This window comes from Neoarius graeffei, chromosome 1, assembly GCF_027579695.1.
Source record: "Neoarius graeffei isolate fNeoGra1 chromosome 1, fNeoGra1.pri, whole genome shotgun sequence".
Lineage (NCBI taxonomy): Eukaryota > Metazoa > Chordata > Actinopteri > Siluriformes > Ariidae > Neoarius > Neoarius graeffei.
The window spans coordinates 91,555,672-91,627,760 of record NC_083569.1 but is presented as its reverse complement, the minus strand read 5'-3'; the positions used below and the strand labels follow the sequence as shown (position 1 = coordinate 91,627,760).

General features: G+C 42.2%; 1 protein-coding gene and 1 long non-coding RNA gene across 3 annotated transcripts; one reads left to right on the top strand and one right to left on the bottom strand.

Moving 5' to 3' along the window:
* Positions 1–49,085: 49,085 nt before the first annotated feature.
* On the bottom strand, positions 49,086–52,020 carry LOC132868203 (uncharacterized). The gene is made up of 2 exons (XR_009650813.1): positions 49,949–52,020; positions 49,086–49,310 (listed from the first exon to the last, which is right to left on the bottom strand). It is a non-coding gene; the product is annotated as an uncharacterized LOC132868203 (long non-coding RNA).
* A 9,476-nt stretch (positions 52,021–61,496) lies between these two features.
* LOC132870297 (uncharacterized) lies at positions 61,497–64,326 on the top strand. Of its 2 annotated transcripts, XM_060904007.1 has the most exons (4): positions 61,497–61,695; positions 62,109–62,546; positions 62,698–63,490; positions 63,658–64,326. In XM_060904007.1, the coding sequence occupies exons 3-4, from the start codon at positions 63,172–63,174 to the stop codon at positions 64,041–64,043; spliced, it is 705 nt and encodes a 234-aa protein (XP_060759990.1). In that variant the 5' UTR covers positions 61,497–61,695; positions 62,109–62,546; positions 62,698–63,171; the 3' UTR covers positions 64,044–64,326. The 2 variants fall into 2 exon arrangements, with proteins under 2 accessions (XP_060759990.1, XP_060759940.1); XM_060903957.1 differs by having other exon boundaries at positions 62,109–63,490.
* Positions 64,327–72,089: the final 7,763 nt, after the last annotated feature.

Genomic DNA, 72,089 nt, shown 5'->3' with positions numbered 1-72,089 from the left:
GCAGGGAGATTATCAGCTAGGGATATTATTAGACGGAGATTATCAGACAGGGAGATTATCAGACAGGGAGATTATTAGGCAGGGATATTATTAGACAGGGAGATTCTTTTGTGTAATCTGAGCTGAAGTGGGTTTTGTATTTTGGTTTTTTGGGGCGCGCGCTCTCTCTGCCATGCCGATCCTGTAGGCCGCACTGACTCAGCTGAAAACTTCGGTCCTCGAGAAAAGAGAAGCCCGCCCACACTGAAGGCTGATTGGCTTATTCTGCTGAGTAACCCAATCAGGATGCTCTTTGTCTCGCGCACTCCGTCATATGCGCTCTCTCGCGCGCTCCGTCATATGCGCGAGGCAGACATTAATGTTTCGATTGGGAATTTTTTTTTTTTTTAAATCGCGAGTCTGATTGTGTGGCGCTGCGCAACACACTGGTCTGTGTATGGGAAACCCTGCATTGCTTGCGCTCTACAGCCAGAGCAAGCTAGAACAAGCGGTTGTCATGGGGATTTGAAAAGACGCTTGGTGCTTATTTTTAGGAGAAAAACACTGTCGGCTTTCTAGCTCTCGAAAAAAAAAAAACTATTTGAAAACCATCCATTGTGAAGAGGGAATTTCTCTATACCACGCCACTGAGCTGATCATGTGTTCGTTTTCATCTCTCTCATATCTGGCGACAGTAAGCTATAGCAGCTGGTATTTACATCTGTAGCCGTCTTATGGAGCAAGCTAACGTTATGTCTTAAACTTGATTTCAGCACGCATGTTAAAACATATTAGACATAGTTACATTTATGTACACATTTCTGGCACTGTAAAAGACTTGCCTCAACACGCAACAGCAACAAAATCCAACGACTTTTCCAGTTATTCACCCCCGAGCGCGCTGGAAACTGTTCCATTGGTATGGTCAGATCCAGTCGCGAGATGAGGTTGCCAGCTCTCTCTATAAAAAGGTGACTTTGCGGTCTGAATCTGTGGAATATTCGTAAGCGAGGACTGGCAACCAGCAGTGGGTTGCGCACCAGTTTGATCAGAACTCCAATGGAAAAGAAGCGCGTGTTACTGTTTATCTCGATTGGCTGTAAACCTTGTAAGTGAAATGTTTGGCAACAATAACGTTGTAGCCTGCCTACCCCCCCCCAAAAAAAAAAAACTCTTCGGATCTACACGATTCACACAAGTGACCTATTTTGGGACCAAAACGGCGAATTTCGCCGAAAGGTGAGGAGTTTGCATGTGTGCCCGTAGTGGAGCTATACTCTGTGGGGTCGCCCTGCCTTTGTGGCAAAGCTTATAAATAAATAAATAAATAAATAAATAAGCATTACTCTGACATCATAGAAAAACATTCCCACCGGCCAAAGATTTTATTTAGTTGCATCAACTCAGTTATTAACCCTCAAGTGTCCCCAGAGGTCGAGGCATCCACCAACCGCTGTGAGAAATTCCTGAAGTTTTTCATTGAGAAAATTGACCACATTAGGGCACAGTTTTCTCCTGTTGTATCTGACCCCCATACCTCCCCAGTGCCACAGCTACCTTTGACCACTTTAAGGCAGTTTCATACACTGAGCTGTGGGACGCTGTAAAACACATGAAAACTTCAACAGCCCCTGAGTCACGACCCTATCCCTTCCCTGATTATTAAAGATGTATTTGATGTTATTGGTCCAAGCATTCAAATCATTCTAAATTCCTGCCTTGCCACCGGTAGTGTTCCCACCTGTTTTAAGCACGCGGTAGTCCAGCCTCTCCTTAAAAAGCATAACCTTGATCCAAAATGTTTAAAAAATGTCAGGCCCATCTCTAAACTCCCATTCATTTCAAAAATTATGGAAAAGGTTGTGTTAACACAGTTGCTTCCCTTCCTTAATTCAGCAGAAATCCTAGAGCTATTTCAATCTGGCTTTAAGGCCCATCATAGCACTGAGACAGCCCTGTTAAAGGTAACAAACGACCTGCTGCTCACCCTCGACTTTGGTGATAATGCCATTCTTATCCCGTTGGACCTTAGTGCTGCATTTGACACTGTAGACCACACAACACTGCTGGCCCGGCTTGAACAGTGGGTTGGGATTAAGGGTTCTGCTCTAAAATGGTTCCACTCATACCTCCAGCAAAGAACCTTTTCAGTGTCCATAGGCCAATACTCCTCACCCCCTGCATCTTGCGGTGTCCCCCAGGGGTCCATCCTGGGTCCTGTTCTTTTTTGCCTATATATGCTCCCACTGGGTAACATCATTAGAAAATTTAATATTACATTCCACTTTTATGCTGACGATTCCCAATTGTACCTCCCTCTAAAATCTGGAAATTCCTTGTAGCCTCTTCTGGACTGCCTTAAAGAAATTCAAAACTGGATGGCCAATAACTTCCTCCAGTTAAACGAAGACAAAACTGAGGTCATAATCTTCGGCCCCCCAAAATCCAGAAATTCCATCTCTGGCAACCTTGGCTCTCTTACTCCATTTGTCAAAACCCATGCAAGAAATCTGGGTGTTATTCTAGACTCCCAACTCCAGCCTTGACAAACAAATCTCTTCTGTTGTTAAGACTAGTTTCTACCAATTAAGGATCATTGCAAAACTTAAATCTGTCATACAATGACCTGGAAAAAGTCATCCATGCCTTTACACAGCTCAAAAGTCGCGGTGGTCCGGTCGCCCGAGGCGACTTAATTTGTCATTTGGCGGGTAATTCCTGTCACTAGCCAGCCCAGCTGGCTAGTTGAAAATAAAAAATATATATGAAGCGAAGATTCAGACACACCGTCAACTAAAGCCGCCACATATTAAGCGCGTGCCGTGTCTGTGTTCATCGATGTGTTTATCGGCAGGACGGAAAATATCGAAGAATTCCGAATCATATCGTGTACGAGTCAGGCTGTCGGTTTTTTCACTACTGCGCATGCATATAACGCATCTCGTTGAATATCGCGGTAATGACGAGATCAAATTCAATAGATGTGGCCACATTATCAGCCATTTAAACACGCGTTTTTGTTGTTGTTTACATCTACATCTGCCAAAGCTACGTTGCGATGTGGAATTTTCTGAAAGGTGTACAGAAACCGCCAGAGACGGGGACAAAGCGACCTCAGTCTGAAGAAGAGAAAAAGGCCGCCGATAAAGCGTACGAGAAGGAGAAACGACAAAGGACTTATAAGCAAACATGGGAGCAGGGTAGGCCTCGGCTGCGATACGATTTTTATGGGAAAATTAATTTTTTTCAAGTTGATTCCTAGTCAATATGAAGCTCCTAATGCTTTCTCTCTCATAAATGGTTAAATACAGAAAGCATGTTGGACATATTTTGGGTGCTATAGTCATGATAGTAAGTATATTTGTTTTCAACACTCATACACCAAGTTGCCAAGTTTTCCAATATATTATTATTTGTTGATATTATATTATGGTGCTCTGTGTTGTTCTCATTTATGTATTTAACAACAGTATCAAAATTCTCGGTTCTTGAAATAAATGCACATTAGTCATGAACAATGGTAACTACTCTCTTTTGCGTTATTTTTGACAGAAGTAAAATTCATACATGAACAAATTTTGGTGAGTTGATTTTCTGTTTCGCTAGTCACTTTGGAAGGTAACTAGTCTGGCTGGCTGGTGAAAAAAATATATGAATTTCTAGGCCTGCTTTATAACTTAATGCTTAGATTACTGTAACTCCCTCTATTTTGGTCTCCCTCAAACACTGGTGTCACGGCTTCAAATTGTCCAAAATGCGGCTGCTAGGTTGCTTACTAACAAAAAAACATGAGCACATCACACCTGTCCTTGCCTCATTGCACTGGCTTTCTGTCCAGTCTCGGATTCAATTTAAGATCCTGTTAATGGTTTTTAAAGCTCTTCATGGCCTGGCCCCCAACTACTTAGCTGCTGCTATTCATCCCCCTGAGGCTCCCATGTCCCTGAGATCTTCCAGCAGAGGTCTCCTCCATGTCCCCCAAACTCGCCTGAAGCTAAAAGGTGACAGAGCTTTTGCGGTCGCCGGTCCTCGGCTGTGGAACCTTCTGCCTCCTGACATCAGAAATGCCCCTTTATTACTGTTTTTAAATCCAAGCTCAAGACACCTTTTCACATCAGCATTCCCTACATTTTAACTGTTTTTCTTTTGTCATGTCAGTAATTGTTTGTCTTTTGTTGCTGATGTTTAAATCAGTTGTTTTTGTTTCTTTATATATTTTATATCTATTTATTTTTACACTCTGTACAGCACTTTGGTCAGTGTAAACTGTGTTTAAATGTGCTTTAGAAATACATTTTACTTACTCACTTCATATTCATGATGAGTAAGTGCTCCCAGGTGAGGTTTGTTTTGCCCGGCAACACTTGTTTTAAAATATGTTTCTGATACTTCAGTATGTGTATATTTACTGACTAAATTATATAGAATTGCTATAATTTACACAGAATATCCTCTGAGGAAATCTATCCGCTCAAACACACATTCACATTTCTGAGGAGGACTGTTGTGTGTATGCGCATGCGCGCCCCGTTCGCGTTGGCTGGACGTATGCGGAAGTTCCCATGATCCTCTGCGCCAGATCTGTGTGAATGTGTTGTGTGCAGCGCGCTGTGTGCAAATAAGAAAATAAAGATGGCGGCTGATAGAATCCCGGGCACAGAGCCGAACCCGGACCTGAACTCATGGAGCAGCTCCGAGTTACAGGCCAAACTGACGGAGATCGGAGCGCCTGTTATGGGTGAGAAAAACGAGCTCATCTACCAATAAATAAACAAACAACCCCCGAGTGAGTGCGCCGGTTAGCTAGCTCAGCTAACGGCAAGCAGCGCTGTATGTTAACGTTAGCATTAGAAAACAAAACCGGCTATAGCTTGGTGTGATTTCATAACTTGCCTTGTTGCAGAATGTTTTGTCTCTCTGTATTTTATTGCGTGCGCCTGTGTAAGGCCGTGTTTTATTCCTAATGGCGCTGAGCCTGGTGTAAATGAATGAGGCGGTCCGCCATGTTTGTGTGGAAAAGCGCTAACGGTGAGCTCCAGCACAGTTTACTCAGTCCCTCAAGGCTTAAACTTCCCTTTCGTTTCTAATATATTCATTTCCGCTGGAGTTTACTTCTTTTTAAGCTTTGACTGTGTAAATGCTGAAAGTGTGCTGTGCTCTGTTCTGTCTTTAGGCCCGAGAGAAGAGTTAATAGACAGACTGAAATCCTACATGATGCAGGTAACATTTCACAAAGCCCACTTCCCACCATTTGTACTGTGCAAAAGTCTTGGGCACTTTTTTTTTTTAGTACAGACTTTGTTATATTACATTAATGGCATTTAGCAGATGCTGTCATCCACATCCACAGAGCAGCCTGGGGTTCGGGTCAAGTTTATTTGTATAGCGCTTTTAACAATAAACACTGTCGCAAAGCAGCTTTACAGAATCTGAACGACTTAAAATATGAGCTAATTTTATCCCTAATCTATCCGCAATGAGCAGCCCGTGGCAAGGAAAAACTCCCTCAGACGACATGAGGAAGAAACCTCGAGAGTAGGGCTGTGTACCTAAACGTCACATCAGGTACCGGTACAGAGGTTTCGGTACAGGTCCGGACCTGTACCTGAACAATTTGACAAATTCTTCTGAACTTCTTTAATAATGACAGAATCATTAATAAACTGTTGACAACTTGTCAGTATCTTTATTCAAAGAAAACCGAACATAACTAGGTTTCAAGATTTGTATTTGTCTAGCTCCAGCTTGCCTGCGACCCTGTAGAAGGATTTGTATTTGTCATATACACAATAAGACACAGCGGTTTATTATTGGGTAATGAAATTCTTATTTTGCAACTGCCTGACCAAACTATGCTTACCAAAATTTATTTATATATATATATATATATATATATATATATATATATATATATATATATATATAAAAAAGAGAGAGATAGATAGATATATAGTAGAGTGAAAAATGAAGAGAACATTTAAAAAAAAAAAGGGAGAGGCAAACAATGTGCAAGCATAGAGGTAGATATACTGTGCAATGCCTTGTGCAAAATTGCTAATATAATCCGTGGCGCAAAGCCTGATTGAAATATAGAGGTAGATGGTGATTATAATCCGTGGTTCAAAAGCTTGATGGCCTGGGGATAAAAACTGTTTGTCAGTCTAGTAGTCCTTGCTTTCACACTCCTGTAGCGTCTGCCAGATGGTAGGAGTGTGAATAGTCTGTGTTGTGGGTGTGTTTGGTCCCTGATGATGCTCTGTGCCCTTTTTGTGACCCGGGTGTTGGTCCTACCTCACTTCTCAGTCTCGCACTATAGTTAACTTGGGACAAAAAGTCATAAGTTGTCTCACAGCGAGAAGTGACGACACTAGAGTACTATAGGCCGCGGACTGCGCGTAGTCTTTAACTTGTGTGGCAAAATTACACAAAGCAGCAAAGACTGCCAATGCCAGCAAAGGAAAAATGGCTGACCTGATTGAGTCTTTTTGACCATTCAGAACGCTGGATCAGCCAAGCTCTCGCAATGTCTCGTGAGACTGTGGCGAGAGGATCTCAAATCAAAGATGGCTCTGATTTCAAGTTTCAGCGCGGCATTTTACGTCTTTTCCAGTGCTAAATTTGTCTTTGTGGTAGGATTTACACATGTTCAGTCACAAAATAAGCAGATACTTGGTGTAAATTTATATCGGTACAGTACCGGTACTTCATGATCTGGTATTTTGGACCTGTACCAAATCGATTTTCATGGGACAGTACCGGTACGCAGCCCTACTCGAGAGGAACCAGACTCAAAAGGGAACCCATCCTCATTTGGGCAACAACAGACATGACTATAACATTAACAGTCTGAACATAAAGTCAGCTTCATTGATGCTATAAACCCCCCACTGACGGAAACCCGAGCGCAAAACCGTTCATGACAACTGCAGTCCTAAAGTCAGCAAGTCAACCGCAGCCCCCAGCCACAAAACACCACTGCTGCCCCTTTTCCACCAAATCAGTTCCAGGGCTGGTTCGGGGCCAGTGCTTAGTTTGGAACCGGGTTTTCTGTTTCCACTGACAAAGAACTGGCTCTGGGGCCAGAAAAAACAGTTCCAGGGTAGCACCAGCTCTTTGCTGGGCCAGAGGAAAGAACCGCTTATGTGTGGGGGGGGGGCAGAGTTGTTAAGACCAACAATAGCAAGACCACTATAGGTCACCATTTTTAAGCGACGAGAAGCAGCAGCTATACAAACGTGAAGTCATCCATTGTTGTTGTTGTTTCTTCTTCTCCATGTTGTTGTTGCTTCGATGTTCGCGCCAAGGTTTATGCAAACGCAGCGATGTAACTGACGTATACAGCGACATAATGACGTGGCTCCCCTTAGCACCCCGAGCTATGGAAAAGCAAACTAGTTCTCAGCTGGCTTGCAAGTTGAACGAGTTGTGAACCAGCACCAACACTGGCCCCGAACCAGCCCTGGAACTGATTTGATGGAAAAGGGGTATGCAAGAGTCCAGAGCATCCTCCAGGCGTGACCCCCAACTGTCCACATGGGGCCATCCTCCACAGGAGTGATGTGATGAGACTGCAACCAGAGACAGGGCACCAGGATGGATCAGGCAGGTCTGAGGAGCAGAAGAGATCAGCATCTCGATCCCAGGACCAACATGTAACTCAGAGGGACAGATTTGGGGGGGGGAGAAGAGAAAACACACGTTGTTAGGTATGCCCAATGTCACCTGAATAAGTAGGTACAGTATACATATTGCACTGAGTACAAGCAGGGACTCCGGGATCTAACCATGACTTCATAACTAAAAGGGGAGAGCCAGAAGGTAACACAGGCATGAGGGAGCCCCAGGACATAAAGCAGCCAGCCACTACACAGTCCACAAACTCGAGTGAGCAAGCGAGTCGGGGACTGACAGCATCCATACATCCCAGTTTACCAAAACACTCTGAGGACCCTTCAGATCTACACCTTTACCTCATAAACACCATTAACAAATGGCTTGACTAAACAGACATGTTCAGCATCCTGCTGGTCCAGGGACTCGAACCAGCAACCTTTGGATCCCAAAGCTGCTTCTCTATCCATTCGGCTATGGCTTACGGAATAGAATTTTATGATATCTACATTATCGAGTCAGTTCAAAAGACGTGGTGAGGTTAACATGAGGCAGCCATGGGCTGAAGCGCCCTTGAGCAAGGCACCTAACTGCTCCCCGGGCGCTGTAGCATGGCCGCCCACTGCTCCGAGTGTGCATGCGCTCATTGCTCACTGTTAAATGCAGAGGATAAATTTCACTGTGCTTGATTGTGCATGTGACAAACAAAGGTGGCTTCTCAAAAACATTAGATTTCTAAACCTTAGTGCATTAGTTTTCCAGCACAGAAATAAATGTTTGAGGAAAATGTTTGCACTGAAAGAACATACTCACTCAAAGCTGCTGCTAATTTCATTATAAAACTGCGCAAATTGTACCTGAGACTACTTTTTAATCCCCTGCTGGCTGAAAGGCCCGAAAGGGGATTATGTCGCGGCAATGTCCGTCTGTCCCGGGAAGGGTGCTCACCTTCTGAAATCATCTCCTCTCACAATTTGTGTAGGAATTTCACGAAACTTGGCAGGGTTCTTTGTTATACGTCAGTAATACGCGTATAATTGTTAAATTGGGTCACATTTGACCAGAGTTACAGCGCTTGATTGACAATGTCATGAGGGTGTGTCTGTGCTGACCAGCACTGAGTGATTTTTCATCAAATCATGTTCTACACAAGTTTTGTTCATTTTAATTTTGTATGAAAGCAGAGACCAAGTCTTGAACATTACGGATGTTTCTGTGTGTATTAATGTCACATTTGATCAATTAAAGAACTAAACCAGGCTGTTCCAGCCTTCGTACAGCCCGTGGGCCCGGTGGCTGACAGCCTGTTCACAGAGCATGTTTTTTGACGGCTCGCTCAGTTTCCCACAGAGGTTTAAACACTGACAGACTAATAGATCGTTTCTTCAGCTGCATTTTCAGATAAAAATTAAGCCCATCACCCCACTGTAACTGATTTAACTGTTCAATTAAACACTTAGTTCTGATTACAAAACAGCACAATAAATGTGAACTCTGTCAATTTTTACATAAACAGAAGCTTAGATGGTCTATTTTCACAAAACTATATTTGGTGTGAGCTCAAATAATCTGATGTGAACCTGCACCTTGTGAGGTGTGGGTTTTTTTTTTTTTTTTTTTTTTTTAAGCTTGAGTCTCCTCACCGGCGACATCGACTCTGCAATAGAAACATGGCAGATCCGGCGCACGTGGAATAACAAGTGACACAGACACTCAAAGAAGTTGATGTTTCCTCTCAAACATACAAAGAATTGTGTCGTCATCGCTTTCTAAAACCATATTTCCCCGCCATGAATCTTGGAGCTTAAATTTGCATGGATATTATGGAATCACTGCTGACGTTTCTGCGCATCTCTGAGGCTGATTCATGTTTTAAAATCCTGATCTACAGTAAATAAATGTCAGGAGTTGCGACCGCCAACGGGCGATAAGAGAAGTTATTAGTAAACATCACATGTTAAAACATGCTGCTTTACCAAGCTGGAAAAATATGAATCTCTGCATGAATGATTACATCCAACAAAAATAAATTATATTTCTGACCACAACAGCAGCTTTCATGGAACATAATGAAATATTATGATCCCAAAATACCACATTTATAACTTTATACATTTAAAGTGATGTGGGCCGAGGGACATTAAAGGGCATATTATAGGGATTAAATGAATAATTTAAACACATTGTACACACATTACAGATATGCAGATATTGATGCTGCTTCTTTGACTATTGATCATAGAATCGTTTTAATACGAATGAACACTTCATTAGTAAGGTCACATGACCATATAAATACATGTTCATATTCATTTGAAAGATAAAGGACTTGCCCAGTGAATCTGTGAGCAGTAACTAGTGAATGGTGATGTCAAAGCAATAAGATTTCATTAACTAACTTATTCACCAATATTTTTTAGATTTCATCATTTAATGTTCACAAAGCTGCTGTTCAGTAAAATTGTAAATTCTAACAAGGGAATGTTTTCAGTTCTATAGCAGTTCAAACCTGATGTTAATAGCAACGATATTCAGAAAATTATGGCAGATTTACCTTCGAAAATCCACAAATCTGTCGACTCGGCCATTTTGACAAGGAGAAAACGCTGGCCAAGTTATTTCTGGAGTTGGTGAGAAAAATGACAAGAAAAGTGTCTGCATGTGCAGCAGTGAACTGTACAAACCGTCAGGTCAAAGGTTGTGGACGGACATTTCACCTGCGAGTGTTGATGGTGTGATCATTTTTACACGTGTGTGCGCGCAAGCGCAGTTTGTGCGGATAAAAGTCGCATTTGTTTGTCACATCATTTGCCAAGTTCTATTTCTCATTGCATTTGTTTCACACATTAAAGGTTACACCATTTACTAAACACTGTGCGGTCTTAAAAAGAAAAAGCATCAAAATTGAGTCGTTTGTGTCTAAAATGACGGTGAATGACGTGACCAATAAACACTGTTAAGACATGACTGTGAGAATGAAGTGAAAATGGCAAATAACACGAGAAAATAATCCTGTTTCAGCAACTGTCCAAAATAGAAAGGAAATATTGTACAGCCTTTGTGTTTGTATAATCATGATGATGATGATAATAATAATAATAAGGCAACTACAATTATCGACACCTTAACGATCTTTTGGCCATTGCAAAAGTAGGAAAGACTTTCAATATGTAAATTGTGCATGAATAATGACTCAAACTTCCACTGGAAAAAAAAAAATGGTTGATTACTGAGTGTATCAGATCACGTGACACCGTTCCACAATTATCGACATCCAGATGATTATTTACATTAAAAAATAATCGGTATGTGGAATTAAGTTAAGTTTTTATTTAAAATTAGTTTTACATAGACTTATTTAGTACAAAATCTTTTATATAAATATATGGATGTCGTTGTGTTTACGTAAATGAGGAAGTAATTCTCGTGTTTGTAAACAAATGAACTGATAATGTTGAACCTGTCAAATCTTTTTGTTCCACTTTTCTAAGTATTCTCATCAATCACATTTTGTTCATCATTCATTGTTTGTATTAATTTCTAGTTTTGTAGTTTACCAATAAATCTCAACAGGCAATTGACATTGTAAGCACATGGACATCCAGGTCAAAGGTCGCATGTCATTCCTCAAACCAAAATATAAAATGTCTGATATTGTAATGTGGTCGATATTTACAACAAACTGCAAAAAAAATATTTTCTGAATGAAATAGAAAAATCTGAATATTTCAAGCATGTAATTTTTTTTTATGTTAGGAATTTAATTCTGGTGTAATTCCATTTCTTGCAATCGGATTCCAAATACTCGATAAACATTCCATTCTGTTATCAGTCAGAAAAAAATTCAGGCATGAAAATCTCACCTTTCGGCGAAATTTGCCGTTTTGAAGTCAAAAAGGGTGACCTACGCGAATCGTGTAGATCCGAGGAGATTTTTTATTTTTTTTAATCATATGATTGACTTAATACGCAAACTGAGCACTTCAGAAATCGGCCCTTTAAATGACACTTGGACGGTCAGCAAATCCTCCTTGCTGCTTCGCTGCCGAGAACCAATCATATGCCAACCTGCGTTCCATTATTCCAATCATGCGCACACTCTTCACGTGTACTTGGAGTGCATGGAGAGTGCCTATGGTTGAATTGCAAAGCTGCGGGAACGAGAAGCAGGACATATCCACCTGGGACAAGGCAGACCAGAGCGTAACTTGCACATTTACCTGCATTTACCAGTGGATTGAATTTGGTGAGTAATGGTTTCAATCGTTTTCATATTTTGTGCGGTATAACAAAGTTACTGCTGTTCGCTACAGCTTGCGTTGAACACTGCCAGAGCTAGCCGAAGCTCTGGTGAAAATAATAGCTCCCGTTTGCCAGATATTAAGTTAGCGTAAAGCTTGTGTAGTTAACGGTAATATAAAAGAAGAAACACAAACTTCTTTCTAATATCTCTGTAATTGGTATTTCAGGGACATGTGAGGATAATATTCACGTGAGGGGCTGAAAAGGCTGAAGGTGAAGTGGTAAACTCTAAAACTTGTTAGCCTATGCTTTGGCCCATGCTTGAAGCCTATTGTGACAAAATAAAAACTTGTGAACCCTGGTCTTTTTTACACTCCACTGTTTTACACTGTTATTGATTCATTAAAACATAATTATTTTGAGCCATCTAAAATAGCGAAAGCGGGCGTCTCGCGTTTACTGCCCAGGCTCCATCCATTGACAAGACGGGGCGTCAATTTTTTTCAGCGCGAAATGCCCAAGTTTTATCACGTTATGAATCTAATAAGGTAAATATCTTAACAAAAAAAAATACTGGAGGCAACAAGTAAACTTCGTGAAGTTATAATTCAAACAGGTGTCACGGTCTGATCGTGTGCTGGTATAAATTTATCATGCGCTTGCGCAGACCGATTTTTTTTTTTTTTTTTTTTTCCCCCCTCCCCCAGTTAACTTCTGGGAAGTCTAAATTTACCATTTCTTGCTGCGATTTTGTACCGAGCATTTCAACACATTTATGGACTAATAGAACGCGAATTGTGACTACAATTGTGAGATCTGATTATCAGTAGACAATGGTTTGGATTGAATTTTATTAGTATACAGTGGTGCTTGAAAGTTTGTGAACCCTTTAGAATTTTCTATATTTCTGCATAAATATGACCTAAAACGTAATCAGATTTTCACACAAGTCCTAAAAGTAGATAAAGAGAACCCAGTGAAACAAATGAGGCAAAAATATTATACTTGGTCATTTATTTACTGAGGAAAATGATCCAATATTACATATCTGTGAGTGGCAAAAGTATGTGAACCTTTGCTTTCAGTATCTGGTGTGACCCCCTTGTGCAGCAATAACTGCAACTAAACATTTCTGGTAACTGTTGATCAGTCCTGCACACTGGCTTGGAGGAATTTTAGTCCATTCCTCCGTACGGAACAGCTTCAACTCTGGGATGTTGGTGGGTTTCCTCACATAAACTACTCACTTCAGGTTCTTCCACAACATTTTGATTGGATTAAGGTCAGGACTTTGACTTGGCCATTCCAAAACATTTAACTTTATTCTTCTTTAACCATTCTTTGGTAGAACGACTTGTGTGCTTAGGGTCGTTGTCTTGCTGCATGACCGACCTCTCTTGAGATTCAGTTCATGGACAGATGTCCTGACATTTTCCTTTAGAATTCGCTGGTATAATTCAGAATTCATTGTTCCATCAATGATGGCAAACCATCCTGGCCCAGATGCAGCAAAACAGGTCCAAACCATGATACGACCACCACCATGTTTCACAGATGGGATAAGGTTCTTATGCTGGAATGCAGTGTTTTCCTTTCTCCAAACATAACGCTTCTCATTTAAACCAAAAAGTTCTATTTTGGTCTCATCCATCCACAAAACATTTTTCCAATAGCCTTCTGGCTTGTCCACATGATCTTTAGCAAACTGCAGACAAGCAGCAATGTTCTTTTTGGAGGGCAGTGGCTTTCTCCTTGCAACCCTGCCATGCACACCATTGTTGTTCAGTGTTTTCCTGATGGTGGACTCATGAACATTTACATTACCCAATATGAGAGAGGTCTTCAGTTGCTTAGAAGTTACCCTGGGGTCCTTTGTGACCTCGCCAACTATTACACGCCTTGCTCTTGGAGTGATCTTTGTTGGTTGATCACTCCTGGGGAAGGTACCAATGGTCTTGAATTTCCTCCATTTGTACACAATCTGTCTGACTGTGGATTGGTGGAGTCCAGACTCTTTAGAGATGGTTTTGGAACCTTTTCCAGCCTGATGAGCATCAACAACGCTTTTTCTGACGTCCTCAGAAATCTCCTTTGTTTGTGCCATGATACACTTCCATAAACATGTGTTGTGAAGATCAGACTTTGATAGATCCCTGTTCTTTAAATAAAACAGGGTGTCCACTCACACCTGATTGTCGTCCTATTGATTGAAAACACCTGACTAATTTCACCTTCAAATTAACTGCTAATCCTAGAGGTTCACATACTTTTGCCACTCACAGATATGTAATATTGGATCATTTTCCTCAATAAATAAATGACCAAGTATAATATTTTTGTCTCATTTGTTTAACTGGGTTCTCTTTATCTACTTTTAGGACTTGTGTGAAAATCTAATGTTGTTTTAGGTCACATTTATGCAGAAATATAGAAAATTCTAAAGGGTTCACAAACTTTCAAGCACCACTGTATGTGTAAATGAAGTTAATAAAGTTGTTCAAAACACTTTACATTCTGACTTCGTTCTTTCATATATACTTAAATCAATATTCATGAAGATAAAGTTCCTGGTCCTGATCAGCCTACTTAGTGCATAAACTGGAACTAAAACACAGGTCATTCATTCATCAAGATAAAGTGAAAATAATTTGTGGATCAAGTATGAACATAAATCCCGTATCATATTGGGCTGGTAAATTCTGACTAGGCCCAATGACAGTCTAATTATACCAAGTTGGTAAATTATTATAATCATGAGTCTTACTTAAACAAATCAATATTCATCAAGATAAAGTGTAAATAATTCAAGTATGAACAAGATGGCTGCCACTGCATGTGCAGGTGCTGCAGGCAGAAGCAAAATTCGAATAAAACCTAAAATCTATCGCACAGATTCAGGAGAGGTCATTGTGGAAGATGAATTTTTAAACTTTTTTATTAAGATCAAAACTGTGAAACAGGGTGAGATTGTTTTGATGGCTGTGGACCATTTTGGATCAGAATGGATTACAAATTCTACCAAATTGCTGTTTGAGTTGTGCCCTGGTACCACTCGCAAGTTTGTGGCTCATAATGGGCCACAAAAAGATTCAAAGAATGTTAGGAGTTGCCTTAAGCTCCTTGATGAAGCTGGTGAAAACGTTCCTCGGTTTGTTTCCCACCATCTTGATGAATTACCACCTGTGACTTTTAGCAGCCTTGATGTTTCGTGTCTGCTTGGTAAGATTGAACAACTGAGTGCAGATATTAACACCATGAAACAGGCTGCGTCCTTGCAGACTAACATCTGTAATGATCTGCGAATCATCACTGCAGACATAAACCAACGTTTGGACATTATTGAACAGCCTAGAGCAAATAAGGACAGAGGGCCTACTTTCCAAACCAACAAGTCTGGAATAAGTCAGAGTGTGTCCATTCATCAAGCCTATGAGAAGACCCAAGATGGTATGGAGTGCCAGATCAGTGAGGAAGACTCAAGCCAGAAGGTGGAGAATTCTGCCTCGAGTCTGGATGGACCAACCTGCACTGCAAAGGTACATCCTAATGTGGCATGGAGTGAAGTGGCTGCTACCTCACCTTGGATCCTGGTCCAGGGCACTAGGAGCAACAACCGACGTAGACAGGTTCCTGTAAATGCTGCTGTTAACACCGAGCCTTGCCTGAATCGTCCCAAAGGAACGAAGACTAGTGGTATTGTTGGGACTGGTACTGGTGGAGATATTCAAGTCATAAAGTCTAAGCTGGTGAGTGTGTTTGCAACAAAATTTTCACCTGGTGTAGACTCAGACTTTGACTAGTTATATGGAAAATAAACTTGGACGCCAGGTAACCTGTCAAAAGTTAGAAACTGTGCAAAGTCAGTTCATTTAAAATAACTGCAGAATGTAAAGACGTGAGTGAAATGTATAACCCAGAGCTGTGGCCTGAAGGCACTTTTGTGCATCGATTCTATGAGGCACGTAAACCCAAGCCCACAGTGGGGCTACAGGCAGTGATGAATGTGCCTTCAATGGGGGCTGGGGTGTATGATGCCCAGTGTTAGCCACAGCGATGGTGATCAGAGTGGTGTCTTATAACTCACGAGGCTTACGCCTAGGACAGTCTGCTGGGGACAGAGCACATCGTGCTGTTGTTGACCAGCTACTGGAGACCACTGACATTCTCTGTTTGCAAGAGACATTTTTAGCCAAACAGGACCTTGATAAACTTGATTCTGTAAACAGTGACTTTCATGGAGTAGCAGAATCCACAACAGATCTGAGCAGTCAAGTGCTGTGCGGTAGAGTTCCTGGAGGTGTGGCCATTTTGTGGCGCAAGAAATATGATCCAATGATTAGTGTTATTAGATTAGAGGTGGACTGGTGTATCGCAATTAAAATTGTGCATGATATGAATGTTTTTATTATTTTAAATGTTTATACCCCATATGACTGCTATAAAATTGAAGATGAATATATGAATAGATTGGCATTTTTAAATTCTTATATTAAGGAGTGTATATGTGCAAGTGTTTTTGTGATGGGTGATTTTAATGCAGATATTTCTGATGAGAAATCTCTTTGGTCGGCCTTTGATGCAGTTTTGTCATGACAGTAAACTGTTTGTTTTTTTCCAGTATGAAATTACTCCCTGTAGATAGTTTTACTTATATCAGTGAAGCATGGCACACAACGTCCTGGCTGGATCATGTCTGTACAGCTGATGCTCATGAAAGTTTGGAAAAAGTAGAAATTTTGTATGGGCTCACTACCACTGATAGACTGGTACCAAAATTCAAAGAGTGCTTATTTAATGAGTTAAAGGCATTTGAGACAAAGTCGGCAAACAGTCTTATTTTGTCAATTTGGGTGTGCCGAATTCAAATCTGCAATATGCCGAGCTCTATCTGACCTCTGTTGACCTCTAGAGGTCATTGAACTTTGGGCCTGTAAACGTCTCAGCCAGGGGTTAAATTGGGATTGGTTATGTGGGGGGGCTCTGCCTCGTACCCGCCCCTGCCCCCGCCGCCCTGCCCCAATATACTTTTTGGAAAATAACCCTCTAATTTGATAACCATATCATATTGCACAGAGATATACACCATATCTGTGTGTTGTAGGCCTATGTGTGTCTTGTAGTGCCCCCCTACACATTATGGCAGTTTGAATGTAGATTGGTTGGCCAATGTAACAGATTGTACAGGTTGTTGTACATTGGTTTGAAGGAAATGATTAGTGGGGGGTCTGGGGGTCCTCCCCAGAAGTTTTTTATCATCATACATGTTATTTGCTGAATTCTGGTGCATTTTAATAAGTTGTTAGCTGACTTTACAGAGGTAGGTTGAGCAATATCATGTTAAATCTTGTCACATGCCTACAGGTGAAAAATGTGAAGGAGAAATGTTCAGTGAGAAAATTTGAAGGCTTGCACAATCTTAAACCAAAACAGTTGATTTATTTTGGAGGATAAATGTTAAATATGCCAAAACACTGTCAGTCAAATTGTCAAATATATTCATGCAGTGAATGCAACCAAATACAAACACTATAACATTGGAAGCATTTATTATTATTGTTATTATGTATTCAGTTATTTATTTGGCATGTGGTGCTTTTTGTATTGTCTAGAACATACATAAGATGAGCATATTATAGCAGCAAAATAGAAGCACAATCATTTGAATGCAGCAAAATCATTATAGCAGCAAAATAGAAGCACAATCATTTGAATGCAGCAAAAGTTTTGCTGCATTCAAATGATTGTGCTTCTATTTTGCTGCTATAATATGCTCATCTTATGTATGTTCTAGACAATACAAAAAGCACCACATGCCAAATAAATTGAATACATAATAATAAACACATACACTAATATTAACAATAAATAGTAATAAATTAACATTAAATATTAACAATAAATAATAACACTAATAATATTAAAGCCGCAAGCGGCCTCGACGGGCCCTCGCGCCAGCGGCCAAGGGGGGCGGGGGCATGCGTCCCCGCGAAATACCTTCCACAGCTTCCTCGGCAAGAGACATTACTCCCACAATGGCGACAAAGCACAGAATTGGACACATGGCAACAATAGGGTCTCGCACTGTACGGTGCTCGGGGCCTAATAATAATAGCGAAGGTGCACAAAATTTGGCGTATATGTCAGGTGAGCTATGAAGAGTTTGCGTATGAAGTTTGATGACGAGTAAATAGAAGATGAGATATAGATTTTTGAAGAATAAATTTTTTGGTTTTTCCCATGTCAGTAGGTGGCGCTATGCTGTACATGAGCGATTATGAGTTGGAAAAATAAGTGTCTACAACAGCAACGTACTATCACAAGGTAGTGGTGTGAAGGAAAAGCATTATGGAATTATTTCCCAAAAACCCGTTTTGGAGCAATTGCGTCGGCCAAAAACAGCGCCCCCCATGGACGAAAATTCCCAAAATGTGGTATACATGACATGGGAGGTAGTAAGAGGGTGGCCGTGAAGTTTGACCAAATTTGAGGAAAGATTGGATTTTTCGCCCAAAAATAGCGCCCCCAGTGGCGAAAGTGCACAAAATTTGGCGTATATGTCAGGTGAGCTATGAAGAGTTTGCCTATGAAGTTTGATGACAAGTGAGTAAATAGAAGATGAGATATAGATTTTTGAAGAATAAATTTTTTGGTTTTTCCCATGTCAGTAGGTGGCGCTATGCTGTACATGAGCGATTATGAGTTGGAAAAATAAGTGTCTACAACAGCAACGTACTATCACAAGGTAGTGGTGTGAAGGAAAAGCATTATGCAATTATTAACCAAAAACCCGTTTTGGAGCAATTGCGGCGGCCAAAAACAGCGCCCCCCCATGGACGAAAATTTCCAAAATGTGGTATACATGACATGGGAGGTAGGAAGAGGGTGGCCATGAAGTTTGACCAAATTTGAGGAAAGATTGGAGTTTTTGCCCAAAAACAGCGCCCCCAGTGGCAAAATATCACAGAAATTGGGTAACATGTCAGAAGCCCGGGCGGCACGGTGGTGTAGTGGTTAGCGCTGTCGCCTCACAGCAAGAAGGTCCTGGGTTCGAGCCCCGGGGCCGGCGAGGGCCTTTCTGTGCGGAGTTTGCATGTTCTCCCCGTGTCCGCGTGGGTTTCCTCCGGGTGCTCCGGTTTCCCCCACAGTCCAAAGACATGCAGGTTAGGTTAACTGGTGACTCTAAATTGACCGTAGGTGTGAGTGTGAATGGTTGTCTGTGTCTATGTGTCAGCCCTGTGATGACCTGGCGACTTGTCCAGGGTGTACCCTGCCTTTCGCCCATAGTCAGCTGGGATAGGCTCCAGCTTGCCTGCGACCCTGTAGAAGGATAAAGCGGCTAGAGATAATGAGATGAGATGAGATGTCAGAAGCCCAATGAGTGATTTGCGTGTGAAGTATGAACAGTTTTGAGCAATCAGAAGATTTGTTATGAATTTTTAAGCATGTAAAATTTTGCTTCGAAAATTGATTGACGTATAACTTCTGAACGGTTTATCCTACATGAAACGTATTTAGTAACTTTTGTCAGCCATGTCTGTAGATGATGTGTATCAATTTTGGTGACATTTCTATGAACGGTCTAGGAGGAGTTGCGCCGTCTTCGTGGCCATGCATTTCGCACAAAAGTGAAATTACCTCACTTCCTGTTGGGCGTGGCTAATGCATTGGCATTACATTTTTGTCCGGCTTAGTGAGATACATATGCGTACCAAATGGCATGCCACTACTACAAACTACATGGCACCCAGGCACCTTAAAGCGGGAGGCCAAAATCACAACGTCTTAGGGGGCGCTATAGAGGCCCTGAGCCCCGGCCAAGTTTGGGCTTCTGGTTCTGAGTAGCGGTGGCAATTCTCGGAACTGGCGCCAAATTTCGTGCGTTTTCGCCCATGGCAAGTGCCCCGATAATGGCCCAACAGCGGAGAAAAATAAAGAAGAAGAAGACGGAAGAATAATAATAGTGAACTCTTACAAGAACAATAGGGCCTTCGCCCATAGGGCTCGGGCCCTAATTAACTACAGTGAACATAATCATTATCATATTTTTTATTATTAAAAACAAAATATCAAATAATACTGAAGAGGGGAAAAATAATACTGATCTAAATATGTTGTGTTTTTATTTTTAGACAGTATGTGTTTTAAACACATACTGTCTAAAAACACAACATATTTAGATCAGTATTATTTTTTCCCCTCTTCAGTATTATTTGATATTTTGTTTTTAATAATAAAAAATATGATAATGACTAGAGCACAAGATGAGGGTTTTATTTATGTTTGCCAAAGGTAGCTAACTTGAGGCAACGTTAGGCTCAACTTTTGGTCAATCTCAGTAGCTAACTTTAACTGACATCTCCCCCTTCCCCCTGGCTAATTTCTGTCGATAACTGGGGACTATGGAAATTGAACTCGCCAAATGCACAGACAGTTCGTTCAAGCACCTCTGATGGATTAGGATCGTATGCAGGTAAAAGGGGAGACGGTGTACGGAGAAAATTATAAACAAGTCACAACGCTGAAACACAAGCCCAAAAACCCGCAAACCACGACTTCTGATTTTTTTTTTTTTAAGCGAGCTCACAAAAAAAGAAACCCAAAAGTCGCTTATAAAAAGCGGAATTGGCAACCCACGCAGTGTTCCAGAAACCAGAATCTCTGATCGCAAGTTCTGTTCTAAATAGCTTTGACAGGTCGTCTTGTTATCAGGAAAACTATGATCTATCTCATAAAAGTCATGGGTTTATTGATTAATAAAACGATATTTAATTATTCAGAACTGAAAATCGTGAAAAGGGTTTGTTGCTTTTGATGTGTGCGTGATCATATGCCATCCGCTCCGAGCTTATGTGCCGGGGCTCAGCCCCGGCCCAATTTAACCCCTGGTCTCAGCTGAACCCAGTTTCTCAGCTTTCTAAGGAATGAAATGTACTAAAATGATTAATGAAGTTAGCAAATGGCCTGGTTTGTTAAATGTTTGGGTGCTGAATTCATTTGTCATTTGTAAAATGACATATGACCTCTGATAACCTCAAGGTCATTAAACTTGGCCTATAGGCCTATGCATTTAACGGCATTTTTAAACTGACTTTACTCCCCCAAAAAGAATATGAACAGACAAAACAAATAGAAAGGAACAAGTACAACATTAAATGCCAGTCCATGTACATGTGACTTACTTTTCACAATGAGAATGCCTAGGCAATCACCTTACATAACATTGCATTACATTTAGCGGTTATTGTTTATACAAAGCTACTGAAAAAAGGACAGATTCAGCAGCATACAAAATGTGGGGGTATACAGGTTAATCAGGGTTAGTATATGAGTTTTTTTTTTTTCTTTGTTTTTTTGTAAAGGCTTTACCCCGTTTAAAACAAAACACCAAGAAAAAAAACTCTCGTGTATATACTAACCCTGATTAACCTGTATACCCTGTATGCCCCCACATTTTGTATGCTGCTGAATCTGTCCTTTTTTCAGTAGCTTTGTATAAACAATAACCGCTAAATGTAATGCAATGTTATGTAAGGTGATCGCCTAGGCATTCTCATTGTGAAAAGTAAGTCACATGTACATGGACTGGCATTTAATGTTGTATTTGTTCCTTTCTATTTTTTGTCTGTTCATATTCTTTTTGGGGGAGTAAAGTCAGTTTAAAAATGCCATTAAATGCATAGGCCTATAGGCCAAGTTTAATGACCTTGAGGTTATCAGAGGTCATATGTCGTTTTACAAATGAAAAATGAATTCAGCACCCAAACATTTAACAAACAAGGCCATTTGCTAACTTCATTAATCATTTTAGTACATTTCATTCCTTAGAAAGCTGAGAAACTGGGTTCAGCTGAGACGTTTACAGGCCCAAAGTTCAATGACCTCTAGAGGTCAGATAGAGCTCGGCATATTGCAGATTTGAATTCGGCACACCCAAATTGACAAAATAAGACTGTTTGCCGACTTTCTCAAAAATGCCTTTGGGTGTCACAATTCTGGATTTTGGTACCAGTCTATGATCACTTGCCTGTCTATGATGATAAATGTTGATAACTTGCCTGATTACAGCAGTTTAACACAAGATGGCGCCAACGGGACCAAAGTAAATTGGGCTAAACTATCCAAAGAGGATGTTTTATATTATTGTTGGTCAGATGTTCTCTTAAGGGAGTTACAGCTGCCAATGAATGCTATTTTATGTTCAGATATTAACTGTGATGATGTCACTCATTGTAATGATCTTTGTAAAATGTACAACAGCATAGTGAGTGCTATGGACCCTTTTCAGTCACGTGACCTTCGTAAACGCGACCGCCATTTTGGACATGTAGTGGACTTCGGCTCGAATCCGTTTGAATGCGAGGAAGGCGAAAAACATAAAAGAAAAAGGAACGAGATGCAGAAAACACCTTCACTATCCAGCGACGTAGGGCATTTACAGGGCGAGCAGAGGGAGAGGTATTTGCAAAAATTGAGGTTAGCAGGCTTAGAGAACGACATTTACCTGCTTCCACCAGGATTGTTCACTGACGTACGGAAGTACACGAAGCACTCGTCTTTACCTGACTTCGGCCCACATGATCTGTATACCGATGTCGTTAAAAACCCATCGCCATACACATACACGCCAACGTCCGAGGTTCCGGAGCGCGCTCCGGCTTGCTCCCAGAGTGCTCCGGCCGAGGTTCCGGAGGGCGCTCCGGCTTGCTCCAGGAGTGCTCCGGCTGAGGTTACGGAGCGCGCTCCGGCTTGCTCCGGAGCAAGCCGGCGCGCGCTGCTTAATTTAGGGGAACCTCGGCCGGAGCACTCCGGGAGCAAGCCGGCGCACGCTGCTTAATTTGAGGGAGAGCAAGCCGGCGCGCGCTCCGGAACCTCGGACGTTGGCTCCGGCAGCTATTTATACTGGATCCGGTGTAAATAGCTGCCGGATCATAATTACAGTAAACTAGTAAATACAGTAAAGGAAAAACTTGAGACTGAAAGGTTTTAACAGTCATCCAAATGACTGACCGTAAACATTGCTACAGTAACATACCAGCTACTTGTTGACATTAGCTAGTCAACAATAACTACTACAGAAGAACAAAGAGGTTACAATGGGTTATTTTAGCCTATTTGGTTACACACTCGCCGCCACAGAATGTTAACAGCAATGTAATGCCTTTTCTGGCTAATTTTATTCATCTTACCTCTAACAAAGTGGTCACTACACAAGCGTTGGTATGCCGAGGGCTGCCAATCTGTTAATGGCCGCTATCCATCTTCTCCGTCGGGATCCGATAAAATGATAAACCTTGCCTTGTTTGTTGATGGTTACTACATCCAGGTGCACAACAATATAGTGGCATGATGGAAGTCTTGCTGAAAGTAAAAACTTTCTTTGCTGCCGTTCCTCAATGTTGGCTGTGGTAAGCTACTGGTAGTACACGTCCAAAATGGCGGCTGCATTTGTCGTGACGTCACGTGAAAAGGGTCCATACACGAGTCCAGTAGACCTCTACATACTCACCCCAAAAGGGCTAACAACATCAAGCCTGGTTGGAAAAAGTATGTGGCTGACCATCAAGAAGCTGCCAAGATGGCTCATAGGGCCTGGGTTATAGCTGGTAGGCCTAAACATGGACCAGACTTGGAGCATAAGAAACTTGCCAATGCTAGATATAAATATGCAGTGCGCTTTGTTGAGAAGTATGAGCAAGCCTTAAGAGCTTATTCTATGGCCCAAAACCTGCTTGGTAACAATGTCATTGAGTTCTGGAAAGAGGTAAAAATTACAAATAGAGCTAAAGCAGTACTATCATGCCACATTGAAGGTGTATCTGGTGCAGATAATATAGCAGAGCGGTGGAGACAACACTATGCAGCTTTGTTTAATTGCATCAAAAGTGAACCCTATTGTGTAGGCAAGCTAAATGAGGAAGTGATTCATTTTACACCTAATGAAGTTTCTCATGCTATAGAGCAACTAGCCAATAATAAATCTAGTGGCAATGATAATATCACTGCTGAACATCTTAAATTAGCCAGCCCCAGAATTGCAGCATTGTTGTCTATTTGCTTCACAGGACTGATGACACATGGGGTGTTACCTGACACTATGCCCACAGTTGCATTAGTGCCAGTTATAAAGGACAAGGCAGGTAAAATAGGTACTTTGGACAACTACAGGCCCATTGCCTTAGCCAGCATTCTTTCCAAGGTTTTAGAGAAGATGCTGCTAGACAGACTGTGAGTTTATCTATACCACAGAAAATCAATTTGGTTTTAAGCCTATGCACAGTACAGATCTCTGTATATACGCCTTGAAAGAAACTGTTGAATCCTATAGGAAAAATGGCTCGACAGTATTTCTTAGAGATGTCCCGATCCAGGTTTTTGCACTTCCGATCCGATACCGATATTTTTTTTCACTTCCGATCCGATACCGATACTGGCCGATACGATACCGGCCTATCCGAGCATGTATTAAAGTTCAAAGTTATTTACCTTCCTTACCTAGTTGTCAGACTCATGTTGAAAAGGGTTTTAGTACTCTTGAGAACAGCTAGCCAGCTGAATTAGGTGAGTTTGAATAATACACAATGGTTGATAACAAGAAACTGACCTGTTTATTCAGGGATAAACACAAAATAGACAGCATTATAAATAAAAAAACAGAAATGGCATCAGTGGTCAGTAAAAAGTGCAAATAAGACTGTAAACTGTATCAAAAAAGCAAAGCACATAAACAACCTTATCTGTATCTATAATATAGTCTATTAACTCAGCATCAGTACTCTTCTCTTGAACAAGTGTAAACCAAGGCTTTAAAAATCAGTGCAAATAATACTGTAAACTATTTAAAAACAAAAATGCCTTCTACTCCCCAATCTGCTAGTGTTAGTTGTGTAGGACCTTTCTTTTTGTCTGCAGTTTTTTTTTTAAGATACTCTTCGTGTTCTTTATGGTGGTATTTTGCTAAATGCTTTATTAAGTTGGTTGTATTAAAACTTCTTACAGCTTTACCACCACGCCTGACTTTATTGTGGCATATGTTGCACTCCACCTCTTCGTCTTTGTCGTCCTTTAGGGTAAAATGATCCCACACAGCTGACATCTTTACGTGAAACTACTGCTAAATTTACATCGCCGTGATAATGTAGAAGATGCCACTGAGGTAAATTGTAAGACGCTAATGCTGGTGCTGAAGGTGTGCTGGAAAATGCGGACCGGATTTTGGGGAAACCAGAGCAAAAAACTGGAATGGATTATCTAAATCGGTGCGCTGGAAAACCCGGAGCAGACTTTTTTTTAAAAATGGATCGGGAGTCTGGATCGGAATTTTTCCGCGCCTGCCGATCCGATCCCGATGCGTATTTTTTGCTGATATCGGCGGCCGATCCGATCCTAATATCGGATCGGGACAACCCTGGTATTTCTGGGGTTTATTGATGCTTCTAAGACATTCGACAGAGTGAATCACCATAAGCTCTTCACTAAACTTATGCTTAGAGGTGTACCTGGATGCATCATACGTATTCTGGTTTATTGGTACACTAGACAACATATGCAGGTGAAATGGGAAAATAGTCTATCCTCTCCCTTCAGTGTTGGTAATGGAGTGAGACAAGGGGGACTTCTATCCCCTGCTCTGTTCAACCTTTACATGGACAGTTTGTCCAAACAATTGGGTATATGTAAGACAGTATTCCCCATCAGGCATCCTGTCTTAAACCATCTGATGTATGCAGATGATCTGGCTATTATGTCACCCAGCACTGTTGGGTTCCAGCAGCTCCTGAATATATGCTCCGAGTATGGTGTTGAGTTTGATGTACAGTATAATGCAAAAAAGAGTGTTGTGCTGATATGTAGGACCAAGGAGGATCATAAAGTGTCCTTTCCAACATTTTACCTTTCAGGACAATTATGTGTATCAAGCTGTATAAAATATCTTGGGCACATCACTGACAAGTTGGAAGATGATGATGATGATATGTATAGGCAGAGACAAATGTTGTATGTTCAAGCAAACATGTTAGTAAGAAAATTTCACTACTGTTCTGATGTGAAAATAAGCTTGTTTCGTGCCTATTGTACCCCTATGTATGCAGCCCCATTATGGGCCAGTTACAAAAAAGAGACTCTTCGTAAACTCCAGGTAGCATATAATGACTGTCTGAGGATATTGCTGAAAAAGCCCAGGAGTTGCAGTGCTAGTAAACGGTTTTGTGATTCAGGTCTAAGCTCTTTACAGGCTCTCTTGAGGAACCTAATGTTTAAGTTAATGTTTCGGCTGGATAAGTCTCAAAACTGTATTATAATGACTCTCACAAGCCCCAGATGCAGCTCTGTCAGATATCAGTCATATTTGTGGAAACATTGGTATGGATGCCTGTCATGACTGAAAATATGTTTGTATGTATCTGTGTTTTTTTTTTTTTTTTTTTTAATGTACGTGTATGTCTTGTTATTGGGCCTAGAGCCTGTAATAAAGTTTAATAAATCTCATATTAGGCTGGTAAATTCAGACTAGGCCAAATTATACCAGGTTGGTAAATTTATACTGTGGTAAATTCAGACCGTGGCTGCTACAGTTTAAATTTACTGGGTAAATTCAGACCGTGACACTAGCTTCTTCCTCCAGGTAACCTTTTTTCTGCTCCTCCTACTCAAGCGAATAGGACGCTTCTTTGCTTTGCTCCTGCTTGATCTTTATTTTACTTTCTCATTTAATTTCCACTACTTTTTCATTTTTCATCTTTTTAAGCTTTTAATTTTAATTTAATTTCCACTATTTCTTCATTTTATTTTTCATCTTTATAAGTTAGCTTTTAAAACAAAATGCCGGGGGCAAAAAATCCAGGAGATCCTGCAGAAAATGCACAGAACTAAACAGAGGATTTCTATCCTGGAATCAAAGATTGATGCTCTGCCAAAGACTGATGAATTAAGAGCAATATCTCAGGAAAGGAGTACAGAAACAGTGGCTGAGAATACAGAGAATGTACCCTGACAAGCCGATGACATTGCAGATCGAGTGGATTAATTCATCGATCTAACAGGGCAAAATGTGAGTACAGATGAAAATAAAAACAGAAGACTTATTACCTCAACACCGGCTTGTTCTGATACTGTGCGACCTATGCTCCACAGCCATGCTATCAGAAATAGAGCTAGGTCTACAAATTGCAATAGGATTTACAATCCTATGGAAAATCCACAGCCCATAAGGCTTCAGAACAAATTTGAATGCCTCAGGGATGTGGAAGCGGAATTTTCAGGCGGACAAACATCGAACACATCACAACCAAAGAGCTGTGGGAAGAGGCAAAAAGCAGCTCAAAACACTGCCTGATCCCACAACCCTTGTTCTTGGTGATTCCACTGTAAGACATTTAAAAGGACATGGAATGATTATTTGCTGCCTTCCAAATGCATCCATCTCTGACACCAAAGACAGCATTTTGAAACTCATGTCCGAGCATAAAACTATTAAATGTATTGTTGTGCATGTGGGAGCAAATGTTGTTTTCAGAGAACAGCTGTTTGTCCAAGAGGACTTCAAAAAACTTTTTTTTTTTTTTTCTCATCTCTATAAGACTGGAATACAATCTTTTATCAGTGGCCCACTTCCTGCAAGGGGAAGTTTTGCATTTAGTCGACTTTTCAGTCTTAACACCTGGCTTGGAAAAACTTGTTTTTCATCTGGTATGAACTTTATAGACAATTTTAACCTTTTCTGGAATCGCAGAGAATTTTTCAAGCCAAACAGCAATGAACTCAGCTGGATTGGGACCAACGTTTTAGCAGATCATTATAGACTTGCAATTTTCTCTCAGTCAACACTGAAGAGAACAGTTGATAAGATGTCGCAGACTGACCTAGTTAATATCAACAATAACTCTGCAAACCCAAAACAATCATCTATGCAAGTCTTCACCAAGGACACACAGCCATCTGGAGCAGACTGCCAAGAACCATCTGGGGCAGACTGCCAAGGACAACAACAATCACACGGAGAATGTGAGCATGCGATTTTATCATGCGATTCCATCCAGATTAAGGACCTGACTGAAGATAACCATGTCAAGGTTGCTTCGTCCACTTCTCGACCCCATGCAACTATCACAGAGACAATCAGTGAGACAGTCACCACAAAGACAGTCATGGAGACACTTACAAAGGCCTCACCAAAGTCTCGCTCTTCTGATCTTATCGTACTATCTCCGTCTCCCCCTTGCATGGATTTCCCAAATAGTATGCAAAGACTGATGCAAATGGCTACACTCTTTTTCCAGCCCAAATCTGTCGCGACAAGCAGTGTACCCAGTTCATCAAAAATCAACCAACAGACTGAACTGTGTTCGCCCAGGACTTTCAGCTGGCTACCAATCTTTTTCACCATCTAAAAGATACATGACATCTCCAATCCTCTCAGTCTCAAACAAAATGGAACATAAAGAAAGTCTGGTATGATGTGCTGGGGGTCCCTGCATTGGGTGTAGTTTTGAAAACAAGCTGGGACCCAGTATGCCTATGCCATTCTCTATTCCTGTGTTGATAAGAAATAGAAAACATAGAGCATATTTAACCCAGGGGGTAAACCAGTCTAGTCTCCTTCCTGTTTCAAAACAACATCAGAGTGCCCAAGTGGATATTACTTCTAGACTTTCTGTAAAGCTAGCTCTTCTGAACCTTAGATCACTTTCAAACAAGTCATTTTTAATTAATGATCTTATCTGCAAACAATCTTGATTTTTTGCTTCTAACTGAAACTTGGCTGGATCAAGCAAATAGTGCTACCACCCTTATTGAAGCAACTCCCCCCAAATTTTAATTTTATGAATGTTACCCAACAGGGGAGAGGTGGAGGGATCGCAAATATATTCAAATTCTCTTTTCAATGTAAACAATCCTCACTTGGTGATTTTACGTCCTTTGAACACTTATGTGCAATTGTTACATGCTCTAACATATTATTATTAACTATTTACAGGCCTCCGAGACATTCAGCCAAGGTTTTTCTGGAAGAGTTTGGTGAACTGTTGTCAGTCATTTGCTTGGAGTTTGACTGTCTTATTATATCTGGGGATTTTAAACTTGCATGTAAATAATCCTGAAAACACCTATGCCAATGAACTACTTGCACTTATTGACAACTTCAACTGTAGGATATAATGATGAGGAAAGTACTGGTCGTACACCCGCTGGTCTAATTCTTCGGTCAGAAAGAACGCAGCTGTTCTAGAGGTTGTATCTTGCCATTTATTAATTGTCTCTGTGCATATATACATCTGTTCTGAAGTTGTGTTGTGACACGAGTTGTGACAACAGTTGTGGTTTCTAAGACAAAGAAAGAAATAAAGGGAAAATACTTAACATGAGAATGCTAAAGTTATTCCCATAACAAACATGTCCTACTTAACACCATTTGAAGGTAATAATTGCAAGAAATGTACTGAACACACAGTAATAAAGATATGGTGATTAACAGTACTAAAATGTCATAAAACATAGGAAATTCGTACTGCCTTATCTCCATTATGTGCAAACATAAAACACGGTGTAGGATTGCTAACACAATATTGCTGAGTCCCAGAACATGCTAGACATTTCAGATGGCAAAGAAAGATTGTCTGGCTGAAATACAAACTTATAAATGGCTATACAAACAAAATAAAGTCTAACAAGGAAAATAAGGGCACTTACATTTACATTCACGCACAACAGCACCGAGAGACCTTCAAACGAGACATGAGACTCCTAGAATGCGACGGCATGAAAGAGAAACATCCGTGCCTGTTTATATAACGCAGCTCCTTAAAGGGGCGGTACCGCATTTTCTTAAAGGCAAAGTATTTTACATAGAACAACAGGAATTTACACAGAAGAAGGCAGGGAATTTTGTACATCAACCTTGTACAACATGTACAGGGGCCGACCCACTCTCGTGGTCATACCCTTGACCTCGTCATCACAAAGGGTCTTACTGTTTCTACTACTGTTGTTGACCTGGCCTTATCTGATCATTTTTGTGTTTTCTCTGATGTTTCTATGTCTCCTCACATTCAGAACAGCTCAATGACTATGGGTAGGAGCAGGGGTTAAATTGAGATTGGTTATGTGGGGGGGCTCTGCCTCGTACCTGCCCCCGCCGCCCTGCCCCAATATACTTTTTGGAAAATAACCCTCTAATTTGATAACCATATCATATTGCACAGAGATATACACCTTATCTGTGTGTTGTAGGCCTATGTGTGTCTTGTAGTGCCCCCCTACACATTATGGCAGTTTGAATGTAGATTGGTTGGCCAATGTAACAGATTGTACAGGTTGTTGTACATTGGTTTGAAGGAAATGATTAGTGGGGGGTCTGGGGGTCCTCCCCAGAAGTTTTTTATCATCATACATGTTATTTGCTGAATTCTGGTGCATTTTAATAAGTTGTTAGCTGACTTTACAGAGGTAGGTTGAGCAATATCATGTTAAATCTTGTCACATGCCTACAGGTGAAAAATGTGAAGGAGAAATGTTCAGTGAGAAAATTTGAAGGCTTGCACAATCTTAAACCAAAACAGTTGATTTATTTTGGAGGATAAATGTTAAATATGCCAAAACACTGTCAGTCAAATTGTCAATCAAATATATTCATGCAGTGAATGCAACCAAATACAAACAGCACTATAACATTGGAAGCATTTTTTTTCGATTACGTTCATTATGTCTTATATTGAATATTGTTAGTTTTTTTTCTTTTTTATCAGACATCTAATTTTTTAGGTTTGTTTACCTGACATGTTTCGACGTACGACTGTCGTCTTCCTCAGAGTGTCACCGGATGTTATTGGTGACGCATCTTTTATCAGCTGATGTTTCCGAAGGCGTGGCCTTCCTGTCTGGATTGACAGGTCGGTCACGCCTTCTACTGTCAGTTCGTCCCCTGCAAGATGGCACTCCAGGTATGGGAGAGCATGTATGCTCCCTCATCTCGGTTGATGGTCCTCGGGCTTCGCTTACGGATCTCCATGGCCTCCTTGATCCAGCGCTGATGTTTATTATCTTCTGTGCGGATGACTCTGGCATTCCCCCAGTCCATAACATGATTTTCCCTTTTGCAATGATCTGTTATGGCTGACTTATAATTTTCCTGTTGTGCCTTTTCTTTTATTGTTCGGGTTTGTCTTGTAGCTGTCTCCTTTTCGCACTCTTTCTTATGTTCATTTTTTCTTGTGTTGAAACTCCTTCCTGTCTCCCCAATGTAAGTTTTATTGCATAATTGGCATGGAATCTCATATATGGTGTTGCATCTGTTGTCCGGATGTATTCTGTCTTTGGGATGAACCAGGATCTGATGGAGAGTTGTGTGTGGTTTGACAGGTGTGTTAATGTTGTATTTCCTCATTGCTCTTTGAATGCGTTCCGTTATTCCTCTGATGTATGGTAATGTCACTACTCCCCTGTGTTCTTGTTTGTTGGTTTGTTTTTTCTCTTTCTTCTGTGTTTTATTGTTTTTGACCTGTTCCTCCCCTTTGGATATTGCCCATTGTGGATATGACATGCCTTCAGTGCGTGTTGTGTATGTTGTTCTTCCTGTTCTTTGTCCTGTGCATCTGTAATTATTGCTGCGCGTTCATGCAATGTTCTAACTACTGATATTTTGTGCATTATGGGGTGTACAATAAAAGAAAAGGCACAACAGGAAAATTATAAGTCAGCCATAACAGATCATTGCAAAAGGGAAAATCATGTTATGGACTGGGGGAATGCCAGTCATCCGCACAGAAGATAATAAACATCAGCGCTGGATCAGGGAGGCCATAGAGATCCGTAAGCGAAGCCCGAGGACCATCAACCGAGATGAGGGAGCATACATGCTCTCCCATACCTGGAGTGCCATCTTGCAGGGGACGAACTGACAGTAGAAGGCGTGACCGACCTGTCAATCCAGACAGGAAGGCCACGCCTTCGGAAACATCAGCTGATAAAAGATGCGTCACCAATAACATCCGGTGACACTCTGAGGAAGACGACAGTCGTACGTCGAAACATGTCAGGTAAACAAACCTAAAAAATTAGATGTCTGATAAAAAAGAAAAAAAACTAACAATTGGAAGCATTTATTATTATTGTTATTATGTATTCAATTATTTATTTGGCATGTGGTGCTTTTTGTATTGTCTAGAACATACATAAGATGAGCATATTATAGCAGCAAAATAGAAGCACAATCATTTGAATGCAGCAAAAGTTTTGCTGCATTCAAATGATTGTGCTTCTATTTTGCTGCTATAATATGCTCATCTTATGTATGTTCTAGACAATACAAAAAGCACCACATGCCAAATAAATAACTGAATACATAACAATTACACTAATAATACACTAATATTAACAATAAATAATAATAAATTAACATTAAATTAAATATTAACAATAAATAATAAAACACTAATAACAATACAGTGAACATAATCATCATATTTTTTATTATTAAAAACAAAATATCAAATAATACTGAAGAGGGGAAAAAATAATACTGATCTAAATATGTTGTTTTTATTTTTAGACAGTATGTGTTTAAACACATACTGTCTAAAAATAAAAACAACATATTTAGATCAGTATTATTTTTTCCCCTCTTCAGTATTATTTGATATTTTGTTTTTAATAATAAAAAATATGATAATGATTATGTTCACTGTATTGTTAATATTATTATTAGTAGTAGTTGTAACAGCAGTAGAAGTATGTGACTATTTTGTAGCGCACTATCACTTCCATAAAAAATTCTGATAAGCAACGAAAGCAGAATTTATGCATAGTAAACAAGATAGGCTAGCTACTTCATTAAATCCCGGTGGATTAGGATCGTATGCAGGTAAAAGGGGAGACGGTGTACGGAGAAAATTATAAACAAGTCACAACGCTGAAACACAAGCCCAAAAACCCGCAAACCACGACTTCTGATTTTTTTTTTTTTTTTTTTTTAAAGCGAGCTCACAAAAAAGAAACCCCAAAGTCGCTTATAAAAAGCGAAATTGGCAACCCACGCAGTGTTCCAGAAACCAGAATCTCTGATCGCAAGTTCTGTTCTAAATAGCTTTGACAGGTCGTCTTGTTATCAGGAAAACTATGATCTATCTCATAAAAGTCATGGGTTTATTGATTAATAAAATATTTAATTATTCAGAACTGAAAATCGTGAAAAGGGTTTGTTGCTTTTGATGTGTGCGTGATCATATGCCATCCGCTCCGAGCTTATGTGCCGGGGCTCAGCCCCGGCCCAATTTAACCCCTGGGTAGGAGAGTCATAAACAACAACACGTGTGTTCTCTTTGAGCAAGCTCTCTCTCCGATTTCAACCAAAAAGGTCAGACTCTGTAGATGATTTACTGGAAATTTTTAATTTAAATATGACCCAAATTATGGATGATATTGCTCCATTCAAAATAAAAAAAAGTCAATGATAAGCAGAAAGCACCATGGAAGCAATACCCAGCTGTTAAACTGTTAGAGAGAATGTAGAAAGACTGAAAGAAAATGGTGCAAAACTAAACTTCACATCCATTATCAAATCCATAAAGAGATGCTTTGTAAGTATAATTATGAAATTCGTAAAGCAAGACAGTCTTTCTTCTCCAACATCATCAACAGGAATATGAACAATGCCTGTGTGCTATTTTCAACAGTAGAGAAGCTAACAAATCCCCCACCACAATTAGCACCTTAACTTCTCTCAGTTAATAAATGCAATGAGTTTGCATCCTTCTTTAAAGGTAAAATTGATAAAATACGACATAATATTGCTCATAATATATCTCAGTTGCAAATAATTGAAAAACTGCAATCACCAGTGACAGACAGATAACTTCAACACAATGTCAGAATTTTGTTTAATTGATTATGAGACTCTTGAAAAAACTGTACAAAATCTCAGTTCCTCAACATCTGAATTGGACATTCTGCCCACCAACTTTAAGTCTGTTCTGCATCTTATAATTACAGATGTGCTTCAAATCATAAATACATCCCTAGAGACTGGCATTGTTCCTGTGTCCTTGAAAAAAGCCGTTGTAAAGCCCCTACTTAAAAAGAATAATCTGGATGCTTCAGTATTAAATAACTACAGGCCAATATCAAATCTACCATTCATCGGGAAAATCCTTGAAAAAATTGTCTTCAATCAATTAACTGCCTTCTTGATATCAAACAGCTGTTTTGATAACTTTCAATCAGGATTTCGTGCCAATCATAGCACTGAAACAGCGCTGATTAAAGTTATAAATGACATGCGTCTTAATACTGATGCAGGCAAAACATCGGTCCTGGTATTACTGGACCTCAGTGCAGCTTTTGATACTGTTGATCACAACATACTGCTATATCGACTTGAACATTGGGTTGGGTTGACTGGTAAAGTTATCAGTTGGTTAAAATCATACTTAAAAGATAGCTTTTTTTTTTTTTTTTGTTACCCTGGGAAATTGTACCTCAGCGTCAATGTCCTTGACCTGTGGTGTCCCCCAGGGGTCGATTCTTGGACCATTACTATTCAACCTTTATATGCTCCCACTTGGGCAAATTATCAAGAACAATTCAATTTTATATCACTGCTATGCAGATGATACCCAAATTTATCTTGCTCTATCACCTAATGATTATGCCCCCCTTGAATGTCTCTACCAGTGTATCGATCAAATCAACAACTGGATGTCACAATTTTCTTCAGCTGAACACAGATAAAACAGAAGTAATTCTATTTGGAAAAAAAGATGAAAGACCCAGGATTACCACTATTCTTGACACAAAGCGGATTAAAACAAAAGAAATGGTTAAAAATTTTGGTGTTTTCATTGACAGCAAGCTAAACTTTGAGAGGCATATGAAAGCAATCACTAAAACGGCATTTTATCACCTAAAAAACATTTCCAAACTAAGAGGACTTATGTCAAAAAATGATCTGGAAAAACTTATACATGCCTTCATCTCTAGTAGGGTTGATTACTGCAATGGCCTTTTCACAGGCCTGCCAAAAAAAACATCAAACGACTTCAGCTGGTTCAAAATGCAGCAGCTAGGATTCTCACACGAACAAAAAGAACAGAACACATTACTCCAATTCTAAGGTCCCTTCACTGGCTTCCAGTAAGCTACAGAATTGACTTTAAGGCATTGCTGCTGGTGTACAAATCTCTAAATGGTACAGGGCCCAATTACCTCTCTGATATGTTGCAGCAGCCTAACCCAATCAGATCTACCAGATCGCAGCAGAAAAATTTACTGTTAAAACCTGTTGTTAAAACAAAGTGTGGTGAAGCAGCTTTTAGCTACTATGCAGTACAGCTATGGAACCAACTGCCAGAGGACATCAAAAATGCTCCTGCTGTTGGCAGCTTCAAATCTAGACTAAAGACCAAGCTGTTCTCAGATGCTTTCTGCTAAATTATTAATATTGCCATCTCTACATGTTTTAAACTCCTTACTTTTACAGTCTCTCCATGTTTTAAATTTTACTTAACTTTTATTCTATTTTATTCTGCTGTTTTTTTTTTGGTTTGTTTGTTTTTTTTTAATTGAACTTTTATGTCATCTCATCTCATTATCTCTAGCCGCTTTATCCTTCTACAGGGTCGCAGGCAAGCTGGAGCCTATCCCAGCTGACTACGGGAGAAAGGCGGGGTACACCCTGGACAAGTCTCCAGGTCATCACAGGGCTGACACATATGGCCCTTTTCCACTACCCTTTTTCAGCTCACTTCAGCTCGCTTCAGCTCACTTCAGCCCGACACGGCTCGCGTTTCGACTACCAAAAACCGGCACGACTCAGCTCGTTTCAGCCCTGCTTAGCCCCTAAAACTCGCACCGTTTTGGAGTGGGGCTGAAGCGAGCCAAACCGTGCTGACTGAGGTTGGGGGCGTGAGCAGACACTCCCCTGTGCACTGATTGGTGAGGAGGAGTGTCCTCACATGCCCACACACGCCCCGCGAGCGCGCTGGGATCTGTAAACACCGCAAACCCGGAAGAAGAATAATTACGAATTAAAGCCGCAAGCGGCCTCGACGGGCCCTCGCGCCAGCGGCCAAGGGGGGCGGGCGCATGCGTCCCCGCGAAATACCGTAAAGAGTTTGCTTGCCAAGTTTGACAAATCAGAAGCTGCAATATCATTTTTGCCATAACCAGCACCCCCAGGGGCGAAAGTGCACAAAATTTGGCGCATATGTCAGGTGAGCTATAAAGAGTTTGCGTATGAAGTTTGATGACAATTGAGTAAATAGAAGATGAGATATAGATTTTTGAAGAATAAATTTTTTGGTTTTTCCCATGTCAGTAGGTGGCGCGATGCTGTACATGAGCGATTATGAGTTGGAAAAATAAATTTCTACAACAGCAACGTACTATCACAAGGTAGTGGAGTGAAGGAAAAGCACTATGGAATTATTTACCAAAAACCCGTTTTGGAGCAATTGCGTCGGCCAAAAACAGCGCCCCCCATGGACGAAAATTCCCAAAATGTGGTATACATGACATGGGAGGTAGTAAGAGGGTGGCCGTGAAGTTTGACCAAATTAGAGGAAAGATAGGATTTTTTGCCCAACAATAGCGCCCCCAGTGGCGAAATATCACAGAAGTTGGGTAACATGTCAGAAGCCCAATGAGTGATTTGCTTGTGAAGTATGAGCAGTTTTGAGCAATCAGAAGATTTGTAATGAATTTTTAAGCATGTAAAATTTTGCTTCGAAAATTGATTGACGTATAACTTCTGAACGGTTTATCCGACTTGAAACATATTTAGGAACTTTTGTCAGCCATGTCTGTAGATGATGTCTCTCAATTTTGGTGACATTCCTATGAAAGGCCTAGGAGGAGTTGCGCCGTCTTCGTGGCCATGCATTTCGCACAAAAGTGAAATTACCTCACTTCCTGTTGGGCGCGGCTAATGCATTGGCATTACATTTTTGTCCGGTTTAGTGAGATACATATGCGTACCAAATGGCATGCCACTACTACAAACTACATGGCAACCAGGCACCTTTATGCGGGAGGCCAAAATCACAATGACTTAGGGGGCGCTATAGAGGCCCTGAGGCCCGCCTGGATCTGGGCTTCTGGTTCTCAGTAGCGGTGGCAGTCTAAGAAAAAGGAGCCAAATTTCGTGCGTTGTCGACCATGGCAAGCGCCCCAATAAGGGTCTTGTAAAGAGTTTGCTTGCCAAGTTTGACAAATCAGAAGCTGCAATATCATTTCTGCCATAACCAGCACCCCCAGGGGCGAAAGTGCACAAAATTTGGCGTATATGTCAGGTGAGCTATGAAGAGTTTGCGTATGAAGTTTGATGACAATTGAGTAAATAGAAGACGAGATATAGATTTTTGAAGAATAAATTTTTTGGTTTTACCCATGTCAGTAGGTGGCGCGATGCTGTACATGAGCGATTATGAGATGGAAAAATAAGTGTCCACAACAGCAACGTACTATCACAAGGTAGTGGTGTGAAGGGAAAGCATTATGGAATTATTTACCAAAAACCCGTTTTGGAGAAATTGCGTCGGCCAAAAACAGCGCCCCCCATGGACGAAAATTCCCAAAATGTGGTATACATGACAGGGGAGGTAGTAAGAGGGTGGCCGTGAAGTTTGACCAAATTTGAGGAAAGATTGGATTTTTTGCCCAAAAATAGCGCCCCCAGTGGCGAAATATCACAGAAATTGGGTAACATGTCAGAAGCCCAATGAGTGATTCGCGTGTGAAGTATGAGCAGTGTTGAGCAATCAGAAGATTTGTTATGAATTTTTAAGCATGTAAAATTTTGCATCGAAAATTGATTGACGTATAACTTCTGAACGGTTAATCCTACGTGAAACGTATTTAGTAACTTTTGTCAGCCATGTCTGTAGATGATGTGTATCAATTTTGGTGACATTCCTATGAAAGGTCTAGGAGGAGTTGCGCCGTCTTCGTGGCCATGCATTTCGCACAAAAGTGAAATTACCTCACTTCCTGTTGGGCGTGGCTAATGCATTGGCATTACATTTTTGTCCGGCTTAGTGAGATACATACGTGTACCAAATGGCATGCCAGTACTACAAACTATATGGCAACCAGGCACCGTAATGCGGGAGGCCAAAATCACAACGACTTAGGGGGCGCTATAGAGGCCCTGAGCCCCGGCCAAGTTTGGGCTTTTGGTTCTCAGTAGCGGTGGCATTTCTCGGAAGTGGTGCCAAATTTCGCGCGTTTTCGCCCATGGCAAGCGCCCCGAAAATGGCCCAACAGCGGAGAAAAATAAAGAAGAAGACGGAAGAAGAATAATAATAGTGAACTCTTACAAGAACAATAGGGCCTTCGCCCAGTAGGGCTCGGGCCCTAATTACGAGAATTTCTGAAGCCTTATGCGCCTCGCCTCATCTATACGCTCTTGCCAGTATCTGTTGGCGTTGTCGGTGACAACAAGCCACAGCACCAAGACCAGCAACACTAACGACTCCATGTCCTCCATGTTTATTGTTTACTATCCGGGTCGTGAGACTACCGCTTAAAAGCTCACTGAATCAGTGACATACAGAGCATCGTGGACGAGTTCGCGGAGCGCAAGGCTCGTCGTATGCCCTTCAAATAATGCGCGCAGTAGGCTATTGATGTTTTATTATAAGCCATGTACAGTATGTCACCTAATGTTTTTTTGTTTCTGAGTTACATGTTCATTTGAAGGACTTAATGTACAAAATAACATAGTTGCACCCCGTAGTGTTGAAATTGGTAAACACAGTGCATTCAGTGAGGTTTGCACCGCCCTCCTTTTATTTCTGACTCTTCCTGTCACCGTTGCAGCCTCTGAGCGCTCATTCGTATGCCCTTCAAATAATGTGCGCAGTATAGGCTATTGATGTTTTATTATGAGCCATGTACAGTATCCTAATGTTTTTTGTTTCTGAGTTACATGTTCGTTTGAAGGACTTGATGTACTAAATAACATAGTTGCACCCGGTAGTGTTGAAATTGGTAAACACCGCAGTTGCGGACATTTTGTAGCCTAAAACGATGTTATGATAAGCTTTAATAAAGGGCCCGGTCATTTGCCCCGCCCCCGGCCCGGCTCTGACTTGTTCCGCCACTGTCACTGATGTCACTGTTTGCGCTGCTTAACGACATCACGTGACGTCCACCCACTTTCGCTAACTCCACCCAATGTGTCCACCCACTTCCAGCCAGCACGGTTCAGCGCGGTTGTAGTCGAAATGCAACTCCAACAGCCCCGCTCAGCTCGACTCAGCTCGACTCGGCACGGCACGGCTCAGCCGCGTTTGTAGTGGAAAAGCGGCAATAGACACAGACAACCATTCACATTCACACCTACGGTCAATTTAGAGTCACCAGTTAACCTAACCTGCATGTCTTTGGACTGTGGGGGAAACCGGAGCACCCGGAGGAAACCCACACGGACACGGGGAGAACATGCAAACTCCACACAGAAAGGCCCTCACCGGCCACGGGGCTCGAACCCGGACCTTCTTGCTGTGAGGCGACAGCGCTAACCACTACACCACCGTGCCGCCCAACTTTTATCTCTTTTTATTATTTTATTTCTACTATTGTTTAATTCGTATTAATTTTCTTCCCCATTTATTTTATGTAATTTTATTTTCTATTGTTTACTGTTTTGCTTTTACTTCTGTAAAGCACATTGAACTGCCACTGTGTATGAAATGTGCTATATAAATAAACTTGCCTTGCCTTGCCTTTTCCACCCCCTCCTCTGGCTTAGTGACATGCATTTAAAGACATAACATCCCCAAAATCCGTGTCATACATTGATAATTGGCAATGACTTACAATGTTAACATGGCGATACTAATTAACAAGAATTACTTAAACATTCTTAAATATTTAGCCATGTAAAAAGGTAGACTTACTGGCGACCTTTACAATATTGATCTTATTTGTGTTTGATATTGTTATAAATAGATATTGCCTGATTTTATTTAGGTTTTCTTGAAATTTATGTCAAAAATGTTTTAATGTTTTGGAAGTATTAATTTGTGTGGAAATAATATTTTCTAATAAATTTATATAAATTTATTATTATTTTTTTTTTAATTGCTGATCTGGAACAGTATATGAGGGTTCACAGCCTCCGGGCAATAGGAAATGATGTTACTTTTGTTACTTCTCTGTTGTGCATGTATTTTCTATTTGGTTGAATAATAATAATAAGAGAAGAATCTGCATTAATTTTCCTGAATGTATCTCCATTCATCCATCCATCATCTGTAGCCGCTTATCCTGTCCTACAGGGTCACAGGCAAGCTGGAGCCTATCCCAGCTGACTACGGGCGAGAGGCGGGGTACACCCTGGACAAGTCGCCAGGTCATCACAGGGCTGACACATAGACACAGACAACCATTCACATTCACACCTACGGTCAATTTAGAGTCACCAATTAGCCTAACATGCATGTGTAACTCTGCCTACCTGGGTAGGCTTCTCGTTGCTATCTAATAAATCTAATGCATCTAATAGTCAACTAAGTTCTTATCCCTGGGTTCGAACAGGAGGACTGCAGTAGTGAACACTATTATATTATAGTATTACCGCCACACCACACAATAACACAGACAACAACAAGTTTTTTTTTTTAAAAATTATTCTGTATTTTTACATTTAACGCAGAAGAGGATCAATAGAAGTTAATATCTAAATCTAAAATGAATCTAGTTTCAGTGTGCAGAGGGAATTATGTGATGGGAAATGAATGTGGTGTAGTACTACATGAATATCTGTAATGTGGAAGGAATACGGTGTAATATCAATATATAATCTCAATGAATGTTATGTAGTGTTAAATAAATGGGGTGTGATGTTAGATGAGTGTGGTGAAATGTAAATTTAGTGTTGTGTAAAGCTAAATGGCAATCACCGTGAAATTAGGGCATTCGATGTACCATACCCAATATCAGGATATAAAGGAAGAAGTATCAATCAGGTATAATAGGCACAAGACAATATAAAGTAATGATATAAAATATTTGCAGTCTATACAATCGTTAAACAGGCACAGAATAGTGTGAAATATATGGAAAATTCAAAATCTGAATCTACCCTTTGTTGGATCCAACAACCCCAAAAGCAAAAGGAATAAAAGAAAGATTGTCCTCAGATCTCAGGGGAAAAAAGAAAAGTGTCAAAGCAAAGTATCAAAAAGGATGAAGTTGTCTCGAAAAAACCTATGCAGTTCTGTACTCCGAGTTCGTATCAGTCCACTCCTACCGCTCTCTTCAACATCAGGCCTTCGAAGGCGAAATATGTGGCAGCGACGGAGTTAGTCCAGGACCAGGGCACAATCCACAAGTCATACAGCACTTGAAGGGGGGGGGGGGGGAACCCAGCCTGCACAACCGCGCACAAGCGATCAAAAAGTGTATTGATCAAACTAGACATCTTATCATTGTTTATCACTAAACATCATACGGTAGGTCCTACATCATCACTACTCAACATGAATAAAAACGACTGTGTTATTCAAAAGAAGCTTACATCTTATATCTTACATCAAATACGTTAACTGGCTAATCCAGCCGGAAAAGATTAGCAATGCAGCTAACTTTACCTCAGTGCTGTTATCACAATCCTGTATGCTACATCGCTATAACATGAAACTTTCACTCTCATGTCGAGTTGGAATATCAAAATAAGAACGTATACCAAAACAAAAACATATCTTAGAACAAAACATATCCTGACTGGTCCATTACTAAGTTTCATTCATATACGGTTGATTAGCTTACAACTCACCAGGATATCTTTCAATTACAAATGGAACAAAAATCTTCTGCAGGAACCAAAATCTTGGGGGATCACTATTGTCGTGTGGACAGCGTTGCCAGATACTGCTGACGTTTTCCAGCCCAAATTATGTTCAGAAACCGCCCAACTTGGGAGGGAAACCACCCAATCTGGCAACACTGCGTGTGGATGTGTTGGGGTGGTGTGTGTGTGTAATCAAAATCTATTTATTCATTTGATCGCTAAATCTATGCTTTATCCGTGAAATCAATGGGGCGTCTGGTCTGAGGAAAAAAAGACGAACGCTAGCCTATGTGTTCGATGCTTACGTTCCTTAGGAAGTGTCTACGAATATCCAACCACGGTCATAGCTAATACCTATGGGAATTCCCCAGGTAGCGTCTGTAAATATCTCCCTACCCCCAACAACAACTTAACAGCAAGGGGGTTATACACTATGGACAAGTGAAAGAAAGTGTTGATGTATGAAAAATCACTGACTGAATGTGGTGCAATAACTCATGGGGGTTACACATGTCTTTGGACTGTGGGGGAAACCGGAGCACCCGGAGGAAACCCACACAGAACATGCAAACTCCACACAGAAAGGCCCTCGCCAGCCGCTGGGCTCGAACCCAGGACCTTCTTGCTGTGAGACGACAAGGCTAACCACTACACCACCGTGCCCCTGAATGTATCTATGATGATAAAATGTATTGAATACTGTACATTATGATTAAAAAACAAACACTCCCATAAAAATCAACCATTCACACGTGTATAAACAACATGTCCAGCTTTGTGTTGCTTCCTGGGTAGACATATGACTAGACCGATCTGATGTGCGTGGTAATATGGCGGCCAGATGGCTTCACTCTGACGAGCCTATGAGCCGTCCAGATAGTTTACATATGCCGCTTTTCCGCTACCAACGCGGCTGAGCCGTGCCGTGCTGAGTTGGGCTGAGTCGAGCTGAGCAGGGCTGTTGGAGTTGCATTTCGACTACAACCGCGCTGAACCGTGCTGGCTGGAAGTGGGTGGACACATTGGGTGGAGTTAGCGAAAGTGGGTGGACGTTACGTGATGTCGTTAGGCGGCGCAAACAGTGACATCAGTGACCTTTTAAGCGGTAGTCTTACGACCCGGATAGTAAACAATAAACATGGAGGACATGGAGTCGTTAGTGTTGCTGATCTTGGTGATGTGGCTTGTTGTCACCGACAACGCGAACAGGTACTGGCAAGAGCGTATAGATGAGGCGAGGCGCATAAGGCTTCAGAAATTCTCGTAATTCGTAATTCTTCTTCTTCCGGGTTTACGGTGTTTACAGATCCCAGCGTGCTCGCGGGGCATGTGTGGGCGTGTGAGGACACTCCTCCTCACCAATCAGTGCACAGGGGAGTGTCTCCTCACGCCCCTAGCCCCACTCGGCTAGGTTTGGCTGGCTTCAGCCCCACTCCAAAACCGTGCGAGTTTTGGGGGCTGAGCAGGGCTGAAGCGAACTGAGTCGTGCTGTTCTTAGATAGTCGAAGCGCGAGCCGTGTCGGGCTGAAGTGAGCTGAAAAAGGGTAGTGGAAAAGGGCCAATAGAGACCCCGAGCGTCTCATGGTTACCGTAAAACCCCGTATATACTCGCGGGAAAGTTTCTATCGCTGTGAGAAGGCACGCCTGTTCTAACACCGCTCTGTGCTGTCTATAGACACCTCATCTAAACAAATCCAGCAATGGAAGTGAAAAGAAAAAGTACGTAAAATGTCTCTTTAAGTCTAAATAGAGTTATAAACAAAAACTACTTTAAGCTTCACGAAAAAGATGACACTACTACATTATTACTGCATACTAAATAATATTGTGGCAGTGGGGGCATGGTCAAGCACCGGTCTGTAACAGGAGGGCGGAGTCAGGGAAGGTAAGTGGCAGAATCACTTCACCTGAGAGCAATTAACCTGTGTTTGTGTGTCTTCCCAGCAACCACGCCCTATATAAGGAGAGAGAGAGCAGAGGAAGTGAGCTCTCTCCTGCACCAGATGACTTGTGTGTGTGTATGCATGTGGCTGGGAGAGTATACATTGCTACTGAAAAGTGCAAAATAAAATAGTTTTTGGAACTCAGTTCTGGCCTGCCGTACTTCTGTGCTCCACCCACCTGCTCTGACTTCTACAGTGGTGTCGAAACCCGGGATCTGGAGCACAAGCAGCCTCACAGCCCCATGGAGTCCTCCCCGTTTGCTGAACTGGTCCACGCCCTTGCCACGGCCCAGCAAAGCCAGCACCAGGAGCTACTCACCCTCCGAAAGGAGCAAGAAGAGCGGTTCGAGGCCCTGGTGTTGGCCCAACAAGAAGATCGACAGGCGTTCTGGCACCTCCTTGCGTCGGCGGGGTCCACCAGCGCTCCTACCGCGGGCCCGTCTCCCCTCACTGTCACCAAGATGGGCCCGCAGGATGACCCCGAGGCGTTCATCACGCTCTTTGAGCAAGTCGCCGAAGCCTCGGGGTGGCTGATGGAGCAGCGCGCGGCGCGCCTCCTCCCCCTGCTCACGGGAGAAGCACAGCTGGCCGCGCTACAGCTCCCCGCCGACCGCCGGCTGGCCTACGCGGACCTCCGCCGGGCCGTCCTCCAGCGCGTAGGGCGCAGTCCAGAACAGCAGTGCCAGTGCTTCCGCGCGCTGCGCTTGGAGGAAGTCAGCTGGCCGTTCGCGTTTGGCCAGCAGCTCCGGGACGCCTGCTGGCGGTGGCTGAGGGCCAACAACCGCGACGCCGAAGGAATCCTCGACCAGGTGGCGCTGGAACAGTTCGTCGCTCGCTTGCCAGCAGGAACTGCGGAGTGGGTCCGGTGCCACCGCCCGGCATCGCTGGATCAGGCAGTCGAGGTGGCGGAGGACCATTTGGCGGCTGTCCCGGCGGCAGGATGGCAGATGGCATCTTCTCTTCTCTCCTCTTCTCTCTCTCTCTCTCTCTCCCCCTCCTCCTGTGTCCCGTCCTCGCCCCATTCCCCCACCGTGGAGGCGGGGGCCGGCCCCACCCCAGCCGGCCCGCCGCACCCGCGGTGCCCTCCCATTTCTCCCTTCTGTGTCTGTCTCTCCCCCACCTCAGGTGAGTGAACCCCAGATCACTGGTGCAGAGGGAAAGCCCGGGCCGGTTGGCTGGCGCTGCGGGGAGCCGGGCCACCTTCAACAGCAGTGCACAACAATGGAAGTGGGCGCGGTGGTTCGGATCCCCGACGCGCCAGAGGCCGCCCTCGATCGGGCCGGAGCGTATCGCATACCAGTGAGTATCCAAGGGGCTACATATCAGGCGTTGGTGGATTCTGGTTGTAATCAGACCTCAATTCGCCAAAGCCTGGTTCAAAACGAGGCATTGGGGGGAGCACAAGGGGTGAGGGTGTTGTGTGTGCACGGGGATGTTCACCGCTACCCTTTGGTGTCGGTCCACGTTATTTTCAGAGGGGAAAAATTTATAGTGAAGGCGGCGGTTAATCCTCGCCTTACCCACTCTTTAATTTTGGGGACTGATTGGCCGGGATTTCGGGGTTTAATGACGCGCCAAGTAGAGAGTGGGTCCTGCCAGTTGACAGGGGGAGGTCCCGGTGTCGCTTTGGCGGGAGCAGCTGTCACAAAGCCGTCTACGTCATCTCCGCGTCAGAGTGAGGAGCCGCCGGCTCCTCCTCTCTCTATTGGGGAATCCCTCGCGGATTTCCCATTAGAGCAGTCGCGAGACGAGACTCTGCGGCATGCGTTTGACCAAGTGAGAGTAATCGATGGTCAAACACTCCCGCCGAACGCCACCCCGTCCTTCCCCTACTTCGTGATTATGAAGGATAGATTATACCGAGTGACGCAGGACACTCAAACTAAAGAGCAAGTCATGCAGCTTTTGATTCCAAAGAGCCGCCGGGAATTGGTATTCCAGGTGGCTCACTTTAATCCCATGGCCGGACACTTAGGGCAGGATAAAACACTCGCCCGAATAATGGCCCGATTCTATTGGCCGGGGATTCGCGGCGATGTCTGTAGGTGGTGTACGGCATGCCGCGAATGCCAGTTAGTAAATCCAGCAGCCATTCCAAAAGCGCCTTTGCGCCCTCTCCCGTTAATCGAGACCCCGTTTGAGAGAATTGGGATGGATCTCGTCGGGCCATTAGATCGGTCAGCACGAGGGTACCGCTTTATATTAGTTCTGGTGGACTATGCAACGCGATACCCGGAAGCAGTGCCTCTGCGCAATATCTCAGCACGCAGTATTGCAGAGGCACTCTTCCGTGTCATCTCCCGAGTTGAAATCCCGAAAGAGATTCTGACTGACCAAGGCACTACGTTTATGTTACGAACACTGCACGAACTGTATGGGTTATTGGGGATTAAGCTGATCCGCACCAGCGTATATCACCCACAAACGGACGGTTTAGTGGAACGGTTCAACCGCACCCTCAAAAATATTATTAAGAAATTCGTAAGTGAGGACGCACGTAATTGGGATAAGTGACTCGAACCCTTGCTGTTCTCAGTGCGAGAGGTCCCCCAAGCCTCCACGGGGTTCTGCCCATTCGAATTATTATGTGGGCGTAAGCCGCGCGGCATCCTGGAAGTGCTGCGGGAAAATTGGGAGGAGGGACCTTCACAAAGTAAGAACGAAATTCCGAACGTTATGGACCTGCGCGCAAAACTCCACACGCTCACCCACCTAACTCAGGAGAATTTGCGGCAGGCCCAGGAACGGCAAGCCCGCCTGTACAACAAGGGTACGCGCCTTAGAGAGTTCACACCGGGAGATAAAGTACTCGTACTGTTGCCCACGTCGAGCTCCAAATTGATCGCCAAGTGGCAAGGGCCCTTTGAGGTCACACGGCGAGTCGGGGACGTCGACTATGAGGTGAGGCGAACAGACAGGGGTGGGGCGCTACAGATCTACCACCTCAATCTGCTGAAACTCTGGAACGAGGAGGTCCCCGTGGCGTTGGTGTCGGTAGTTCCGGAGAAGGCGGAGCTGGGGCCGGAGGTTCAAAAAGGGACATTGGCATCACGTACCTCTCTGGTCCCCTGTGGAGACCACCTCTCCCCGACCCAACTCACGGAGGTCGCCCAGTTGCAGGCCGAGTTTTCGGATGTGTTCTCGCCCCTGCCCGGTCGCACTAACCTCATAGAACACCACATAGAGACGCCCCCGGGGGTGGTAGTGCCTAGCCGCCCTTACAGGCTACCCGAACACAAAAAAAAGGTGGTTCGGGAAGAACTTCAGGCCATGCTCGAAATGGGCATCGTCGAAGAGTCCCACAGTGACTGGAGCAGCCCGGTGGTCTTGGTTCCCAAGGCCGACGGCTCGGTCCGGTTCTGTGTGGACTATAGAAAAGTCAACGCGGTGTCTAAATTCGACGCGTACCCAATGCCTCGTATTGATGAGCTGCTCGATCGACTAGGCACAGCTCGCTTTTACTCGACACTGGATTTGACGAAGGGATATTGGCAGATCCCCTTGACTCCATTATCCCGGGAGAAAACGGCCTTTTCCACACCGTTCGGCTTACACCAGTTCGTCACACTTCCATTTGGGCTGTTTGGGGCGCCCGCTACGTTTCAGCGGCTGATGGACAGGGTCCTCCGGCCCCACGCCACCTATGCGGCCGCGTATTTAGATGATATTATCATTTATAGTAATGACTGGCAGCGGCACCTGCAACACCTGAGGGCCGTCCTTACGTCGCTGAGGCGGGCGGGACTCACTGCCAACCCAAAGAAGTGTACGATTGGGTGGGTGGAAGTACGGTATCTGGGCTTCCACTTGGGCAACGGGCAGGTGCGTCCCCAAATTAATAAGACAGCAGCGATTGCGGCCTGCCCGAGGCCCAAGACCAAAAAGGGGGTGAGACAGTTCCTGGGGCTGGCTGGCTACTATCGTAGGTTTATACCTAATTATTCAGATGTCACCAGCCCGCTGACTGACCTCACTAAAAAGGGGGCGCCAGATCCGGTCCAGTGGACAGAGCAGTGTCAGCGGGCTTTCTCTGAGGTAAAGGCTGCACTGTGTGGGGGGCCACTTTTACACTCCCCTGACTTCTCTCTCCCTTTTACGTTACAGACGGATGCGTCGGACAGAGGGCTGGGGGCCGTTTTGTCCCAGCAGGTGGAGGGGGAGGACCGCCCGGTCCTTTACATCAGTCGGAAGCTGTCAGTGCGTGAGGGGCGCTACAGCACGATTGAAAAGGAGTGCCTGGCGATCAAGTGGGCAGTCCTTGCCCTCCGTTACTACCTGCTGGGGCACCCTTTCACCCTCTGTTTGGACCACGCGCCCCTCCAGTGGCTCCACCGCATGAAGGATGCCAATGCGCGGATCACCCGTTGGTATCTGGCACTCCAACCCTTCAACTTCAAGGTGGTCCACAGGCCGGGGGCGCAGATGGTCGTGGCGGACTTCCTCTCCCGTCAAGGGGGGGGGGGGGGGTCGGCTGCAGGCCAGACAGGAGCCCGGCCTGAGTCGGGCGGTGGGGGTATGTGGCAGCGGGGGCGTGGTCAAGTGCCGGTCTGTGACAGGAGGGCGGAGTCAGGGAAGGTAAGTGGCAGAATCACTTCACCTGAGAGCAATTAACCTGTGTTTGTGTGTCTTCCCAGCAACCACGCCCTATATAAGGAGAGAGAGAGCAGAGGAAGTGAGCTCTCTCCCACACCAGATGACTTGTGTGTGTGTGTGTATGCATGTGGCTGGGAGAGTATACATTGCTACTGAAAAGTGCAAAATAAAATAGTTTTTGGAACTCAGTTCTGGCCTGCCGTACTTCTGTGCTCCACCCACCTGCTCTGACTTCTACAAATATGTACTAGGCTTAATGCTTGCAAACAAAGAAACAAACAAACAAAAAACCCGCATTCAGAGTGCTTTCATACGAATATGTATTTCTAAACAGTATGTATATAATACAACTGAGTATAGTAGGACTGTATTCGACCATGTTGGATTGATTTGACTGCGCATGCGCACAGAGTTGGGGTGGTTCTGACAGCAGGGCTTGAGTGGAAATCTCTGAGAGTCCGGATGGATAAAACATAAAACTCTTTATTAGTCACGCATTTGTTTGGAGAAGTGCAACAGAGAGGTTTGGGTGAGTTGTTTTGTTTGGGTATCTGCTTTTAAAACATCCTGAGTTGCAAGCCATGTTGTTGTTGTTTGTTTGTTTATTTATTTATTTTTCTATCCAGTGTTGACTCGAAGTTAGTGACCCTGTAGTTTACATGTTGCCACTTTTTTATGCAGCTGTGTAACCTGAGGAATTCCCTTCCTCTTTCATGCATGGACAATTTTCTGATGTTTTGACAGCATGTCCTTTTAATCAGGATAATAAAATGTCATTTCAGTCACTTTCAGAGGTGGGTAGAGTAGCCAAAAATTGTACTCAATTATGAGTATTGTTACTTTAGAATATTACTCAAGGAAAAGTAAAAAGTAGTCGTCCAATTAATTACTTGAGTAAGAGTAAAAAGTACTAAGTGAAAAAACTACTCAAGTACTGAGTAACTTTGTTTATTGATCAGGATGTCATAACAGGCAGAGATTTCATATATATTTCACACAAACTGTGTGTGTAGTTCTGTGTATTAACAATAACAAGAAGCTCAAGGCAGTCTGCACATAAACCATAACACTGTGTGCACGTTCACTCCATGAAGTGACTGTTCAGCTTTAACAGCAGTTGGCTCTCAGTTTTGCACTGTGAAGCTGTGACCTTTTAGCTGTGAACAGGTGAAAACAATAAATTAAATATTAATTAATTAAATCTTTACAAAGAAACATAACAAAACAATGGGTAGAGGTTACAAAGAAAAAGAAGAAAAAGGCAGTCAAGCTAGCAAGCGGTCAAGCTAACAAGTTAATGCCCTTCCTTTTGTGAACAAGCACTTGTAGACAAATAAAACAAATCTCACAGAAAAAAAATGCCTAAAGTCTTCACAAATCCCTCTAATCCACAACAAATACAGTAGCTTGAAAAATGGAGATTTCACAAACGATATGTTACGCGTTTTGTTATTTAGTAAGTTTTCACCAGTCTTCCATTCCCAGTTTTTGACCAGAGCCGTGTACAACTGTAACGCTATTGAGGAGCTGACATTAGGCGAGCAACCTTATTTTCATGAGCATTTTTTGGTTTCACATCAATAAAAAGTGATTGTTAGGAAGATTTTTTGTAGTTTTATTTCTTGGTTCTCTGGTGTGTGTGTGTGTGTGTGTGTGTGTGTGTGTTATCTTGCTGTCTGAGGCCGCAGTGCGTCAATACATTTCCACAAAACAATGTATTTTACAGTTATTTATGATGTTACAACAGGGCTAACGTCTGCCTACGAAGACAGCCAAAAGCACACAGCCTACTTACCGCAATGTGTTTCCTCAAATTCGACATTGAGTTTTTATAAGCTGAAACGTCCACTGGTTTGGGGAGACACGTTGTGACACCGCATAACATAACTATTATTTTTTGTTGTTTGGAGAGTGAACATGGTTTGTATGTGTGGCCAGGGGTGTGCCTCTTCAGCTTGATGAGAAACGCTGGCTGCTGTCTCTGCCATTTTTCTTCTGCTTCCGGGCTCTTTTCCACCTGGACTGCTCTTGCCACAGGAATTTTGTGTGTGGGCGCACGTGGCGGCTTGGCTCTGTTTGATTGGCGAAACGGAGTTAAACCAAAGCTCCTCCCACTATGGCTCTGGCTGCTACATTTTGTAGGGGACAGAGCCGACTTAAATTACTGGGTTTACTAATAACTCTATGTGTAGCAACTGGGATATGTATGAGCTTATCAGAGTGGCAGTTACATGGGATATGTGCGTGTGTATGTGTATCCTGGTGTATTGTGTCTGTTTTCCCACCCCACAATTTAGAATAGTAGGCCAGTTTAAATCAATAAACCAAATGAGTTTATTTTAGAGCCCTATGCTCCACAATTATTGAATGAAACTATGAAATGAAAATGTAGAATAAGACTGTAATAAAATAAAAAGCAATAATTAAGTTGTCACAGATAAGCCTTCAATGGCAGTTCAACATTTAAGCATTTCTTAACCCTTTTAACTCCGTAGTACCTTATTTCACCAAATCCCCAACTCAAAAGTTGTATACTCATATTCAGAAGCCTAGCTGATGTCCCGGGACCGTCCTAATAGTAGCTACTACACTGACTAAATGAACTGAACCAATATCAGTGAACCTTATTGGCAATTACAGAATAAGCAATGTGAACTTATTTGGTGTGTCTCTCAAAGACAAATAAACCTCAGCATATAAATGAAAGAAAACCTCCAAAATTACCATACAAGATTATCATACACACATACAATTTCAGTCTTTAGTGTCACAGTGTCCGAGACTCTGAGTATTCGTCAACGTAAACAGTTCCTCCGATAGAAATAAACCTTCTGTAGTTCCGTGTCAACTTAATAAATCCAGTCGAGCCAAAGTTCGCTTGTTAGGCAACTTGTTGAATTGTCAAGGGTTCCAGTGCTGTTTGGGTGAAGTCAGGTGGCAGGGAAATCCTCACGGGGGAGGGGGAGAGAGGGAGAGAATGAGGAAACCAACTTTAAACCTTATTCGAGACGAAGAAGCCGATGTTCGTGGACCCCAGCGCCGTCTTCTCGCAGGACTCGCCAGCTGTCACCACTCACAGTGCTCCAGAATTCCAACTTTGCAAAAGTCACTTGCTTATCAGCACAATAAAACTTTTCCTGCTTCACAGTTTACCGACTGCCGGTGCTGGCCGCCATGTTCAACCAACTCTGCTTTGTTGCCCGCCTCCTCATTCTCCCTCCAGACCTGTCGTGCCCCCTGATTGGCGGAGGAGCGAGTCAATCACAGTCTCCCCCACAATTTGATCGGTGAGATGCGGTCATGTGACAGGGCCTCTGCTGGAAGTCTCGACAAAACATAAACAAACAGACCACGCATCGCACGGATCAATAAAAATTAAGTAGCGAGTAACGAGCAGAATATAGCCCAATGTAATGGAGTAAAAGTACCGCTTCTTCTTCACAAATATACTCAAGTAAAAGTAAAAAGTATGCTGCATTAAAACTACTCTTACAAGTACAATTCATCCAAAAAGTTACTCAAGTAAATGTAACGGAGTAAATGTAGCGTGTTACTACCCACCTCTGCTCACTTGTCTTGTAGCAGCTGAGATGATTTGCAGGACAGTTTGTCTAAAAAACCCCATCTACATGAGGTTTCTGTGCTCAGCTTGATGAACAGTCCCTGATTGGGTTTATCAGGGGGATACTGCTAAGGAAGTGGACACAGTGAACTTGACACAAGCCCAGTCACATTTCTTATCTCTACTGAACACGGCTGACTGCCTTTTAAACAAGAAACCTCAGCCATGCCAGTGTTGCAGTAATGTCTCATTATTCACACAGTCACCCTTAATTACTCTGTTCTGGTATCACCGTATGATCTTAGAGAACATCTAGTGATCATTTTTGAACACATTTCACTTGTTTGTCTCACCACCTCAACAGGAAGTGTGGGGTTTCATCAGTAATACTAGTGTGTGTGTGTGTGTGTGTGTTATTGCACACATTTGCACACAGACAATGTGTGCAAATGACAATGTGACAATGTGCAAATTTGATGTGAAGTGCTGTAGATCAAGTTATCACAATACACGTTACTTTTTTTTTTAATATGCTTCTCAGTCTGATTAGATGCTTCTAACAGATCTGGCATGGGAAACATTGTGTATGAGCACGATGCCGAGGGCATGGGTGCCTCTTTTATGGCAGATTCATACACTGAGACCGCCACCTTGGATTATTTTTTTTAATGCTGTAGAGCAGGGGTATTCAACTAAAGTTTGTAAACGTTCAGCTACATGAAATTCCTGGCTTACTAAAGTCTGGATGGACAACTAACTTCACTGAGTAGTGATAAGATTTTTATGACGTAATGCTGTAACAGTTGATGGTTTAAGGTCGTTTTGTTTTGCAATTTTGACTAGAACCATGGATGCTGAATTGATGAGATACCTGAGACACATAAAAGAGAATAAACACATACTATGGTCCATTCTTCTTTCAGCATTCAGTTTGCTAATTCAACCAAAGACTGGAAATAAAAGGAAAAAAACCATGGAACTCTGTGAAAATTCTTTCCTTTCTGAGCTAATCCCTAGGGAAAAACTTCACAGGATCTTTAAGGATCCATGAGGATTGTCAAAGACCTGCCAAAGATCCTTAAAGGATCTTAAAAAGATCTTCAAAGATCTTCATATGCAAAATCATTTGTAAAGATCCTCAAGGATTCAACAAGGTTCTTTCAAAGATCTTAGAAAATTGAAGATCCTTGAAAATCTTGACAAGAACTTAAAAGATCTTTGTAGATCTTTGAAGATCTTGCCAAGAATTTTAAAGATCCTTGAAGATCTTTTGAGGGTCTCAAAAACCCTCACAAAGAACTTTACGGATCCTTGAAGATCCTTGAAAGATTTTCACCAGGGAATGTCCCTTAGGTGTGTGTGTGTGTGTGTGTGTGTGTGTGTGTGTGTGTGTGATGCCCTGTGTGAATACGAACACTCCATGATCTTTGTGATGCCACTAATAGACTTTCCTAAACTCAACTTTAGTATAACCTTGTGAATTTCCTGTACAACCCACCCGTTTCAGACATGAGCCCAAGGAGAGAAAAAAGTTTGATTGAAGAGGTGATAGGATATATATATATATATATATATATATATATATATATATATATATATATATATATCCTATCACCTCTTCAATCAATACATATATATACACATACATACATTTTATATATATATATATATATATATATATATATATATATAAAATGTATGTATGGGTCTGTCTCAGAAACTGGGTACTGTGGGGGTCCCCCACTAAATATACTCACAGTCAATAAACTATACGGTTTTGAATGCTGATGTTGGTTTTAATTTGAAATGAAATGATGAAAGAAATAATCCAGATAAAACTAAATCTTTGATGTGAATACTCTATTCAGAATTTGGCAAAAATTCTGCAAATTTGTGGAAAAATGGCAGCTTGATCTGGGACATGATAAATGGTTGACTACATCGCATTCACTTAAACAGGTTGTAGTCCACTGAAAAGTCTACAGTTGTAACTGTATACACCTAAGGATTGGTGTGCTCACAGAATAATCATAACCGTAATAAAACATCATGCAAAATATTTGATCACCGTTGTAACTCCATTTTCCAAATACCCAAAACCAATACGATCGTGTGTTTTGATCTTAACAGAAAGCCTCAGGGTCAAGGTCACTACCTCACCAAAAGTAGTAACTTAAAATCACTATGCCATATAAAAATTTAGTTATAAATCTGCAATTTTGTTTTTTAAAACAAAAGCTGAAAGTTAGGTATAGAATATGTTTCTTACAGAATATGTTACGATGGTAGCTGGTCTTGTATGAATTTCCGAGCTATAAAATGAGTTGTGGTCTATTTTTTACCGTCGCATGTTTTGTGTGCAGGGAAGGACACACATTAACAATTTGCATGTGTAGAATGGAATTTTCCACTCCAACAGTTAGAAGTTGATCGTGCTTCCATTTGCAGTCTTTCTGTTACGCGAGTGATCTGTTCGGACGTTATCACTGAAAAGGTGAGTTTTGACAGTTTTATTTTGTTTTAGTCTTGCAGTATACGGTAATAGAATGTTTCTTTTTCATCTTACTTTCATATTTCGTAGTGTTTGCGTATTTTTGGCCAATATTTTGCAACCATGGTCAATTTAAATCGAACTTTTGATAGAAGCTGCGGCCAGTCATTTTGCCCCGCCCCCACCTTGCGCTCCGTCCGGTGCGGTAGTGATGTCCCGTTGCTCGCGCGCCGCAGCAGAGACCCGTGCGACCTTCAGCCTGTGCAGTCGCTGTTCTTTTACGACCACCGTTATTCTCATCTTTCCGGTGTGTTCTTGATTTTTCCATTGTGTCCTATTGTCTTATTTCGCCATATCAAATACCCAAAATATATCATATTATTCATATTTAAGTGAATAATCAGTTCAGTCATCATAACTTGGCATTTTTAACCCAAGCAATCAAAAAGAGGAAATTTATTCAATATTTTCACTCATCTGTGAAGGAGCTTTAATTTTTCATGATGTAGGTATTTTATATGTAAATCAATTTTACAAAAGCATTTGAATTGTAATAAAAAAAAATTCTACAGTGAAGGCCAGATAAAGCAAGGTACTATCTTTATTCTTATTAAACATGACAAAAGAAACATTGAGTGGTAGGTAAATGAAAAAAAATAGTAAAATTAGAAAATTTATTTTTTGACCATAATGTCCCAAATGAGAGACCAGTTTCTGAGACGGACCCATATATATATATATATATATATATATATGTTACAGCAGACGGAAGAGCTGAGCACATCTCAAGGGCAACCTAAAAGGTGAGTTTGGCCAGAAAAAAAAAAAAAACAGAGAAAGCAAGCTCCGGAGGCAGGGAGGAAACGTGGTCGACCTCCAAAAGCAAAGAGGCCTGGTCGGCCACATAAAAGGGCAGCACCATCCAGTCCTACATACCTTGCATCAGAGTCCTCCAGCTCTCAGGACCATAGGGAGGCCCCTCCACCAAAGAGGACATGTGCTCAGAGAAAACAGGGAAAGGACTGAGAGGATCAACAGCCTTGTCAACCAATTGTCACCTGAGGACTCGAAGGAGCTGCTGAAGAAATTGGCAGCAGGGAAGGTGTTTGACTGTGCTGGTGCTCCCCAGCCTGATCCTCAGCATGATGTGCCGAGCTGGTGTGTGTGTCATCGGTGTTGCGAGATGCCGACTGATCTGTAGAGGAAGTGCTGTGAGAATCACTCTGGACACTGCATCAGCATTATGCCCGTATGTATTTATACAGGTATTATCAGATATCGGTAGATATTGCAGCCTTTCAGAAAGTTAGAAACATCACAGCCAGTCTGTGAAAATTTTATATTCGCAAAATTTGTTTACTGTAAATGTTTACTGCAAGTGTCATTATACTGCTATCTTACTGTATTTAGGAAAATCCCAGTAAATTAACATCCTGCACAAACATACAGTGCTGCAGCACCAGCTTTTGACAGGCTTATTGCTTCAATCAAGTTTCTAGCATAGTTGTCATTCATAATGTTTTTTTTTTCCACTTTCCAAGCATGTACATTTAGATACACAATTTACTGGCTAATGTTATATTCATGAATTCCTGCATATTTTATTTCAGGAGATGGACCATTTCATTTTGGACAAAGTAGTCCTTCACCTACAGAAGCTATTACGAAATGACTTCCTTGCACTCCATACTGCCATTGAAGATGACGTCAGCAAGACCACCCGCCATGTAGCCTATCGGCAGTTTATTTTGTGGCAGTATGGCCGACTGACAGTAGGAGACCGTCATGTGATCCCCAGCTGTGCTGTCTGGAGAATTCGTGACAAATTTCCAGCCAGCACAAACACCTACACTGGATATGTTCCAGGACTTCTAAACTGAGATTTGATATAATTGGACTCTTTCTACAATGATCATAGAGATGTAATAATGTATAATAATGTCTGTATAAAATCTTTAATGTGTATTCTCAGTGGGTGGCACAGTGGTGTAGTGGTTAGCACTGTCGCCTCACAGCAAGAAGGTCCTGGGTTCGAGCCCAGTGGCTGACAAGGGCCTTTCTGTGTGGAGTTTGCATGTTCTCCCCGTGTCTGCATGGGTTTCCTCCGGGTGCTCCGGTTTCCCCTACAGTCCAAAGACATGCAGGTTAGGCTAACTGGTGAATCTAAACGGCTCTAAATATGCATGTGAGTGTGAATGGTTGTTTGTCTCTGTGTCAACCCTGTGATGACCTGGTGACTTGTCCAGGGTGTACCCCGCCTCTCACCCATAGTCAGAAGGGATAGGCTCCAGCTTGCCTGCGACCCTGCACAGGTTAAGCAGCTACAGATGTCAAGTCAAGTTTATTTGTATAGTGCTTTTAACAATAAACACTGTCACAAAGCAGCCTTACAGAATTTGAACAATTTAAAATATGAGCTAATTTTATCCCTAATCTATCCCCAGTGAGCAAGCCTGTGGCGACGGTGGCAAGGAAAAACTCCCTCAGACAACATGAGGAAGAAACCTCGAGAGGAACCAGACTCAAAAGGGAACCCATCCTCATTTGGGCAACAACAGACAACAGTCAGGACAAACAGACGAGGACCCAAGAGCGCAAGTTAAATGTTGAATTTATTGATAGCAGGGGAAAGGGAGTATGTGTGTGTGAAGTTCAGTGGCAGGAAGACTGAGAAGTAGGGATGGCTGGTGGGAGCGTGGTGGTGACATCTGAGGTCTCCCATCCAAGTACTAACCAGGCCCGACCCTGCTTAGCTTCTAAGATCAGACGGGATCAGGCGTTGTCAGAGTAGTTTGGCTACAAGCTGACAGCCCTTGGTGTTCAGGCGGTCTCCCAGCGAGCAGGCTCTCAGCAGGCAGACAGGACAGCACAACAGACAGGAGTTTGGGAACAGGCTGAAACACAGAGTCACAGGTCAGGTAGCGAGAATGGAGACAGAAAAGCAGGGTCAGGTTACCAGGGCTGAAGAGTTGTCGGAGTTGATGCCTTGAAAGATGATCTGACACTGAAGCTTGGGAGGACTGCAGTTTAAATATACACAGGGAAGGGAGCAGGTGATAGGAACCAGCCAATGACAGCCACTGAAAGTCAAATGAGGGTTAATGATGGTAATTGACAGCAGGTGAGCCTGATGGGGAAGGAGCATGCGGGCGTGGCAGGTAATACAGAGTGGAGAGGAGTGGAATGTTACCTGAAGAGAGGAAACCACAGGTAGGACCATGACAACAACATGACTATAAAATTAACAGTCCTAACATAAAGTCAGCTTCATTGATGCTATAAACCCCCCACTGACAGAAACCTGAGCGCAAAACCATTCACGACAACCACAGTCCCAAAGTCAGCAAGTCATCTGGAGTCCTAAAGTCAGCAAGTCAACTGCAGTCCCCAGCCATAAAAGCACCACTGCAAGAGTCCAGAGCATCCTCCAGGACCCCCAACTTTCCACATGGGGCCGCCCTCCATAGGAGCGATGCGATGAGACTCCAACCAGATACAGGGCACCAGAATGGATCAGGCAGGTCCGAGGAGCAGAAGAGGTCAGCATCTCGATTCCAGGACTGACATGTAACTCAGAGGGACAGATTTTGGGGGGGAACTACAGGTTGTTAGGTATGCCCAATGTAACCTGAATAAGTAGAAACAGTATACATATTGCACTGAGTACAAGCAGGGACTCCGGCAACTAACTATGACAGCATAACTAAAAGGGGAGAGCCAGAAGGTAACACAGGCATGAGGGAGCCCCGGGACATAAAGCAGCCAGCCACCAGAGGTGTGGACTCGAGTTACATGACTTGGACTCGAGTCAGACTCGAGTCATGAATTTGATGACTTTAGACTTGACTTGACAAAATGTAAAGAGACTTGCAACTCAACTTGGACTTTCAAATCAAGTTTATTTGTATAGCGCTTTTAACAATAAACATTGTTGCAAAGCAGCTTTACAGAATTTGAATGACTTAAAACATGAGCTAATTTTGTCCCTAATCTATCCCCAATGAGCAAGCCTGTGGCGACGGTGGCAAGGAAAAACTCCCTCAGACGACATGAGGAAGAAACCTCGAGAGGAACCAGACTCAAAAGGGAACCCATCCTCATTTGGGCAACAACAGACAGCCTGACTATAATATTAACAGTTTTAACAGGTATAACCCTCAACTGTCCTCATGGGGCTGTCCTTCACAGGAGCGGTGCGATAAAACTCCGACCAGACACAGGGCACCAGGATGGATCAAGCAGGTCCGAGGGGCAGAAGAGGCCAGCATCTCAATCCCAGGATCAACATGTAACTCAGAGGGACAGATTGGGGGGGGGGGGAAGAGAGAGAGAAAGAAAACACAGGTTGTTAGGTATGACCTAAAAATGACAAGTATTAAATCTGTGTGGTAGGCTCGCAGAGACGAGAGTCTTTACATCAGGCATAACACACAACAATGGCATGTTAATATGGTAAAAAATATCATGACCTGCTCTGGCTGGATGCTTGATTGGGTGATGGGAGCACACTCCTCAGCAATGATGAGATACAGATGGGACCCTTAGGGCTGGCCAAGACAATTCAGTTACATTTCACCGGGTCTAGGACATGCGACAGAATGTCTGACGGTCGATTCCCTGCAGGCTAGGATAGCCAGTCGAGGTCTCCACCCTCTCCACCAAAAGATTTCCTGTTGACTCCATGTAACTCAGAGGGACAGATTTGGGGTGGGGGGGAGGGAAAGAAAACACAGGTTGTTAGGTATGCCCAATGTCACCTGAATAAGTAGGAGCAGTATACATATTGCACCGAGTACAAGCAGGGACTCCGGCAACTAACTATGACAGCATAACTAAAAGGAGAGAGCCAGAAGGTAACACAGGCATGAGGGAGCCCCGGGACATAAAGCAGCCAGCCACTACACCGTCAACAAACTCGAGTGACCAAGCGAGTGGGGACTGACAGCATCCATACATCCCAGTTTACCAAAACACCCTATGTCTGAGGACCCTCCAGATCTACTCCTTTACCTCATAAACACCATTAACAAAAGGCTTGACTAAACAGATATGTTTTCAGCCTAAACTTAAATGCTGAGACTGTGTCTGATTCCCGAACATTACTTGGAAGGCTGTTCCATAACTGTGGGGCTTTGTAAGAAAAGGCTCTGCCCCCTGATGTAGCCTTCACTATATGAGGTACCAGCAGATAGCCTGCACCTTTTGATCTAAGTAGGCGTGGCGGGTCATAGAGGAGCAGAAGTTCACTCAGCTACTGTGGTGCGAGACCATTTAGTGCTTTAAAGGTCAATAGTAGTATTTTATAATCAATACAAAATTTGATTGGGAGCCAATGCAGTGTGGATAAGACAGGCGTGATGTGGTCATATTTTCTAGTTCTAGTAAGGACTCTTGCTGCTGCATTTTGAACTAACTGGAGCTTGTTTATGCACTTATTGGAACATCCAGACAGTAAGGCATTACAATAATCCAACCTGGAGGTAACGAAAGCATGGACTAGTTTTTCTGCATCATGCAATGACATTACATTTCTTATCTTTGCAATATTTCTGAGATGAAAGAAAGCTATCTGGGTGATGTTATCAATGTGAGTTTCGAATGAAAGACTGGGGTTAATAATCACTCCGAGGTCTTTTACTGCTGCACGTGAAGAAACAGAAAGGCCATCCAGAGTCACTGTGTAATCAGAAAACTTACTTCTAGCTGTATGTGGTCCTAGCACAAGTACTTCAGTCTTGTCAGAGTTAAGCAGAAGGAAATTAATAAGCATCCAGTGTCTAATGTCCTTAACACATTCCTCAATTCTATTAAGCTGGTGTCTCTCATCAGGTTTTGCAGAGACATACAACTGTGTGTCATCTGCATAACAGTGGAAACTAATACAATGTTTACGAATAATATCGCCCAGAGGTAACATATATAGAGAAAAAGCAGTGGACCCAAGACAGAACCTTGTGGAACACCAAACTTTACCTCGGTACGTCTAGAAATATCACCATTTATATCAACATACTGATAACGATCAGTTAGATAAGACCTGAGCCAGGAGAGGGCCATTCCCTTAACTCCCACAACATTTTCTAGTCTATCCAGAAGAATGGAATGATCAATGGTATCAAATGCTGCACTAAGGTCAAGCAACACAAGTAGCGAGACACAGCCCTGATCAGACGCCAACAGTAGGTCGTATATCATTAGCTCCTGCATGGATAACTATCTTTGAGAACCTGTGCTTGCCTAGGACCCTAAGATTACCTGCTATGTCCGGCGCCCTGGCTCCCGGTATACACCTGACTAAAGCTGCTGGTGCCCCTAAAGGCTGAGCTAATTTCACGTGCCGTATGATAGAGTCCCCTATAACCAGAGCTCTTTCAGGTTTCTCAGTGGGTGCATCACTAAGGAGAGCAAACCTGTTCGACACATGACGTGGAGAGGAGTGGTGCTCCCGTGGGCGAGCCTCAGCGGTAGCTTTAGCTCTATGCTTATGCCGCCGAGCCGTCACCCATTCACCCCGCTGTAAGGGCTCTAATGCCGGAGTTGGGGGATTGCTAACTCCACCTAGGGCATCCAGACTTTCCCTAACAGAAACTACACTGTTCTCACGCTCACTAACCTGCTCTAAAGCCTGGACACGCGCTTCTAGCACTGTAGTCTTCTCCGTCAGAGAGCTAACTAATCTGCACTTATCACAAGTAAAGCTAACAAAGCTATCGCTAGTGACGGAGGAAGAATGACTAAACATCCTGCACTCAGCACACTGAACAGGCTGAAGGTGTGCCATGATGAAAAGATTCACGTACCTTAAATGAAGATCTGTTGATATTAAAGCAGATCAGATGTGGATGGCCTCCGCTTGTGGACTTTACACAGGAGGAGAGAAAAAGAAAGCTTCCGGTCTCGGCGTTCTTCCGAAAAAAGAAAGAGAAAAAAACAGGGGAAAAAAAACCAGAAAAAGGAAAGCGAAAGTGAAAAGTACAAAAATGAAAGCGACAGTACAATAAAAATGAAGAGGATACTGGAAATTTATTTGTAGAAAAAAAGTTAAAAAAGGATTCTTAACATCAATTTAACATCAATAACTTGTGACTTCACTTGGACTTGAGCCTTTTGACTTGACAAGACTTGCTGCTTTCCCCAAAACCCAAAAATTAAAAAGTATGTTATTAAGGAACGTATCTTTCATTGTGTGTATGTGTGCGTCTGTGCATGTATTTGCTGTCGGCACAACATCCAATCAAATTAGATCCACATTGTTTTGATCTGACATGCTGTCATCCAATCAAATTGCAGGACAACCAATGAAGAGGAACTGTCAAACAACATGCCAGTTAGAAAAAATTATACCAAAGATAGTTTCATTCGGGTATAAAAACTACGAGGTGGTCAACAAAAAATGAATTGCAGTATGCAAAACATGCGGGTCGAAGATTACAGACAGAGACGCAACAACTTCCAACTTCGTTCAACATTTGAAGTTGCACAAAGAATGGTAAGTTCTGAATGAAAGCTAATGTTTATTGGCTAACTTTTCTTTGCTGTTTAGTTAAATCAATGAGGCTGTAAACTCACTGTTAATGTTACATTGCAAACATGGTAATCTGTTGCGTCCACTGCGAGTTCACTCCCTTATTCATACATTTGTTAAGTGATTTTTTTTAAGCGAGGTTGTATGAGGTACTTATACATAACGTTAGTCAATGTACAGTATCACACACAGTAGACGGCGGTCAGCAGCAGTGCATATTTTAGGCACCTACAAAGACATACAATACATACACATGCAATTCATAACACAATGATATTGATATTAATAATATGAGTAATAAAGAGTAGTTTAAATACAATTCATTTGTGGTCATAAGGGATTTTCTGACACCTGTTTAATATGCTTACCTCTTACAGATTTGAAGAATACCAGATGAACAAAAGCATCACAAATGAAGCACAACAGCCTTCAATCTCACAATTCCTGGACAATCGTGTCAGGCATTACAGCATGAGTCATCCACAGCAGAAAGCTATCACCAATGCAATACTGTCCGACCTGATTATTGATTGCAACTTGCCCCTGTCTATTGTGGAAAATGAGTTTTAGGCACTTTCTGACAGTACTTGACAGCAAGTACATCCCAGTGTGTCGCAGAACACTGACATCAAAAACAGAGAACCTCGCTGAAGAGAGACGTTCAAAATTAAAAACTCTATTGAGCAACACTGACTATGTTTCAGTCACTGTGGACATTTGGTCTGACTGAAAGATGAGGGGATTCCTGGGTGTCACTGTGCACTGGATAGAGAAAGGGGCAGAGAGGATACAGCTGAAGTCCAATCTCTTGGCCTGTGAGTGCTTCAAAGGCTCACACACAGCTGAAAGAATCTGTGACCAATTTGAGTCAATATGTGATGAATACAACATTAAAGATAAACTGGACTACATTATTCGTGATAATGCTGCTAACATGCAAAAAGCATTTACTGTGTGCTTCCCCAGTGAACAAGAGGATGACGATGATGGAGATCATCTTGATGACCCTGAGCTCTGGTGTGACTTAACCCTGGAAGATCAGCAAACAGTAGATGTTGCTATGGCAAAGAAACAGTGCTTGCAGTGTTTTGTGCACACTTTTCAGCTGGTGGTGGGAGACGGTTTGAAAGAAACAAATGTGGTATCTCCTTCTCTTTCAAAGTTATCAAAACTCAGCTCACTGCTGCACACAAGCACAACATTCAAAGATGTGTTTGATGCTGAATTTGGGGAACAGAAAGGCATCCCTGCTGCAGTTAACACAAGATGGAACTCAACACTGAGGCAAATGAAGGCAGTTCTCCAGTGCAATCATCTAAAGCTCTGTGCTGTTCTAGAAAAGGCTGGGCACAGGAGGTTGTCATTCACAGCACAGGAGTGGAATCTGTTGAAGGAGTTGGTGGACATCTTGAAGCCATTTGGAGAAGCAACTGATTTGACATGGGGGAGAAGGTCATCACAATCAGTGTTGTTGTTCCATCCATCTTGTCCCTCAGCCACCACCTTGAGAAGCTGAAGCCTCAAGTCTGTTTCCTGAGCAGCCTGGTCAGAAGTCTCCAGGCATCCCTGAACAGAAGATTTCTTGGAATCTTCATCAACATGAAAATGGCCAGGACACAAGATGGGGTCACTGCTCCCTTTTCAGATCCAATCTACCTCAAAGCAGCTGCCTTGGATCCAGCCTCTTCTCTGTTGTGGGTGGAGCCCCATGTGCTGGTCAATCGTGACGTCAAGGCAGAGGTGGCACAACAAGTTAAAGGTAAATGTTACTGGGTCTAATGTAACTTTTTCCCTCATAATCTGATCTAATTGACTGCAACAATGATTAAGTGTTCTGTAGTATTTCAGTCTAACACACTGCATCACCAACACAAATGGTAATAAGGACTCTATTGTTACTGCTATTGTTTTTACATGTTTTGCCAGAATTGATCCTGCAAGATGCTGCAGAGACTGAGCAACCTGTGCCTTTTGTTGATGAAGAAGAGCAAGAGGACCTCAGAGAAGGAGAAGGGCTGTTTGCTGCATACCATAAGAGGCAGAAGAAGGATGTTGGGACTACTCCATCACTACAGCTAAGTCACTACCTTGACATAGCCGAAGGACAGAACGCCCTTTTGTTCTGGGCATTGAACATGAAGACTCTTCCTTCACTGTTCCGAGTGGCCATCAGAGTCTTGGCAGTGCCTGCCTCCAGTGCTCCAGTGGAGCGAGTTTTCAGCCATGGTGGCATCATACTACATCCCCATCTTGCACAAATGACTGACAGACTTTTGGCCAATTTGGTCTTTTGCAAATGCAATGCAGCATAGGGCTCTGACATATAAAAAGCACAACCCTGTTCATTGTTATGTTCATGTATTTGTTATGTTTCTCACATGTACACACACACACACACACACACACACACACACAGACAATATGAGATGAGATAAGTACAGGACAGGACAAACTGCTGTGGAACTAGTTGAAATGCAATATGCCATGGAAATACAATGTTAGCACTTTTGTACAAATAATTACAGTTGCACTTGTTTTTTCAAATGTGTTTATTCTGTAAAGGAGTGGTTTAAAATGAAGAATATTCTTACAAAATATGAGTTAAATGTTAAAAATGACTGGTTAATAGTGCAATGTCAGCACTATTTTTTTCTGCAATTTCAATTGCACTTGTTTTAATAAATAAATACAGATTTTAAAAGCACACATGATCTGTGTGGGCGGCACGGTGGTGTAGTGGTTAGCGCTGTCGCCTCACAGCAAGAAGGTCTGGGTTCGAGCCCCGTGGCTGGCGAGGGCCTTTCTGTGCGGAGTTTGCATGTTCTCCCCGTGTCCGCGTGGGTTTCCTCCGGGTGCTCCGGTTTCCCCCACAGTCCAAAGACATGCAGGTTAGGTTAACTGATGACTCTAAATTGACCGTAGGTGTGAATGTGAGTGTGAATGGTTGTCTGTGTCTATGTGTCAGCCCTGTGATGACCTGGCAACTTGTCCAGGGTGTACCCCGCCTTTCGCCCATAGTCAGCTGGGATAGGCTCCAGCTTGCCTGCGACCCTGTAGAAGGATAAAGCGGCTAGAGATGATGAGATGAGACAAGATCTGTGTAAATATATTATTACTCTGTGGTTAAAAGGACTCGAAACTCAAACTGCAGGACTTAGGACTTGACTTGAGACTTGTCAGTCTTGACTTTGACTCGGGACTTGCCTGTCTTGACTCGGGACTTGACTCGGGACTTGAGGGCAAAGACTTGAGACTTACTTGTGACTTGCAAAGCAATGACTTGGTCCCACCTCTGCCAGCCACTACACCGTCAACAAACTCGAGTGAGCAAGCGAGTGGGGGACTGACAGCATCCATACATCCCAGTTTACCAAAACACTCTATGTCTGAGGACCCTCCAGATCTACACCTTTACCTCATAAACACCATTAACAAAAGGCTTGACTAAACAGATATCGTATGTTTTCAGCCTAGACTTAAACGCTGAGACTGTGTCTGATTCCCGAACACTACTTGGAAGGATGTTCCATAACTGTGGGGCTTTGTAAGAAAAGGCTCTGCCCCCTGATGTAGCCTTCACTATATGAGGTACCAGCAGATAGCCTGCACCTTTTGATCTAAGTAGGCGTGGCGGGTCATAGAAGACCAGAAGTTCACTCAGGTACTGTGGTGCGAGACCATTCAGTGCTTTAAATGTCAATAGTAGTATTTTATAATCAATACGAAATTCGATTGGGAGCCAATGCAGTATGGATAAGATAGGGGTGATGTGGTCATATTTTCTAGTTCTAGTAAGGACCCTTGCCGCTGCATTTTGAACTAACTGGAGCTTGTTTATGCACTTATTGGAACATCCAGACAGTAAGGCAATAATCCAACCTGGAGGTAATGAGGTAACGAAAGCATGAACTAGTTTTTCCGCATCATGTAGTAACATTAAATTTCTTATCTTAGCAATATTTCTGAGATGAAAGAAAGCTATCCGGGTGATGTTATCAATGTGAGTTTCAAATGAAAGACTGGGTTCAATAATCACTCCGAGGTCTTTTACTGCTGCACGTGAAGAAACAGAAAGGCCATCCAGAGTTACTGTGTAATCAGAAAACTTACTTCTAGCTGTATGTGGTCCTAGTACAAGCACTTCAGTCGTGTCAGAGTTAAGCAGAAGGAAATTAAAAGCATCCAGTGTCTAATGTCCTTTACACATTCCTCAATTCTATTAAGCTGGTGTCTCTCATCAGGTTTTGCAGAAATGTATGTGTCATCAGCATAACAGTGGAAACTAATACAATGTTTATGAATAATATCACCCAGAGGTAACATATATAAAGAAAAAAACAGTGGACCCAAGACAGAACCTTGTGGAACACCAAACTTTACCTCAGTACATCTAGAAATATCACCATTTCCAACAACATACTGATAGCGATCAGTTAAATAAGACCTGAGTCAGGAGAGGGCCATTCCCTTAACTCCCACAACATTTTCTAGTCTATCCAGAAGAATGGAATGATCAATGGTATCAAATGCTGCACTAAGGTCAAGCAACACAAGCAGCGAGACACAGCCCTGATCAAACGCCAACAGTAGGTTGTTTACTACTTTAACGAAAGCTGTCTCTGTGCTATGATGAGGTCTAAATCCTGACTGATACATTTCATGGATGTTATTCCTATGTAAATATGAGCATACCTGCTGTGCCACAGCTTATTCAAGGATCTTGGAGATAAAGGGGAGGTTTGATATTGGCCAATAATTGGATAGCTGACAGGGATCAAGGTCAGGTTTTTTAATCGGGTTTGATAACTGCTAGTTTAAAGGATTTGGGTATATAGCCAATCCTAAGAGAATAATTTATTATTTTTAGAAACTGTTCAATTACTTGGATGATGGATGGATGGATTCTTAGTTTCATATACTGTAATATTTGACATGCTTATTACCTTGTTATTCTATCATTTGAGTTGTTTACTTACAATAAATGGTAAACCAGTCCATGTTATACAAATAAATGTCTGTTTATCTCCTGATGTGATTTTTTTTATGATGCTTCTGGATTATGTAGCTTGAAGCGGCTTCTCCTTTGCTGGACGAGTTCTTGGGTTGGTGGAGGTGTCGATGGAGCTATGGTGGCCTTTATACATCTTGGGTCATCTTCACTTATTGTCACTTTTGAAGATAGTTCTGATGCCATGAGCAGTTTCCACATACCCTTTATCATTTCTGGTATATAAGTTTTTTTTTTTTTGGTGTCTTGCATGGCACAGCAATGCCAATGCTGAGCACTCTTTGAATACATTCTGTTCATCCTGGGAAAAAAAAAAGAACAGTTAGCAGGAAATAATCACTTTAGTATGTTTCATGTAATTGCTGACCTGTTTTTATTATATGCTGCATGCTAAATAGATTGTGAAATTATATTGGATAAATCATTTTGTTTACAGCAAAAAAAAAAATGGTCAGATTTGTTCAAGTGATCACTGACTTTCCAGAAATTCATGTACTTTGGGAACTTTCTTTGTGGATTCTTCCAAAATTGTTTTATATGTTTGCAGGAAGTGGAAATAAAATTATACATGTTTCATGTGCTGCCCCCATCTTCAGATTTGCCCAAGAACACACTGCTTCCATCAAGAGCTCTCCAAGATACCACCAAGACTGGAGGAGATATATAGTTCCAAGGTTCATTTGTGTGCCTAAATTTACCAAGTTTCAGCCTGATCGAGTGAGCACAAGCGTGATTTCAGAAGATCTTGAAATTCAAGATGGCTGCCATGACCTTTTTAGTCCTACATGAAAACAAATTCACACACTCCGAAAACTATATAAAACTGGTTTCAGCCTGATTGCTTAAGTGCAATTCCATGTAATATTGTAGTTATAATCATGAGGTTTCAGGTTCGTTAGAACAGTCAGAATGTGAGAAACGCAAGAAAAAAAAGAAAAGAAAATGCAAGATGGTCACTGTGACCCAATTACTTTTTCAAGGATTGTGCAACTCTTGCACCAAATTGAAAGTAACTGGACAAGTGTTTCCAGAGTTATTTCAGCAGTGAACTTATAGTTTGCTCCATAGTGTTGTGCCCTTGACACATAGCCACAAAGAGTCATTAAAAATTGTCACAGGTGCAAGTCATTGCAATTTTGAAGTAGATCCCCCCCAATGGTTTTTGAATGGTCACCATTAGAAAGTGTGGCAGGGTAAGGATGCCACATGGAATGACAACACTCCTCTGACCTGAAGGGCCAAGGGAAAAAAGAAAAAAAACAAGATGACTGCCAGAACCCAGTTTTTTTTGATTGATTGCTACCACAAGTTAGTCTGCAACCTGGATACCAAATTTGAACACAACTGGACCAACAGTTGCATACATGCATTCACAGCAGCCATCATGGTGGGGACAGAAACCAACTGAAAGCATAAACTTAGCAGTGGCAGAGGTTCCAGTTTGCCTTGGTAAAAACATCTAGAAAGCTGTGCATCCTTGAAAAAAAAACCAAGCAAGACCAGGAATTTTCCTGTATTTTTGGAAGATCTGAATTCTGGAAAAGCTGAGAAATGAGCACCCCCATTTGGTTTCAAAAGGTAAACTCTCACAGTGCCTTGGTACTGCTGACAAATTTGACCTTACTGAACATATTAATGGAATACTTACACAACTTCTCCCTTTTTGTTGTGCATGAGTGGTCTATTGAGGTGAGTGTTGTAGTCTATGGCTGCAAGAAGACATATGGCCTTGTAGCCTGGATATCTGTACACAAAGTCAAATTATACAGTGGGGCAAAAAAGTATTTAGTCAGTCACCAATTGTGCAAGTTCTCCCACTTAAAAAGATGAGAGAGGCCTGTAATTTTCATCATAGGTATACCTCAACTATGAGAGACAAAATGAGAAGAAAAAAAAATCCAGAAAATCACATTGTCTGATTTTTAAATAATTTATTTGCAAATTATGGTGGAAAATAAGTATTTGGTCAACAACAAAAGTTAATCTCAATACTTTGTTATATACCCTTTGTTGGCAATGACAGAGGTAAAACATTTTCTGTAAGTCTTCAGAAGGTTTTCACACACTGTTGCTGGTATTTTGGCCCATTCCTCCATGCAGATCTCCTCTAGAGCAGTGATGTTTTGGGGCTGTCGCTGGGCAACATGGACTTTCAACTCCCTCCAAAGATTTTCTATGGGGTTGAGATCTGGAAACTGGCTAGGCCACTCCAGGACCTTGAAATGCTTCTTACGAAGCCACTCCTTTGTTGCCCAGGCAGTGTGTTTGGGATCATTGTCATGCTGAAAGACCCAGCCACGTTTCATCTTCAATGCCCTTGCTGATGGAAGGAGGTTTTCACTCAAAATCTCACGATACATGGCCCCATTCATTCTTTCCTTTACACGGATCAGTCGTCCTGGTCCCTTTGCAGAAAAACAGCCCCAAAGCATGATGTTTCCACCCCCATGCTTCACAGTAGGTATGATGTTCTTTGGATGCAACTCAGCATTCTTTCTCCAAACACAACAAGTTGAGTTTTTACCAAAAAGTTCTACTTTGGTTTCATCTGACCATATGAAATTCTCCCAATCCTCTTCTGGATCATCCAAATGCTCTCTAATAAACTTCAAACAGGCCTGGACATGTACTGGCTTAAGCAGGGGGACACGTCTGGCACTGCAGGATTTGACTCCCTGGCGGCGTAGTGTGTTACTGATGGTAGCCTTTGTTACTTTGGTCCCAGCTCTCTGCAGGTCATTCACTAGGTCCCCCTGTGTGGTTCTGGGATTTTTACTCACCGTTCTTGTGATCATTTTGACCCCACGGGGTGAGATCTTGCGTGGAGCCCCAGATCGAGGGAGATTATCAGTGGTCTTGTATGTCTTCCATTTTCTAATAATTGCTCCCACAGTTGATTTCTTCACACCAAGCTGCTTACCTATTGCAGATTCAGTCTTCCTAGCCTGGTGCAGGTCTACAATTTTGTTTCTGGTGTCCTTTGACAGCTCTTTGGTCTTGGCCATAGTGGACTTTGGAGTGTGACTGTTTGAGGTTGTAGACAGGTGTCTTTTATACTGATAACGAGTTCAAACAGGTGCCATTAATACAGATAACGAGCGGAGGACAGAGGAGCCTCTTAAAGAAGAAGTTACAGGTCTGTGAGAGCCAGAAATCTTGCTTGTTTCTAGGTGACCAAATACTTATTTTACCGAGGAATTTACCAATTAATTCATTAAAAATCCTACAATGTGATTTTCTGGATTCTTTCCCCCCATTCTGTCTCTCATAGTTGAAGTGTACCTATGATGAAAATTACAGGCCTCTCTCATCTTTTTAAGTGGGAGAACTTGCATAATTGGTGGCTGACTAAATACTTTTTTGCCCCACTGTATATGAAAAGAATAAACAAATACAGCAGATAAAAATCGTTTGATATGATCATTCCCTGTGATGACCTGGTGACTTGTCCTGGCTCCAGCTTGCCTGCGACCCTGTAGAACAGGATAAAGCAGCTAGAGATAATGAGATGAGATGATACAAGTACAAGAATATCTAAATCTTACTTGTGTTAGATTTAAATAATTTTCAGTTTGACATATGTAACACTCATTACAGAAAGCATAATTCTGATGATATTTTGATGAATTGCCAGCCTTTATTCTAAAATGACAATTATGAGTTAACTTGAAAAGAAAAAAATAAAAATGGAGACACAAAGCATACCCATATGCAAACTGCTTAGATGTATACATCAACGAATAGTTGTGGAAAGTTTCCAGTTCTGAAGTAATCCTGCAAAAATTCATATTGAGTATAACACAGTACAGTACAATAATTGACAAACAGATGAAGGAACAGTCAAAGCTAATACTACTAATAATATAAGCTTGGTCATGAAAATCTATGAAAAAGCTTACAGAAAGAAAATATTGTACCACTGGAACAAGACCACTGTGCAGGTTTTAGTCTATCACAAGGCATTTATTGTAAAATTCAGCCTGACTAACATACAGTGGTGCTTGAAAGTTTGTGAACCCTTTAGAATTTTGTATATTTCTGCATAAATATGACCTAAAACTTAATCAGATTTTCACACAAGTCCTAAAAGTAGATAAAGAGAACCCAGTTAAACAAATGAGACAAAAATATTATACTTGGTCATTTATTTATTGAGGAAATTGATCCAATATTACATATCTGTGAGGGGCAAAAGTATGTGAATCTTTGCTTTCAGTATCTGGTGTGACCCCCTTGGTCAGCAATAACTGCAACTAAACGTTTCCGGTAACTGTTGATCAGTCCTGCACACCGGCTTGGAGGAATTTTAGCCCATTCCTTCATACAGAACAGCTTCAACTCTGGGATGTTGGTGGGTTTCCTCACATGAACTTCTCGCTTCAGGTCCTTCCACAACATTTCGATTGGATTAAGGTCAGGACTTCGACTTGGCCATTGCAAAACATTAACTTTATTCTTCTTAAACCATTCTTTGGTAGAACGACTTGTGTGCTTAGGGTCATTGTCTTGCTGCATGACCCACCTTCTCTTGAGATTCAGTGCATGGACAGATGTCCTGACATTTTCCTTTGGAATTCGCTGGTATAATTCAGAATTCATTGTTCCATCAATGATGGCAAGCTGTCTTGGCCCAGATGCAGCAAAACAGGCCCAAACCATGATACTACCACCACTGTGTTTCACAGATGGGATAAGGTTCTTCTGTTGAAATGCAGTGTTTTCCTTTCTCCAAACATAACACTTCTCATTTAAACCAAAAAGTTCTATTTTGGTCTCATCCATCCACAAAACATTTTTCCAATAGCCTTCTAGCTTGTCCACGTGATCTTTAGCAAACTGCAGACGAGAAGCAATGTTCTTTTTGGAGAGCAGTGGCTTTCTCCTTGCAACCCTGCCATGCACACCATTGTTTTTCAGTGTTCTCCTGATGGTAGACTCATGAACATTAACATCAGCCAATGTGAGAGAGGCCTTCAGTTACTTAGAAGTTACCCTGGGATCCTTTGTGACCTCGCTAACTATTACACGCCTTGCTCTTGGAGTGATCTTTGTTGGTCGACCACTCCTGGGGAGGGTAACAATAGTCTTGAATTTCTCCATTTGTACACAATCTGTCTGACTATGGATTGGTTAAATAAATGACCAAGTCTAATATTTTTGTCTCATTTGTTTAACTGGGTTCTCTTTATCTACTTTTTGGACTTGTGTGAAAATCTGATGATGTTTTAGGTCATATTTACGCAGAAATATACAAAATTCTAAAGCGTTCACAAACTTTCAAGCACCACTGTAACTGCTGATAATAAACTGTCAATCAGTGGCAGCTGGTGAAAAAAATTCTTGGTGGGGC

Bases quoted from the DNA above. Each gene is read 5' to 3' on its own strand.
- LOC132870297 (XM_060904007.1), top strand. From the start codon at position 63,172: ATGGGGGAGAAGGTCATCACAATCAGTGTTGTTGTTCCATCCATCTTG. The intron at 63,491-63,657 runs GTAAATGTTACT...ATGTTTTGCCAG, and splicing joins GGTGGCACAACAAGTTAAAG to AATTGATCCTGCAAGATGCT.